This window comes from Lonchura striata, chromosome Z (genome assembly GCF_046129695.1).
Source record: "Lonchura striata isolate bLonStr1 chromosome Z, bLonStr1.mat, whole genome shotgun sequence".
NCBI lineage: Eukaryota > Metazoa > Chordata > Aves > Passeriformes > Estrildidae > Lonchura > Lonchura striata.
Window position 1 is genome coordinate 75,898,550 of NC_134642.1, and position 72,089 is coordinate 75,970,638.

The 72,089-nt window shown below is 43.6% G+C and overlaps 1 pseudogene; it reads right to left on the minus strand.

The window, feature by feature from the left end:
- Window positions 1-19,358: 19,358 nt before the first annotated feature.
- Window positions 19,359-43,479, minus strand: LOC144248355 (3'-5' RNA helicase YTHDC2-like; annotated as a pseudogene).
- Between the last annotated feature and the right edge of the window lie 28,610 nt (window positions 43,480-72,089).

Genomic DNA, 72,089 nt, shown 5'->3' on the forward strand with positions numbered 1-72,089 from the left:
GCTGCCCAGCCCAGGGGGACGGTCACTGCCCTGCTCCTGCTGCCCCACTGCTGCTGACACAGGCCACGATGCCCTCGGCCTTCTTGGCTACCTGGCCAGGCGCTGGCCCACCTTCAGCTGCTCTTGACTGGCACCCCTGGGTCCTTTTGGTCCACACAGCTGCCCAGCCAAAAAGTTGCCCGTTTGATTTCAAATACAGCATCTCCGGTTCAGAGACGTCCCGCCTCTTCTCAGCAACACAAGACAGCCGTCAAGGACTTGCAGCTTCATCCCCACCCTAGGCCCTAATGCCAGCTCCAAAGCTGCGGCTTCATTGCAAAAGGCATCCACAGGAAATTGCTGCTTCTGCTTTTTTGCCACACAAGAAGCCTTCCCAATGAGGCACTTGGTTTCTTTGGCCATACCCGACAAGAATGGCACCCCACAGGTTCCTGGACAACACAATCATCTCCTTGAAGTCTAGCAAAAGTCAAAAGAGACTGTACAAGTGAAGAACTATTCCAGAAAACTGAAGAACACTTCCACAAGCCAAACACACATTTCCACAAAGGGAAAACAAACAAATCAAACCCTGCCACTTGCAGCACTACGTCCTGTGAATTTGGCCACAGCAATGCAGAAACCCAGAGACAGAACTTCCCTGAGCTGAGCAGCCAGAAGCTCAGCCAGAACCCCCAGCTCTTTGGTGCCTAAGGGCGACAGATCAAAGGCCAATTTGTAGCTGGAGGTCACTGCCTGCAGGAAATCGCTGGCTCCTGGCAGGACTGCAGCACTCAGCATCCTCAGGCAGCAACAGCAAGAGCTGGCTGGTCAGAAACTTGCAGCTCTGCCTTGCACTAAAGACAGCACCACCCACAACTGGCACTTACTGGCTCGGAAGATTCAGGCTTTGATGTGACCTTTGATGGAGCCTCGTGGTCATACTGCACAATTTCGTCCTCTTTGGCTTCTTCTTCAGGAGGAGAGGGAGCCAGGGCTGACACTGCTGCTGTCTCTGTCATCTGTAGCAAGACAGAAGCATGAAGGACAGACCATTACCCCTCATTTATAACTTCGTTGCTCCTCACATATACCACCATTTCTCCCAAAGAAAACTGGGTAACTCTAATTGCAATGGGATTCTAACGCACTCTCATGGTATTTACATTGGCTAATAATTCAGTAATGCAAATTGCTCTGAAATAAATATTCCACCCTCCTTACTGTCATGTAGCAATGATCTCTTTGTAACTGATTTTTTAATTCTTGAAAGCTCTGAAATGCAAAAGGAAAACTTGCTGCTCTGCCTTGCACTAAAGACAGCACCACCCACAACTGGCACTTACTGGCTCAGAAGATTCAGGCTCTGCTCTGACCCCTGAGGAAGACTCATGGTCATACTGTTCAATTTGCCCCTCTTTATCTTCTCCAGGAGCAGAGGGAGCTGGGGCAGACACTGATGCTAGTTTTGTGGTCTGGGGCAAGAGAGAAGCATGTGGGACAAGCCATTACCTATCACGTATAACCTCCTTCCTTCTCACATCTACGACCATACCTTCCAAGGAGAAATCATAAAATTCCAGAGAAAAAGATTCTAAGCCACACAGATCAAATTAAAACAGGCCAATTCAACAGAACTCCATATGGATATGAAGCTGATACTCCTCCCTGGCTGCCATCAGCAAGCAGCATTGTCTCTGCAATGCAGAGCTTTTATCTTTTGAAAGGTCTGAAATGGAAAAGTAGGAAAAAGACAGCTACGCCTTTGCTATTGCTGCTGCAGACATGGAAAACTACAACTGGATCTGAATCTCATCCAGTGCTGGAAAAAGGAGGAAACATTGTGCAGAAGCATCTTTGCTTGTTGGAAAATGAGAAAATCAACAGGACGTTTCTTCTACTAAACCAGCAAAATAAAAACTCAACCAACAACCAGCAGGGAGTGTCACTGATGACACTGTCTAAAGCACTGGGATGCAGTGAGGGAATGTTTGGTAGGGGAAAAGCCCTTGTAGTGAGCTGAGGGCCAATTTCTAGCTGTCACTGCCTAAAGGAAATGGCTACGTCCTGCAGGACTGCAGCTCTCGGCATCCTCCGCTAGCAACAGCAAGAGCTGGCTGCTCAGAAAATTGCAGCTCTGCCTTGCACTAAAGACAGCACCACCCACAACTGGCACTTACTGGCTCAGAAATGTCAGGCTCCGATGTGACCCCTGATGGAGCCTCGTGGTCATTCTCTTCAATTTGCTGCTCTTTGGCTTCTTCTTCAGGAGGAGAGGGAGCCGAGGCAGAGACCACTGTTCCTTCGTCCATCTGTGGCAAGAGAGAAGCATGATGGACAGCCATTACCTATCATTTATAGCCTCCTTTCTCCTTGTATCCACAACTACCTCGTCGAAGGAGAAATTATCTACTTTGTTAGCATTGGGATTCTAAATCACTCCAACCAGATTAAAATAAGCTAACTCAACAGAACTCTATTTGATGTACTCTATGTATTTGATAGTCCTTTCTGGCTGCTATCAGCAAGCAACTGTGCCTCTGCACAAAGGAGCTTTTGGCTCTTTAAAGCCCTGAAATGGAGAAGTAGGAAATAGCCAGCAAGGCCTTTGCTATTGCTGCCGCAGACATGGAAAACTCAAACTGAATCAGAATGCCATCCTGTGCGTGAAAAGGGCAGGAAAGGTTGTGCAGAAGCATCCGTGCTTGTTGGAAAGAGAGACAATGGGACAGGGCTTCACCTCCTACCAAACCAACAAACCAACGGTAGAAAATGTCCCCTCCTCAGGTGGCTAAAACACTTGTAGGCAGTGAGGGAATGTTTGGCAGGGAAATAGCCCTGGTGGTGAGCACAGTCACGTATGGAACCATGGAAGTGTGCCTGAAGGTCCCTCAGGAGGCTCCCATTGTCCAGGCTGAAACTCCCTCAGCACCTCCTCCTTGGCCTTGTGCTCCACAGCCTTCCCCAGCTCCCGTGTCCTTCCCTGCACACGCTCCAGCCCCTCAAGGACTTTCTGCTTCACAGGGGCCCACAAGTGGACACAGCACTCCCAGCTCTGGCCGCAGCGCTGCCCAGCCCAGGGGGACGGTCACTGCCCTGCTCCTGCTGCCCCACTGCTGCTGACACAGGCCACGATGCCCTCGGCCTTCTTGGCTACCTGGCCACACCCTGGCTCTTGTTCCACTTCTCTTGACCAGCAACCCTGCATCCTTTGGGCCCATGCAGCTCCCCCACCACAGAGTTGCCTGTTTGACTTCAAATACAGCATCCCCATTTCAGAGACGTCTTGCTCTCTTCTCAGCAACACAAGACAGCAGTCAAGGACTTCCAGCTTCACCTCCACCTCCAGGCTCCAAAGCACTTTCCCAAGCTGCACACTACCTCTAAAAATGCAACCACAGAACCTTGCTCCTTGTGCTTTTTGCCTCACAACAGGGCTTCACAACTACACACTTTGTTTCTTTGGCCACAGGTCTTGTCCCCCACAGATTCATGGACAACACACTCGTCTCCTTCCATCTTATCAAAAGTCACAAGAAAGCTGGGCCACACACTTCGTAGAACTGAATAAATACTCAAGTAAGCTGAAGAGCAATTTCACCAGCCAAACACATGTTTCCACTACGAGAAAGCAAACAAAGCGAACAAACCAAGCTCCAGCACTGCCATGTGTGCCCTTGGCAACAGGACTTCAGAAACCAAGAGACAGAGCTTCACTGAGCCGAGCAGACAGATGCTCACCCTGAGGCAACAGGCTTTGGTGCCTCAACATGACAGCTCCAAGGCCAATTTCTGGCTGGTGGTCACTGCCTGCAGGAAATCGCTGGGTCCCGTCAGGACTCCAGCATTCAGCATCCTCAGGCAGCAACAGCAAAAGCTGACTGGTCAGAAACTTGCAGCTCTGCCTTGCACTAAAGACAGCACAGCACCACCCACAACTGGCACTTACTGGCTCAGAAGATTCAGTCTCTGCTGTGACCCCTGATGGAGCCTCGTGGTCAAACTCCTCCATTTCCTCCTCTTTGGCTTCTTCTACAGGAGCAGAGGGAGGCGGGGCAGACACTGCTGTTCCTTCGTCCATCTGTGGCAAGAGAGAAGCATGAGGGGCAGGCCATTACCTATCATTTATAACTTTGTTTCTCCTCACATCTACCACCATATCATCCACGGAAAATTGTGAAACTTTGATTACAATGGGATTCTAAGGCACTCTCATGGTATTGAAATTGTTTAATCCGACTGTAAATAAAATTACTTGGATTTAAATATTCTACCCTGCCTACTATCAGGTAGGAATGAATCTATTTGTATAACTGACTCTTTAAATCTTGAAACCTCTGAAATGCAAACGCGAAATTTGCATCTCTTCCTTGCACTAAAGCCAGCACCACTCACAACTGGCACTTACTGGCTCAGAAGATTCAGGCTCTGCTGTGATCACTGATGGAGCCTCACGCTCATACTCCTCAATTTGCTGCTCCTCTTTGTCTTCTTCACCAGGAGGAGAGGGAGCTGGGGCAGACACTGCTCTTCCCGCTGTCATCTGTGGCAAGAAGGAATTATTAGGGACAGGCCTTTACCTATCATTTATAACTGTCTATATTCTCACATCTACCACCATTTCTTCCAAGGAAAATTGGGAAACTTTAATTGCAATTGGATTCCAATGCACTCTCATGGTTTTAAGATTGGCTAATCCACCTGTAATGCAAATTGCTCTGAAATAAATATTCCACCCTCCCTACTATCAGGTAGCAATGATCTCTTTGTAACTGACTTTTTAATTCTTGAAAGCTCTGAAATGCAAAAGGAAAACTTGCTGCTCTGTGTTACACTATAGATAGCACCACCCAGAACTTACAGAAGTGTCTGGCTCTGCTGTGACCACTGCTGAAGCCTCGCGGTCATGCTGCTCAATTTGCTCCTCTTTGGCTTCTTCTCCAGGAGCAGAGGGAGATGGGGCAGACACTGCTGTTGCCTCTGTCAGCTGTAGCAAGAGAGAGCCATGAGGGATGAACCGTTACCTATCATTTATAAGAACCTTTCTTCTCACATATAACACTAAATCTTTCAAGGAATATTAAGAAATTTTGATTGCAATGGGATTCATGGTATTAAAATTGGCGGATCCATCTGTAATGCAAATTGCTCTGATTTAAATATTCCACACTGCCTACTATCAGGTAGCAATGATCTACTTGTGTAACTGATCTTTTAAATCTTGAAAGCTCTGAAATGCAAAAGCAAAACTTGCAGCTCTGCCTTGCACTAAAGACAGCACCACCCACAACTGGCACTTACTGGCTCAGAAGATTCAGGCTCTGGTGTGATCACTGATGGAGACTCACGGTCATACTGCTCAATTTGCTCCCCTTCATCTTCTCCAGGAGCAGAGGGAGCTGGGGCAGACACCGATGCTGGTTTTGTGCTCTGGGACAAGAGAGAAGCATGTGCGACAAGCTATTACCTATCTCGTATAACCTCCTTCCTTCTCACATCTACCTCCATATCGTCCAAGGAGAAATCATAAAATTCCAGAGTAAAAGGATAGTAAAAGGATTCTAAGCCACACAGATCAAATTAAACCAGGCCAATTCAACAGAACTGCATATGGATATGTAGCTGATATTCCTCCCTGGCTGCTATCAGCAAGCAACGTTGTCTCTGCAATGCAGAGTTTTAGCTTTTGAAAGCTCTGAAATGGAAAAGAAAGAAAGAGACAGCTACGCATTTGCTATTGCTGCTGCAGACATGAAAAACTACAACTGGATCTGAATCTCATCCAGTGCTGGAAAAGAGCAGGAAACATTGTGCAGAAGCATCTTTGCTTGTTGGAAAATGAGAAAATCAACAGGAATTTTCCTCTACTAAACCAGCAAAACAAAAATGCAACCAACAACAAGCAGGGAGTGTTACTGATACCAGCCTCTAAAGCACTGGGATGCAGTGAAAGCGTTTGGCAGGGGAACAGCCCTGGTGGTGAGCACGGTCAGGTATGGATCTATGGAAGTGTGCCTGAAGGTCCCTCATGAGCCTCCCATTGTCCAGGCTGAAACTCCCTCAGCACCTCCTCCTTGGCCTTGTGCTCCACACCCTTCCCCAGCTCCCGTGTCCTTCTCTGCACACGCTCCAGCCCCTCCTGGTATTTCTGCTTCAGATGGGCCCAAAAGTGTTTACGTATATAAAAGGGTAAAAATCTTTCTAAAGTGCAAGATGGCTTTAGAATGTACACATAATTTTGAGAAATGTTGGGAAATTTTAAAATAATAAGCAAAATCAGGATCACAAAACCAGGATCTAAATCATTAAGGAAAATTTAAACATTTAGAAAGCTGAGACTGTGAGTTGCTATAGTACCAAACTACTAATGAACCAAGCTGAGACTTCTTTCAGCAGAAAGATCAGAACTGTGTCTAGAAACCAAGACAGATTTCTCTCAGAGCTCAGTTGCTACAACAATAACCTGCCTAGTTCAGAATATGATGTCGCAACATCTGATTAGAAAAAAAATAGGGTTATATCTTTTGGAAAAAAAGAGATTTTAAGTGTTTAAATGAACAGATTTTCACCATGCCAGTCGCTTATGAGAGGGATAATAGTAGGCCAATGTATTAATCACTCTCGCTATATAACTGTTGTTGTTTGACATGGAAAAGGAATTTTCTCGGCAGGAAGAGGTCAATTTGGATATTGACCAATTGAAGGTGGACACGCCTCTGAGAACACAGAGGGGTTAAAAGCAGAATTCCCAGGAGAACTGGCTCTCTTTGGTTCCGGTCAGCGTGCAGTGCAGGACTCTGCCCTGCCCGGCCGTGGCTGGGTGGGGAGGGGAAGGCCCATGGCCTGGCTGAGGTGGGCCCAGGGGTGGAGGGACTGGAGCTGGGCTGGCCCCTGCAGATGGAAGGGTGGAGAAATCTGGGATGTCTCCATTCCCCCCAGTCTCTCTCTCAAGAGAGACAGAGAAAGAGACAGCGGTGGTTTTATCAGCATCAGCAGTACGCCGCAGGGAAGGAGAAGAGCGAGGGGGCCGCAAGGTGCCCAGCTGCCTGTGGGAGCCGGAGCCTGGGCATCGAGCCAGCCCTGGGAGTTGGGACTTTTAACCCTTCCTTGAGAAATGAAAGCTTGGTGAAATTTCACTCCTCCTCGGTTTGAAAGAGAGCAAGAGAGACAGCTTGGACCCTGGGATGTTAGAAGGAGAAATTCGAGGTGGGAGGAGATGAGGAGTGGTTTTTTTGGCTGGACTTTTCCTTGTTGGCCATAGACTGAACCGATATTTCTCTTCCAAGAGAGACTGTATTTTTGGAGGATGCCAGTGAGCCAAGGGACTGGCTTCAGCTGGGAAAAGACAGAAGTGGAGCGAACAGAGAAGAGTTAGGGGGTTTGTGGTGGTGTTCCCTGTCCTCAAAGAAGGAGAAGAAGATCTCTGTTCTTGGACCCTCGGCCCCAGGGGAAAATGGGGGGGGGACTGTGGTCCCAAAAAATGAAAAACGGAATTGTTGTTTTTCCCCCTCTTGGCAGGCATCCTTGAAAGGAAAAATCCTAAAAGCACTCTGTCCATCCATGCATTGGTGGTGAGAGCACAGTGCATGGAAAGGAGAAGGGTCACCATGGCAAACTTCTTCTCCGGGCGGTGCCATGTGTGACATGGAAACACAGGATGTGGCAGTGTGTTTATTTGGGGGTCTGTGGCACAGAGGAGACGCCTGTCCCCCTTGATGGACTGAGTATCGATTGCCTGCAGGGTGAAACCTGATTGGGTTTGATTTGTAAATGCAAATGATGATTGCAAAAAAATTATTTCTACAACCCAAACAGCCTCCAACTGTTACTCAAATGCTTTCAAGTTACAGTAAAATTAGCACTCCACAGTATCTTGCTACAGTACAAGCTAAAGCCTTTAGAGAACAAATTACTAAATCTCATGATTCACTAAAGAACAAAGTTTAAAAAGCAGTTGAAGAACAAATAAAACTTTTTTAAAAAAACTCTTGCTGCTGTTCAATGAAATTCTACTGAAAAGTCGTGCTTCAGATGTGAGAAGCCTAGTCATGTGATAAAGACTTACCCTGATCCAATAATAAAATCTGAAGAATACATTCTGCTAGTCCTCAATATCAAAAAGGGAAACATTATGCAAGAAATTGTCATTCTAAATTTGATATAGATAGTAATCGCCTACCATTAAACTCCAAGCAAAGCGCGACCCACCACGCGGTGAAACAAGCAATAGCAACCCAGAATCCAGGGAATTTTGCCCCCTTAGCCTTAACTAGGAGACCTCAAAGCCAAACACAAGATCTACCTTTACCACCAGTACCACAAGATGTTCCTTCTTATTACCTCCAAGGACAAAACTGGAGTTAGCAAACTCAAAATTAACATGGTTTTTAAAAAATTTCTGTTATGAATGTATACCTACAGGTCTGATTAAGAAATCACAACAAAGACAAGAATTTTTAATTATTATAGGTTAAGACAACAATACAAGTCTTGGACTGTTAATTTTTCCAGTTATCATTTCAGTAAACTACAATGAAGAGCTAATAGTTTTAGCTCTTCCCCTCAAAGCCCCAACAGTAATTCAACCTAAGACGCCTCTTGCTTTTACAATGGCTTTACCTATAGACATACTCATACAAAATGTATCTCAACAAAATGCTTTGTTAACCAATCAAACGGTGTACCAAGGTGTTCCAGATGTGATTTCTACTCCAATGCTAGATGTCTTCTAAGTAGAACATACTTAGAAGTATGTTTTAAACCAACAAGAACTGACTTGTGGCCTAACTCATTGTGGTAGAACAAGTTATGTTACAGGCATACCAGATACGGTGCAGATGTCTCTGTATTTCTCTCCTGTTTTAGCCCAGTAGCTAACACTTAGTATCACCTATGAGAACACTCACAAGGATCAGAGGAACTACTGTTTGTTTACAAAGTGAATCCATGATTACTATTACAAGTCCTGAAAGGAAGATAGCTGCTGTACGTGCCTTTCTATCAAGAATTCCTAGAAACTGGCCTCTCGTCATCATCGCTAGAAAAGACTGTTTCTTCAACATGCCTCTTCATCCTGAAGATGGCCCAAGATTTGCCTGCTCAGTTCCAGTCATCAATCAAAGAAAGCCAATGCAAAGATATCACTAGGAATCTTTACCAATGAAGGGATGAAGACTTCTCTAACAATTTAACAATATTTTGTCACACAAGTACTGTGCCCAACTTGACAGAAGCATCCACAATCCACGATTCTACACTACATAGATGATCTACTCCTTGCAGCACTGACACAGACAAAGATGAAACAAACTCGTGACAGTGCTGTCACCTACTCCTTGCAGCACTGACACAGACAAAGATGAAACAAACTCGTGACAGTGCTGTCACTGAAATCCAAAAGACTGAACTAGAATTTCTACATCTAAGATACAAGAAATCCCACTCTTAAAATATCTAAGATAAAAGATAACAAAACAATTTCACCACAAAAGATACAACTTCAAGTCAACATCAACACTTTGCAAGATTTACTTTGCAAGATTATGCTCCCAAGAAACCTTTCTTCCTGACTGCTTTGAGACAGAAGCTACAACTTTATAGCCTCATTTTTCAATGAGCTCCATCTGAGAAAGATCCATTACTAATAGTAGAATAAATTTTTCTTCCCTACAAGTCTCCAAAGACAATTTCTACAACCCTAGAGATAATAGCACAAATTGTAATTAAGGCCAAAGCAAGAATATTAACCTTAACAGGAAAAGATTTTACAGTTCTATATTTACCTTTAAATAAAGATTATTTCGATTAGGCATGACAAAATTCAGATGATTTACAAAATGCATTCTTAAATTTTTCAAGTGTTTGTGCTATTCATTATCCAAGTCACAAATTACTACAAACAAAATTGAGTTTCAAAAAAAAAAGCCCTTGCTAATGAAGGGCCTTTAAGTAAGACAACGCTCTTCGTCAAGAAAAACACATAAATCAGTAATTTAAATCAAACAACAAAAAATTAGAAATCAAATATTCAAGTAGTCAAAAGTTCTCCTCAAGTAGTTAAACTAGCTGCTGTTGTTAAAGCTTTTCAGCTATTTTCAAAGCCTTTCAATTTAATTACACATTCTACCTCTGTTACTAATGTAGGTAAAAATATAGTTTTAAAAGATACTAGTAATAATAATTTATATTGTTAGCTTTCATATCTTCATAAAAAATTACAACACAGAACTAACCTGTATTATATTTCTCATATTAAAACCCAGTCATCTTTACCAAGATGTTTAGCAAAAAGAAATACAAGAACAAAAAAACTGACCATAGTTATCTCAAACACATTAGCAAACATTTTTGAGCACGCAAAATTGAGTCATACCTTTTCCATCAATATACACAAGCACTTGTACAGACATTTCGTATCTCTAAATCCCAAGCTAAATCTGTCATTAACAGTTACCCTGATTGTCAGCTTGTGCAAACCCCTGTTTCTACAAGAACTGTTCGTTCACAAAGTTTATAAAGTCTACAATTATAACAAACATCACTAAATACCCTTCTTTGGAGAGATTTAAAAATATTCATGTTGCAGTAGATTCACTATCAAGTACAGTTTTTACCTCTATCCACACAAGAGAACAAGTAATCGTACCTATCAACATTTTTTACAAACATTTACTTCATTAAGTGTACCACAATAGACCCACATATCTATCTCAAAAAGTAACAGCATTCCTAATAAATTAAAATGTTCATCACTCCTTCAGAATTCCCCACTCCCCCACAAATCAAACAACTGTTAAAAAGACACATCACACATTAAAACACATTTAGATCAACAGAAGAGGGGAGCAGAAGTAATACCACAGATAAAATTGAGTAAAGCTTTATATGTTTCTAATTCTTTAAACAGTTCTTTTGCAGAACCAGATCCACCAATTCTTAAGCATTTTACAAATAACACACAAACAAAACTAAAAATAAAATCCTCCTGTTTTAATTAAGACCATAAACAAGACAACTTAAAAGTCCTTTCCAATTAATAACTTAAAGCAAAGAGTATACTTGTATTTCTACAAGCACTAGAAGAGCAAAGTGAATTCCAATAAAGAACGTCAAACCATACAACACACCAAAACACACTAACAAACCCAAATACAAAAGAAAAATGACAAATAATTCACAAAACCTCACCAAAAACAATTAAAGTCAGTCACAAATTTAACTTTTAAATTGAGACCTTAAAAAAGTCAAAATTTATTAGAACCTAATACAAGATACTAAACCTAACTTTACCCAACATTAAGAATGGTTTAACTTAGAATTATAGAGCTTAAAACAAACAAAAACAAAAGTACCTTCATATAAAAAGTTTGTAACTTTTTTCCTACATGAATAAATATATGCAGTAGTAAAGCTATGTAACACAAAATAATAAGTGACGAGTCAAAAGCAGTTTATTTAAAAAAAGAGAGGGGGAATTGTAGGAATATATAAAAGGTAAAAAACTTTAGAAAGCGCAAAAAGGCTCCAGAAAGTAGACATAAAGCTTAAAAAGGCTGGGAAATTTCAAAACCTTCTCATGGGAAGCTAGGAAAATATATTTATATTTATCATAAGGAGCAAGAAAGAACAAGAACTTAGTGATAGTTTGAGATGTCAAAAGTCCTAGATATATGCTTTGCAAAAATAGAAAAAGGTTCAATCTTACATAATGAATTACCCTATACTGTTTGAGGTTCATAGAAGTCCTTCTGTTAATGTTAAACCCACATGGGTCCTGTTCTTATTGAGTAGGGTATAATGACTCTGCACCTTTTCTTTTATGTTATTGGTTCAAAGCATAAGTAGAAAAAGGCTTTGCATAAACTGCCATCTTGCCTTTGATCTAGATTTGCATGGATGTTCGTTTCTCTGTGTCTCTGGCTATTTGCTTGTATGATACAGACATAATAAATGCCAAGTCTGCAACCAGTCCGGGTCCCATCCTGTTTTGTGAGACGCAGAGCGACCGGGCAGAAAGTGGACACAGCACTCCCAGCTCTGGCCGCAGCGCTGCCCAGCCCAGGGGGACGGTCACTGCCCTGCTCCTGCTGCCCCACTGCTGCTGACACAGGCCACGATGCCCTCGGCCTTCTTGGCTACCTGGCCAGGCGCTGGCCACCTTCAGCTGCTCTTGACCGGCACCCCGGGCTCCTTTAGCCCACGCAGCTGCCCAGCCACAAAATTTGACTGCAAATACCGCATTAAATTGTCCTTCTAATTCTACAACCACATCTTCTAAGGAAGTATCATGAAGTTTGATAGGGATAGGAATCTAAGTTGCTTTGACTTCATTAAAATGGGCTTATTCAACTCTGCAGGAAGTTGCTCTCTCTTAAGTATTCATCCCTGTCTGGTGTCATCAAGAAATGTTCTCTCTGCAAAACTGAGTTTGTAGGTCTTCAAGGCTCTGAGTTGGAAATTAGGAAAGATCCAGCTATGCCTTTTTATTTGTTGTGGAATGCCTGAAAATGGATTTTCTTTCAGCCTGCATGCCTGGCCCTCTACAGCCTACTGGTTCTGGCTAAGCACACAGCTTACTCTGCAATTGCTAAACAGCACAAACCTGAAATGTTCCTTTCTCACTCACCTTAGGACCAGCACCGCTGAATACATGCTTCAGGTGACCTGTAGTGGGCAAGGGAAAATGAACCAGACGTTGTGAGAAAATTGCCTGGGCTGGTGAAACCCACAGAACAAGCACCACAAACAGAGAGTTTTCCCTTTCACAACATCCCTCCAGCAGACACATTTCATTCACACAACCAGCAAGAGATCCAGATAATATTCTTGGGCATGCCTACCCTTTGGCCTGTTTAGCCATTAAATGAATACAAACATGATGAAGAAAATGCAAATTGTTCTCTAACACTCAATGCTCCTTTTCTACCAAACACATAACACCTCTTTTTAAAATCCTCTCCTTCCGGTACCTTCTTTTTTTTTAAATCAGATGCATGCACAACTTCCCATTAACTTGCTGGAAACAGTTGCCCAGAAAAGCTTCCCCAAAATTCCACTATGATGTGGCAGGCTCTATTGTGACACAACACAGCAGCAGCTCCAGGGTCCAGGAGCAGACACTCCCTGCTTTGGAGTTTGCTCTTCCTTGCAAAGAAAATCACTATTTAACACTCAGTCAAGGGTCAAGTTAGACAGTCAAATCCTTTCATGACAAAATGTAGAAAGACAGAAGAAGCTTTCCCTGAATTCTGGGAACAACTGCAAAGTTTTTAGAAGGCCTTCCAAGAAGGTCTCCAGTTTACATTTTCAAAGCTGTCTTGCTTGTCCCAGCAAACTGAGGAAATGACAGACTCCGCTGCCTCAGACTCTCCCATGGAGGAAACAGAACCCTGCAGGTTCCCTTGCAAATGCTGCCCCTGTGGCTGCAGAAATCCCCTTGTAGCTGAACTCCTTGACAGGAGCTTTACCAAACCAGTGGCACCCTGGTGCTCTTTCTGTTTCAGGCACTAAGAAAGGGCTGGAAGACATACAAAAGCCAGGTTCAGGTACACCCAAGGAAAACATCTACTTACGTGCCAGGTTAGTGAGGTAATAGCCAGAATAACAAACACCATAAACGGCAATAGCTGCAGCAGCAACTTTCTCAATCATTGTAAAATCAAGGCTCTTGCCAGTGGGCAGCTCCCACTGACAAAAGCCTCAAGCAGGAGGATGCTCCTGCCCTGAGCGAGCCCTAGGGCTGCTCTGACACTGAGGCCTTCCGTGCACCCAGACAACCTTCTGCTGTCACCATGACCACATGGCAACCATGCCCTGACATCACAATGCAAGCACTCTATATTGGTCTGTGAATTTAGGCAGAGCAATAACCAACCTTCTGTACAGCAAAAGCAAAATAGCCGGGGAAGGTCTCCTCTGTCACAAAGCAGCACAAATTCACTTTGTGGCCAAACCCTGTTGTTCAAGGGATCCAAGAGTAACTCCAAGAGTGCACCAAGCACCTACAGCCTGTGCCCCAACTGAGCACTCAGATGGTAACCTAGCAAAGGAAACCAGACCAAGAAAATGGCCCAAAGCATTGCACATCTGAGAAACAACCCTCACTTTTAAAAATTTAATGGTTTATTATATCTTAACAAAGGACTGAATAAGGAAAACTTGCAGCACTGGGAGTCTCTATGACCATTACATAGATCAGCTCAGCTATAAAATGGATGCTCTGCCTTTTATACCCTTGATCCCGCCAAAGTTTTGTCAAAGTTTTGCCATCCACTGCTGGAGATTCCTTTCTTACATCTTGACTGGAGGTCAGGTGTTGTTATGCCACACCTCCTGGTCACAAGCCGGCCCTCCCCAAAAGCCCTGACTACCAAGGCCATTGCAAGGGGGAGGGGAAATAGGACAATGGGAGGATATATTACAATAACATCACTATACATTTTTACATCCACATAGTATCTACCCCCTAATTGTGAGAGCCAACTGTTACATGACTCATCTATAACATACAGAGCCAGGAGAGAAGGCACTGTTGGCATAACAGCTGAAACAATTCCTAACAAATCTCCCACATATCTGCACATTTATTGGATATGCCCAAGGCTCCTGAGGATGTACATCTCTGATTTTATTGCCCTTTGGAAGCAGTCAAACTGGCAGTGTCTGCCCACCAACAGCAGCTGCTCTGAGCTGGGAACACGCCTGGTGGTGCTGATTTCCAGAGGCTTCTGTGTGCCAGGAGAAGATAAGGAAGGAGTGGATTGAAAGGTGCTGGCGCTGCTGCTGCTCTGTGCCAGACAGCCCTGGCTGAGCAGGGCACGGCGCTGCAGACTCTTGCTCCTGTCAGAGCTGGGCACACCTGGGAACAAGGCATGGCAACTTGTGGGGACACCAAGGGCTTTGTGGGGGCTGCATTGCTCGGCACACACCCAGGCCACCTGTGGCACAGAGTTCTGGTGCATAAAAAGATAAAGCAGAGGGAAATAGCTGGGAAAGGTTTCATTTTGACTTTTCTTACCTGCTCAACAGAAGTGGCCAAAATGAAAGTTACAGAGCAGGGCCTGATCCCTTCTCCTGCAGGAGGGGCCCTGTACTGGCTCCTGCCCAGGGCTGGTGCCCATGTGCTAACATTCAGCCGAGTGGGAGCAGAGCTCCTGGGGCTCTACAGGGATACACCAAGCCCAGCCCAGTTACCTGGTACACATGCAAAGCTTCAGAAAAAGATTAGAGTGGAAAAATGTAACTGTCATGATCACTGTATTTTACTATGTTTACATGCTGTATAGGACCGCAGTTTTATGTATTTGTGGTATTTTCACACATTTTAATCTCAGAAATACTGTCAGATACACTTTGATTCCTAATGGAAAGTCTTAAACTATTAATTTAGCTTATAAAATGAAGTTACTGACATTAAATTATACGTACTTTGTAGTGTAGAAGAACACAGTAATAGTGTGAGTAATTATGATTGCTTAAGCACAATTGGCTTGGGTCTGTACAGGAATGTGAAATTTTGCAAGAAGAGAATATTTTCACTAGGTTTTGTAAAATATTTGAGAAACACTTCTTGTTTGAAATAATATGTTTCTAACAACGTCTTACGTAGGAGTTTGAGGAAGGTTCTTACTTTTGAGAGCAGTACAATTTTACATTTTAAGAATAATGTAAGCAGCTGATGAACTTTAGAATTATTGCAGACCACATTTAGTCTTTCAGAAAGTATTAGTGATATATATCTGATTCAATGCATCTTTTAGCCAGGTTTTGTCGGTGTAGGAAAGCCTGGTTGTAAAGCTCCCATTGTTGCCATTACAGCATTTATGTGCTGTAAATCATGTAAAAGTCTCCATTTTCCTAATTTCTTTTTTATTACAAAAATAGGGGTATTCCAGGGGCTGAATGATTCTTCAGTATGACCCACTTGCAATTGTTCTGTGACTAATTCTTGCAGGGCAGTAAGCGTTTCAGTAGTAAGGGGCCACTGATCAACGCAGACAGGTTTATCTGTTAACCATGTCAAGGCTACAACTGGACATTCACCACCCTGCATCACAGTGGCTCCTATTAAAAATCCATAGCAATTCTGTAATAATAGTAATTAAAAATCACAGTAATTCTGAGGGTCTGATGTTAGCTTGTTGGCCATCAGGATGTTCCACATTAATTACAATGGCTGACAAGCCACCTGTTGTAGAACCACCCAACCCCATCAGTCCAAAACTTGCACGAGTGAGAGGCCACGATTGAGGCCAACACAGTCACGAGAGTATTGTAACATCTGCTCCAGTGTCAATCAAACCTGTTACCGATACGGTCCCTGGATGATATCCACTGGCTGTGAGGATGCATGTCTTTTCTGGATGGTTCTCCGTTACTTTCTCAGTCCGGAACACTTGAGGTACTTGCCGTATTGGGAACAAAGCTCACAAAGGCTACAAGCTGAGTGATGCAAGTTCCTTTCTGAATAGTAATAGGGCACTCATCAATTCATATCATAGCATGACTCTGTCCTAAAAAATCAACAAGTCCTAAGTGCACATGAATACATTTAAGTGTAGTACTTGATACCCCTGTCAGAAATGCACTCAATCCACATCCTATTGGGCCATAGGTGTCATGGGGCACTTTGCAGATTTGTCAAAATAGTTACTGTGTCAGTGGTGGGTACATCAATCCCTGTGGACCCACTTGTTGCTCCTGAATACTGTTTGCAAATGGGTAGCTTTGCAGTGCCGGGAAGGCCCATAATTGCTGTTAATGGTCGTCAGGTTATTTGTGTCCCCACACACCCCTTTGTGTTCTTCTTCCCATTTCCCTGCAACAGCTGACCATTTGCATGATACTTACTCTTACACAGTGCCCAAATTTAGCACAATGATTGCACATAACATTGCTGCTTGCATTTGACTTAGATGTTATTTTCTGGGTATTACACTGTGCCTTTACATGCCCTTGCTGTCCACAATTACAGCATTTCGGTGGTGGTCTTAGAACTGCAGCAAGAGCTGCCATTTTATGCTCTACTGAACCAACTTTTGAGCAAGCAGTAACCATTTCAGACAATGTGGGCTCCCCAGGTAAGGTGTCAATAATCGTTCTGCAGTCTGGGTTTGCACTTTCTTTCACCAATTGTATACACAATCTATGTCACAAAGGTTCATTATCTACCTGTTTTTCAATAGCTGCAGCAAGCTGTTCCACAAACTGCAAAAATGGTTCTCTCATCCCTTGTTGTATCGTAACATATCTCTGTTTTGGAGCTGCCATTTCCATTGTTTTAATTAAAGCACTCATGCCTATTTGCTGAGCTTGTGTCAAAATTGAAGGATCTCACCTTGCCTGTAAATCTGGGTTAGCAAAAGGCCCAGTGCCCAATAAGGCATCAACACCCACAGCATGACGAGTCGTGTTGAGGCAGCTGCATATTTGTTAAAGCTGTGTGCTCAGCCACTCACCTCCAAGTTTCTTGAAACACACCATACTGTACTGGTTGGAATAAAACTGTAGCAAGATGCATGATGTCATAAGGTACAAGCATACTGCATTAATTACATGTATTAATTGCATTACCTCTGAGGAATTAATACCAAACTGAGCCACTTTCAATTGGAGATCTTGCACAACCTTCCAGGCAAAGACATGATGACTGTCATCCTGCCCTGTTCCAGGAACTGCTTTAAAAACTGGAAAAGCCATAGGATTATCACAGGCAACACTTGCCTTAATTCTCTCCTCCTGAGCTACTTTTGGGGCACTAAATCTTTCTATTAGGTCCCAATTTTTTTATTCAGCTGCTTTCTTCCTAACAAATTCCCAAAACTTCTGAGACTGTCATGGAAGCACAGTTACTTGACACGGAGGCAAAGTCCATGGGGCAGTAGGGCTAGATTTATTAGAAGCTGAACTGCCAACAGTTCCCTGCCCCAACTCAGGCGTTACTGCGGGTGACTCTTCACTTGATTTGCTGTCACTGTCCGGCAGTGGAGGATACGACCTTGCAAACTGTTCATGCAGCTCAGAGGGGGGCAGGGGGCAAATGGCTGGGCTAGAGTGGAGGGGTGTAGGTCTTAGATTCAAAGAAAAACCATAAATTTCTAACCAGGTAGAAGCTTGAGAAAGTGTTGAGAAAGAATGTAAATAAGTTCTTTATCTCTCTTGTTGTTAACATTGTTTATAATTAGGTTTTACTACTGTATGTCATCCACTGCACAGCAATAGGGTGTGATGTTTTCACTTCAGAACCAATAGAGTTGGTCTGCACAAAGCTCTGTATAAAAGAGCGATGTATTTTGAAATAAATCAGTTATAGTCTCAGCCTTCTGAACAAAGTCTATTCATTCCCATGCTGCCTCAACAGTGTCAGAGGGGAGCAGGGGGCAGACAGCTGGGTTTGTCTCTCTGCCAAAGACATTTCAGCTAACTGGCGCAGTGGTGCAGTGTATAGAGGCAGCGCTGAAAGCTGCTGTGCAGGTGTGAGATAAAGAGGCTTAGGAGTCTGAGAAGGAGATACTTTGGCAGTCTGCCTGGAAGCCTTAGCAGTGTTCCCAAAAGTTTCAGCATTCAGCCCAGAAGCTCTGGCAACTTTCCTGGAAGCTTTGCTAGCCTGCCTGGTAACTTCCATGGGCACCTGCACTTTCTTCAAGGATGTATGCAACAAGTTCCCCATCAGAGGCCCCATCTGACTCATCCCTCCCATCAGAGTCCTTTATCAACCTCAAATCTTCATCCACGTTGTACTCTGCTTGTTCCCGCTGTTTTCCATTCCTTTAATGCCTCAAAAGGCGATCTCCAAGTATCAACTAGATTGACAATAGTTTTATTTCCTGCTCAGATGACTTTCCACAGCTTGTCCCTGACTTTCTTCCAACTTTTAACACTAAATGCTGTGTCAGGATCAGTGGCAAAATCCTATGATCTAGCCCACAGCAATATACTACAAAGGGCATAGTCTGAAGTAGTAATTCCCTTATTTCTTAACAAAGCTTTCTATGTAGCCAAAAGAGTCTCTTCCTCTTTAGATTTATTTCCCATTATTACTAGTTGGTGCCCCACCTGCTTCCAGGTGTCTTGATAGGAGAAAATCAGGTCTGGACTTGCCTGTGGCTTCCACCCGCCACTCTCAGCTGCACCAGCGCCGCCTCCCCCGCTACTCCCCAGCGGGTCAGGGCTGCCAGTCGCTGGGACCCCGCGTGGCTCCAGACCGACCACGCTGCTCAGGCTGCTGCTCCACGCGGTGGGCACCAGCTGTCACTGGTATATACACTGCATCGTGAGGCGGTCGCCACACAAAGCACAGACCACAGGCGGTCTCAGATGGCAACTCTTTATTACCGAACATGGCTGACCTTTTATAAACTTTCTAGTTGTTTATACTTCTTCTACCCCAACTATGGGCCACAAAAAATCAACATAACACCACTGGTGAACAGTAACATGACTTTAGTTAACTTTCCAAAAATGCTTTATCTGGCTGCAGTTCTCTCCTTATCTTTCTCCAGTTCTTCTCTTCTCTCAGCCTCCTTGGTAGCAGCCTTGGAGAGAGCTCTTGATCAGCTTCTTCTTGCCTCTCAGCTTCTTTTCGCTCCTTCAGCTAACAGGCCTGCTGTTAGCCCCTTCCACAGTAATTCATCCATGAGGGGCAGGAAACAAGTAGAGCAGAATAGGATTAAAAAGCCTAGTGATTAATTAGAATTGGTTAAAGTCTGACAGACCTTGAGATGACACCAAAATTAATCATCCTAGAGTGTAGCCTACAGCACACTACTCGCATTTCTATATTCAGGAAACATGTTTTCTTCCTTTTACGCTATCTTAATTTAAAAGCTGAAAGATTCAAGAGGAATTACTACATCCTCCAATGAGTCCATGAAGTTTCCTCTGAATGATCTCCTTATTATTACTGCAGTCTACTATTCAAGTATACAGGGACAACTGTCACAGTAATCTCATTAAAAATGTGTGCTTTGTTAAAATAACCATCACAAAAATCAGTCCTAGTAAGGCAGGTAAGACCGAATCAGTATTGATATTGAAAATCTATTATGGATGCAGAGAAAGGCAAAATCCAAAAACTTCAGAAGTGTACATATAATATACTCATTTAGTTGAAAAAAACTTATACATGTTTATTAGAACAAGTTTGGGGTTTTTTTTAAATCTCATTTTTTCTACTTTGGATAGCTTTACCTCAGCAGTCCACAAATTATTTTTGCTGTATTAAACTAGTGAAACAAGGATATTTAGTCTAGATTTTTAAATTCCAGAAGAAAGTATTATGCAGTGTTACAAATGAAAAGCTCCGTTAGGTTCCTAATTTATCAGTAAAATACCTAACTGCAGAATGGTATCAGCAAGAAATTCTATTACTTTGGAAGAGCAGGGTGGTATGTTAGAGAACTCTACCTTTCCAGACACTGGAGAAGAAGGAGTAGCACAGGGGCTGGAATAGCTACTGCTGTCTGCAGGCTTCACTGAGGACTGAGCTGATCTATCATCTGAGGATTGTCTGGAGAGCAAAATGTCTTTTTCTTTGTACTTCTTTGGCTGGTGGAGTGCAGGAGAAGTAGATTTCACTGAAGCCCTACAGAGGACATACCTTGAGTTTCACAAGCAGTCACTGAACAATTTACATCGACCTGTCAGCCTACTGCATGACCACATGTATTACAGCAACTACAAAATCTATTAAAGCCTAACTAAAAACTCATACTGACCCTTCATTGCTTTTTAATGCTACTGTTAAACTTCTTCTGCTACTTCTCAAACATCACAATTCATGGACAATATTCCTGACTGCTCTCTCAAACAGCAGCCCCAGGTATGAAATACTTCTCTTTGGGATTACAATGCAGCATACAACAGTAGAACACCTTCCCACTGTACTTCCGCTGTTTCCACCTCCTATTACTAGCAGAAACTTTAGTGATACTTGTATACATAAACTGCAACCTACAGTGAGGAGAAGACCTCAACATCTTACTTTTCAGCATGAGAGGAGTCAGACAATTCTGTTTCTGTTGAGCTTTTTCTGCTGCTGGTTGACTTCCATGTAGGTGCCAAAGGAAGTTCTTCACAAGTCAAAGGCCTTGGTCTCTGGCCAATTCCTGAAGGCTGCTGCAGACCTGCAGACTGTTCTTCAGCACTCAGAACAGCTGTAATTGCTCTTACAGTTGTTTCATCAACCTGAGACCGCAGCTTAGGAGCTCGCATACGACGCAGAAACAAGCTGTGCCACTTCTGCCTGAGTTGCAGCAGCATACCAGCAGCCTGTAATAAATTCCAATCCTGTTAAATACGGATGAAAATTAGATCACACAGGCAAGAGAACCCTGTCTTTTCCCTATCAGGCAGCACCTGGCATTCTAATATAAACAGGGCCCACAATTAAAGGCAAGACTAAGGTCTTGGGGAAGGGGAATAATCCATATTTAAACTAAGATGTTAATTTGCTTTCTTTTCCTTGGGTACAAGGTCATTTTGGAAACATTTCATTTAGCTCTGTACTAAACTTAGCTTTGTATTGTAATTCCACAGACTTTTTTTTTTTCCTTCTTTTCTTTCAAGAAAACCCAGTTTTTTCATGCTTTATGCCCTTCCTTGCAAGTCAGTCTCTACTCATGTACTCTTCAGTCACAGTTGATGGAAAAGAGTTCTAAGTGATATTTTTCTTACATAGACACCTGGTCAAATGTAATGACTAAATTCAGACGACTATTGTCTAATTCTGCTACCAAAAATGCTTCCATTACAATAAATTTTAAAAAAATCACTCTTCTGCACGTGACTAGGAGAGAGAGTATTATTATTAGAGTTGGTAAAGTTGTGTGTTTCATGACCCATAAACTGCCTCCTACCACAGCCACAGCTCCTCAATGACATAAAGACTTCTATTTCAAAGAGGATTTGAAATTTATCCTTCCAAAATCTGACAGCAACTTTCTCTCAGCAACTTCAGCTTCAAGTGCTCCTTTTTTGATCCGATTTTGGTTATCCTCTCAGAGAAAGAAGAACACAATATGCCAATGTGACTGTTCTGTCAGCTCTGGTTCAGATTTTGGCTTATCCCAGCTTGTGCTATGGCCTGATGGAGCACCATGCAGGCAGGACAGGAGGCCAGAAGGAGCAGAAGGGCCCTTATGCTGTCACTGTCACCTGCAGCTTGCTGTCCCTTGCACCCATCATTTTTTGTCTGCCAGTCTCTTCAGAATCTGCTGACTTGTGGAAAGGGACAAAACTGCCAAGCTCAGATATAAAACATCATATTGCCCAGAAAGTTTTTGAAACAGACCCAACAGCATCTGGATTGCTGAGGCTTTCCTGCTCCCTTTTGTGAGAGACAGGACACCCACACCAATATGGAGGAAGAGGGATGAGCACTCTCACTGTTGACTTAGGTGACTATTCTCTTTCTTTCTGCTGACAGGTAAAAGAAGAGAAAGGTATGGGTGACAGGTGATCAAACACTGCAACTTGGATTTTGAATACACAAATTCATGCAACAGACAACTCTGTGCCAAAGGGGATTGAAGCCGTTTAATTCTTAATGAGCTTGTGAAGTAAAGGTTAAATCACAGAGTACCTAGTTCGAGAGACCCAAATGGACCATGACATTCTTGGAGAAAATTCTTGGCTACTCAAATGTTACAAAAACCTTTTCACATCTTTTTACAATTCCTCTACATGAAGCAAACCCAGGAGTAATTTCTTACTTACTTCAGGGTCCAGTTTGAGATGGAGCCATTCATCCAGCTTCAGCAGTGCCAGATCAGCAGATGTCCTGTCCTCATTCTCACTGTCGCTGCTATCATTAGATACCCCTCCCCCTGAATTAAAGACAAAAGGTTCATTAGAATTTCCATTTTTTTCTACTATTATTTCTGTACAAAAACCCGCGTACTACTGTATTACCAGCAATATTTTTCCTTCTAAAATTGACTTTAAATGTAAACATTTGTAAAACTACCTCTTCTTTTCTGCAAATACACTGCAAAGTCTTTGCTCCAGATAGCAGCAATCAAGTAGCCAGACCTGCTGAAGGTCCTACACCTGCTGAAGGTCCTACTATGTAAAAACCTGGATTGATACGATGTGACCCAACTCATGTACCTTCACCAGTATTCACAGGCCACTATACAACTTTTGCCTAAAGCTGTTTGCAAAATCACACATGCCTCTATTTCCTAGTAAAACAGCAGAGTTAAAGACCTAGTAAGAAAAAAAATATATATATGGCTATTAATTAGGATTCTTTCTTTTTCTTAAGTGCAATTCAGTCAGCATGAGCACTACTCTAAGGTTCACAGTTTAAAAGCAAGACAGGAAAGCTTTAGAAATAAGTTGGACTTTTAGTTTGATTCAAACTATGACAACTAGAAGCAGTTATTTTTGCTTCCATTCAAATAGGACTTAATTTAAATGAGAAGAAGGAAATGTATATATATTCCCTATTACTTACAGTTAATAGTACAGTTAACTGAAATTAAAAATTATCAGTAGAACATATCTTGAAAATGTATGTGTTAGCCAGAAGCAACATGACTTGTTTGCCATACTGATTGTTTCTAAATTATTCTGTTTGAATCATCTGGTTCAATGTATCAAATTAAGTAGTCTGTAGAAAAAGAACATGCATACTACACTTCTCAGTACCAGTACTACAGTTCTCATTAGACATTGTGGCTGCATTCTTTCCTTACAAACTATACTGCAGTTTCTGAGACCCTACAACTGTGTAATTTATGGACTTGAATAGGTAAGGAATCCCAAAATGAAGAGATTTGTTACAGAACCAACAAACTCTTCCTGAATAGCTACAGGAATTATAACAGGCGCTGTTTCCAGAATCAGACAATACATGTATTACATATTACTGAAAAATAAGCTCTGCATGTCACACGCTGATGTATACCAACGGGAACATCCCAAATCCAGACTCCAGTGTACCTCGAAAGGATGAAGATGCCTGCAAGGCATTACTTGGCAGTCTGGCTGGTCCACAGAAGAGGGCCACGGTGACAGGTGTCACAACAGAGCAGCACCTGATGTTTGCTGTCTTGTGAGCTCTCGTCATTTCATCATATATAAGCCAGTCTGTGGGGAGGGCCTGGATGGCTGCAGCTTGTCCATTTGCTGGGGCAATCTGTGCAAGAGCAGGTAACTGTAATTAATGTAAATTTGAATGTATTTCTCATTTTATCCGGAGACACTGTGGATGCCTCAACCTGGAAGTGCCCAAGGCCAGGCTGGGTGGGGCTCTGAGCAACCTGGACTAGTGGAAGGCGTCCCTGCCCGTGGCCGGGGTTGGAATGAGATAAGCTTTAAGGTCCCTTCCAACCCAAACCATTCTCTGATTCTGTATTTTGAGAATTAAATACATCTACAATTATATACATATAAAAATATACATGCACATAAAAAAGTGTGAGAGAATTCAATCAGATTCATCAATTATCCTACCATGATAAAACAAAATATGCTGCTTTAAAAAGAAATGTTAAAAAAAAGTATCAGAGAAAAACTTGCTTTTAAGAATAGGGATCATTATATCTTTAAAACAATTTTATAGCAGGGCAGTTTTTTTTGCGTTTTTGCCTTGTTCCATCTAAAGAAAGGACTAATTGAAACGATGGAAAAATGAATCAACTCCAATTCTATCAGCTGGGTAGAACAGTATTTTCTAAAGCTGTAGTGTTAAATGCCTATACTGCTTTTGAAGTACTGACAAATAGGAAAAGACATTTCTAAAACACGTGACAGCTTTTAGTGCCCTTTTTTTTAACTATGAATTCAAAGTGTCTTTACCTTTTTATACTGAGACTGACCAAGAACAAAGGTAGGATGAAATCGCACTTTCTTCTCCTTTGGTTCCGTCAACACCAGGCTGTCTCTGTCTACATGCACAAGATTGGGATACATCCCAGCCACTAAGGCACCTTTAATTACAGCCCAGTTCTCAGAGTTAGTATTAACATCTCTAATATCAGCTCCTCCTCTGGCTCTCACAAAACCTGACAAATGAAAGAGACAAAACAGTGCCATGTTACCTTGTGTTTGCCTCTCAAAAGGAGTCAGAAACAAAAGGTGAAATAAATGACTTCTTTGTTGCATTTTTCACCACTGCCAACCTTAACAGCACCAAGAAGAAACCATTACACTGAAATCCTGCCTGATAAGGGGTTTCATACTGACACAGAATACCACTATTTTCTACAATATAAAGACATTTCCTATGGGAATAATTCATTAAAACATGAAATGCAGTGGCATGTGGAGATGAGGGTGCTTTCAGTTAGATCAGCCACAATTCCTCATCTGCACCATACCCTGCATGAATGTGTGCATGACGGTGTATTTCAAATTAAGGAAAATTACACCAGTGAACACGATTTTTGTTACAATTTCTATATGCTTGACTTTAAAACAATGTTAAAATGGTTTCCAACTTCTCTACCTGAGGCTCTAAGCTGGCCAAGCACCTGTGTTCTCATTCCTGCAATGATTTCCATTGTGGCTTGGGATAGGAAGTTCTTTTCACAGAAGGCTCTCTCCCATCCGTCACTGCGTGCCTTCTGCCATGCCTCAAAATGTTTTTACATTTGCCTATTAATTTGAAGGACTTAAACTAAAAACTTCACTTTCTTTAAAGATTACATTTATGTCAATAAAATGAATGCAAAACCCACTCTAAAAGTTAATGTATCAAACCAGATTATTTTTTCTGTTCATGAATTAGATTCTCTTTACGTGCTCACTCCAGTGATGATTATGTCAAGTTAAAACAATAAATAAAGATCATTACATTAAGATCATGATTCAAAGTTCAGTGTAGTAGGATGCAAAGAGGCACATTGTTGAAACATTCCAAATTTTCTAATTTTTGAAACAAAACATACTACAAAAAGGGTTCCCTCACAAATTTATGAGTCCAATACACAGGAAAGGCACTAGGCAAAAAGAAACAGTCTGCCACTCTACATCCAACTGGTACATCTGCATTTTGCTTGGGTGATGTGCTGTGATTAGTACTCTCTGAAATGAAAGACTACCTGGAAAGCCCTGAGCAGGGCCATGTGGTCACTGAACGTCCCGGCCGCAAAACGCTTCCTGCACAGCACGGCTGCACGCTTTTGGGAGGCCAGCGTGGGCAGCACAAAAGGGTCTTGGCAGGCAAGAGCACAGGCAATGGTCAGAACAGGATCCAGGCACTTCAGAACTACAGCATACAACACCATTTTACCGAGGTGTGGCTCTACAGGTAATTCAGTCAGCTGATAACCAAGCTCAGTGAGATCTTCCCAAGGGTCCATGGCATCTATGGTCTGTTCATAAACAAACAAACAAACAAACAAATAAAGGAGAGGGGGATGGGTACAGTGGACAAAATCAATTTACAGTGAAAGCAAAAAGGATGTGAATAATGGACATTAACTAGACTTGTTTCCAAACTCTAAAGAAGCAAGTCAAACTATTAACAGAGACAAGACTTTGAAGCACTCTCTTCCCTTGACATGGAAAAACACATCCCCACACACAAAATGAAAACAGACAATAAGCAAAACTTCAAAACATCCTTAAGTAATTAAAAACAGCTTCAGTACAAACTGAAGTCAGTAAACTGCTACACCACAAATTTGGGATCAAACACAATTACCATCTAAACCTATTCCTTTTCTGACCTTAAGCATATGCACAGCATTTCTCACAGTTACAGCAGGCGGAGGATCAGGAGCTTTCATAAGAAAGTCTACAACTGGACAATTAATTGGAGCCAGAATTTTTGTGAACAAACAGATCTCCTGCAAGGTAAAAGGTAGAACAAAAAAAGATTACCAAGATTTGGAATCAGCCGCCAAACACATGATTTGTTGCAATTAACGGTATGGTTTGAGGACATTGTATTTTTTAAAATTATATTTTCTAACTGAACATGCACCTGAAGTGGCAGTCTTAGAAGTTCTGGAGATTGAAATTCCAACATATTCTGAAATCGGAGCCTGCTGAAGAGACGAAAGCAGACCCCAGGCTGACAGCACCCAGCCCTTGAAAATAAAATATGGGAAGTTGTGAAAATGAGGATTTCTTTCTAAAAAAAAAACCAAAAGCCAACAAACAGACCGAAACTCGGAATGAAAAAGAAGAAACACTACCATGAAGAAAGTGTTGTTAAGTCACACGCAAAGTGAAAGTTTTCTAATCATGAATTATTTTTGAGAGTGTGGCAATTTTTTACTGTAATTTTAACCCAACACTGAGAAATCTGGAGAAAGAAAAACAAGGCTTTTCTAATGTAAAGTGCTGTGGGTTTTTTGCTAACCTAAGACCAGTCCAAATCTCAATCATCCTTGGTTGTAAGGAACCAGTTGCAAACTTTCTTGCTTCCCCTCACATCCCCTAAAAAGAAGTGATGCTTGGAGTAAAAGGTAGAATAAAGATGAAGTAACTTATGAGTGAATGAGGGACAGCAAATTCTCCCAGTCATATACATCTATGTGCATACGTGCAGCTTAATGCCAATATGATTGATTAAACAGGCATTTGTTGCTATATAAACTTCTGAGCCCTCACCCGCAGTGCTGGGAAGAATATAATCATGGCCTGTTAAGTCATGGATAGCTTGGAGAAAGTGAAATAGGCAGTCCTCTGCCCATAGACATGATGTGAAAACACCCCACTGGACATTGTGACTGTGGGTGCTACGTGGGAGAAAGAGGAAGGAGAACAAATTAATGGGGGGAAAACAACCCAGACCTTTGGGAAATGCCTGAGCATCACTTTTCTACAACTTGGGAGATTATTCCAAGGAAATACATGCTGACGCCTACTCGTCTGCAGAGAACCAGTGTTGGCCTCTATGCAACACAACACCGGAATAGGCCAGGAACAATTACTATGTTGTGTGGTTTATTCTAAACATAAAGGACTGTGCATATCTGCAAAATGGAAACTGCTATGAGGCATTTATTACCTGCCTTTTCTCTGGATAGCACTGGCTTTTGAAATCCACCCCATTTTTAGCACTGTAGCACAACTCACTGCATCAAAAGACTTCTAGAAAAACAAAGAAAGGAATACAAACTGAAAACTCAATAGGGTGCATGAAATAAAGGTTACTAGTTATTTAGATTACCAACAGAAGTTTTCTAAAAAGTATGAAAGAGTAAGATATACAGCAGCTTCTGACACAAAGGTACCTTCTCAATTTCAAGTGAATTAATGAGGGTATCTCCTTTCTAGTATCTTAATGCTCCACAATTTTTGAAATTCAAGATTTTCAAGGTTTTTTTAGATGGATAGCTTACAGTATTTGTCTTAAAACAAATGCATGTTGAAACTTTTCAGAAAGGACTGTTGCCTGACAGGCACTAGCTCTCAGCTAGTAAAAGTTTTTTTTCACTTTACTGTAAAGTAATTAAAAAAAAAAAAAAGTTCTCCAAAATTTATGCACTGTGTGTTTTGTGTGTTTTAGAATCACACTAGGAAAATTTAAGGCAGTCCTACCTCTTTCACCTTGCCTGAGTCAATGACAAACACCACATCATTGACTGTTATGCTGGTTTCTGCAATGTTAGTAGAAAGAATCTGCAAAGAAAAAAACCCAAAACCATCAAAACTATAATAACTGTAAAAGCAATGGCAAAATAGGTCATTGTGGCATTGGAAAAAGTCCTCTAATACTTGCAATTTTGCGGATGCCAAAAGGTGGACTTTCAAGCACTTTCTTCTGGTCCAAAGTCTGCATACTTGAATGAAGCATGAAAACTTGGTATCTAATGCAAGACAAAAGGGACATTTTAAGGATCCTTAAAAGAAGCAATGAAAAGCCACAGTAACTAAAGGTTTTACCTGTGAGCATTATCAGCAAATCTCTTGTCATCCAAAACAATGCGGTCCCTCAGGCTCACTACCTCATCATACCCAGGAAGAAATATTAAAATTGCTCCTAAAAAAGGAAGTGGGTTTGCAAAGTTAAACAGAAAATTCAAATACATGTCAAATAGCACTCAGAAGGTTTTAACGTTTGTGGATTGCTGAAAAAAGAGCATGATTATCAGAAGTCAAATCCACAACCACTGGTTAGGTATTTACCTACCTGCATCAGAACTATGACAGATGCTGTGCAGTAAGTGCATTATCAGATCCAGATCCACTTTTTCATCATCAAAACTGTGATGGTAAGCTGTCAGTAGCTCTCTGTCCTCTGCACTAAGGTCACTAGCATTCTTTTGGACCAGGGAATTTTCATCCATGTTTCCAAATCCGAATGAAGTGCTGTAACAGGAAAATACACCAGAATCAAGGCTGCCCCTTAGGGTTTGCATTGAGCCATCAATTCAAACTTAGATCGAGACCAACATGACTGTTGGTCTTGAATTCTGATGTTTAAGTGTAGCAGAAGGGAATCACCATACTATTACTGTTTACTAATTCCAATGTTAACCCAATGAAGGATGCCACTTTATTTATTAGTGTTAACTTTCGTTTTCTTCAACTTCATTGAAACACAACCATAAGCAAAGGAAACTATAAAGATACTTCTCGTTTATCTGTTCAAGTAAAAATATTTAAGAGATACGTCTTCTCCAAAAATTTCCCACTAGCAGAAACTACACTAAGAGAAATTATAGTAGAGATAATCTTTACAAAACACTACCTTCAAGTATGATAACTGTAAGTGAATCAGAAAATCATTCTTGAATGGCCTAGTGTACACATTACTTCTGTAAATTTTCTTTAATATGCCTATTGCATATAAAAGATATGGATAAAAACACATTACAGATTTGTTTCCAAAATAAGCATGTGAAAAGAAAATGGTACATAGTATAGAATTAGCAAGTTGTGTAAACATAAACATAATGCTATTGAGTACAAACTCTTTTGCTGTTTATTTTTTTAAATGTTCCTATTCTTAAAAAAAGGTATTGCTATTAAGTCCAGATTTTAGAGCATGAAGATCTAAAACCTGTTCTGATTAGAACACAAATCTCAAATTTCCCATCACAACTCTTTGTATATCATATACAACTCATTCTGCAAAACAGTTACAGCTTACCTGTAGGATTCCAACAGATGAACAACCTCTGTCTGTCCAAAGTGCCTAGCCCAGTCCACAGCCATCCTGAAATAGTTGCACAAGTATTTTTATTAGACTTTTCACTTCAAAAGATGCATATGAAGAGCACATCAAGAGAGGCAATTGACATCAGACTTTTGTACCCATTTCTGTATTGACATCGGTACTGTTATTGCTGGATCTGCAACTTCCCATTTGAAAGTGCTTGAATAGGTGCTAACAGCTGACTTTTAGGTGACTACAGTTCTTTACCACAACAGAATGTCAGTTTTACACAGGAGCAAACATGCAGGAGGAAGTGAGGAGGAAGAAGGTGCTATTCCTTTAAAAATGGTGCAGAGATCAGACCTGCCTGTTTGCAGTATCCTTGAAGTCATCTCAAAAAGTCACACCCCAGGCATAACATCTGGCTATTTCATGTCTTTCAGAAGCTGTCTCCTCACTATGCAGTTCACTGTTTTATCTTTAAACTGCATTTCTTCCCCAAGGTATTCAAATGTTAGTACCAAATATCAGACCCCTGGAATCCTAATTCTTATCATTCCATACTACAATTATTTACTGTACTTCCCTGTTTATATGAAGACATACTCCATGACCACAAAACCTGAGTTTCTACAGATTCACAAATATTTTTACATGATACGATATATTTAGAAACATAACAGAAAGATCTTCTGGTATGTGTAGCTCCATTAAACTAGAATTGCCAAATATTTTGGTCCAATTCAGTAGATTACAGTTGTTCTACTAACCAGTATCTTACATAAGATCTACTGAAACAAAGTTTATAGCTCATCATCAAGACCATGTAATTAAGAATTCAATTTAGAATTTACAGAAAACAATGTGATTATGAGGAGTTAGAAATTGTTGAGGCTGTCAAAATCTATAGTTCTTACAGCAGTGTGATAAGTTAGCAAATTAATTTAGATGTTAAAGAATTTTCTTTCTCTCTCCTATATTAACAAATAAATCTATCTTTTGGTTTCTCTGTTTTTACCAGCCATTAGATGATTTGCAGTGGATACTTGCTCCCATGCTGATCAACTGTTCTACTTGACTCAAAAAGCCTCTCCCTGAAGAAATCATCAGAGCAGTCGCACCAGTTTCACTGTGCCTATAATCAACTGAGAAGTAAAAAAAAAAAAAAAAAATCCAGCAAACCCAGTAGAAATGTTATTTTTTCATCTAAATACAGTACAAATACTGCTTTCAAATTCCAGCCCAAAGAAAATTTCTTTCCTCACTTTATCTCTGAAGTTAGTTCATATGAATTCTACACTGTTTTAGAAACACACTTCTGTCAATACTTCAAAACAACAACTAACTGAACAACTCATTATTTTTGCTAGCCCTATCATTTTTTTCAGTTGGCATCAGAATGAAAAGGTAACACCATTTGAAACTGGAGATAAAAGTAGCCATAAAAATCTAAGTACGTCTGAGGTTGCTTTTTTCTTATGTAATAACACATGAAACTTACCACTGACATTTTCAGTTAAAATAAGATTTAACAGCTGAGCAAACGAATCAGTATCTTCATGCAACCAGATGTCAGAAAGACAGGAATCCATTTCTTTTACTATCCACGGTTCAAGGCAATTCACATCTTTTTCAGTCTGAAGACAAAAAACAATATTGAAAGCTTAATCTTTTCCAAGAGTTGTCTTTATTCTCATACATTACCCACAAAGAATTGCAATGGTTATTTTTCCCAGCAGCAACAGAAACCCAGCACTCAGGTATCGGCTCATGCATTGATTTTGTCATACGCAAGTACGAACACAATGGCAGTCGAGCCATTTGATCTGAGGAAAAGCTGTGTGCAACCACCCGAACTGAAGAGCACACTTCAGCTAGAGCCGTTCATCCTCATCAAGTAATCTTTAAAATACGTTAATGTCCTGAAAGATTCGACAGAACTTTAGAAAACAGATTTTAAATGGCTAGTAATACAACACAAATATAAACACCTATAACATCTCTTCTGACAAAAGAAAAAACTTACCAGTTGATTAAATACTGTGTCACCACCATCATCCAACCGTTTGTATTCCTCATTTGTCCTTGGAACCGATTTTTGTCTCCGAGATGTCCCTTTGTTAGTGTTATCTTGAGCTGAACACCACTCATCAAGAGTGTTCTTCTGTTTCTCTTCTAGAATGCAAAGTATTCACCAAGAAAGTTTTAGAGTCATATTTATTATCCATTGTTTTCTACTAAAAAAGTTAGTTACAGCAGGTTTTACCAAGTTTTACCTATTCAACCTCTTTTATTTAGTCTAGAATGCTACTACCAGTCCAACATAAATGACATGTTTAAGGGTACCCAAAGAGCACCACTGCAAACAAGGGCTATAAAAACAAGGTAAAACCCGACACTTTGGTGTTTAATCCCCCAAACCTCCATTATTCCAAACTACTGCATTCAAAGTATCTCCCGTAAGTAATCACCTTCCACACAACCTCCGACCAGATCTTTTTCCACAAATGGAATTCTGAAGACAAGTGATACAGTCCCTGCATGTAACAACTTACTTTTCTACACTAGTGGAAGAAACATCAGAAAACACCAGTGTCCTAACTGAACTTTTCTGACCCCAGTGATCAGAGATGAGCACTGTGATCAATACCCAGTTAGGACTGGATATTGAATGTTATAGCTTTGGGGTTTGCATTTTTTACTTTTTCTTTAAATAATCACTGGGATCATTACTTTCAGTTGCCAGGAAAACTTCTGAAGCAGTATCTACTTAATCAACTTAAAACCAATGATGTTTAGCTCAAGAGTGTTAACACTTAAAAAAATACATCCATGCCTGAAGAAAGCAGTGAAAAATGTTACTGAAGGGAATACCTTGTCCATTTAGTGCAAGATGTACAAAATCATGCCTGCTTTAATAGCTGCACTTTAATTTGCACCCAAAGGTACAGAGCATCCTATGCTTCTTTAGCATTCATGTGGGCAGAGCCCCCAGTTATATATAACTCTACAGCATAATAATTAGAAAAAAGATGACATTTATCAACTGAGTGAAAACAGAATGCAACCACTGAATCAAAGTGATTTTTTTTCTTTAATTGCATAAACTATTTCCATAATGTAAATATTGAGAGCTTAAAGGTACTTGTTGTCATCTGATCACACTCATTTAATCTCCTGACTCTGGAATTTCAACAGAAAATAATCCTGTTAATTGTTTGTTCAATCAATGATTCTCATTGCCAACCCTTAGAATTAACAAGTCCACTGACCTTGCTGCTTCTTTTCGTTGTACTTCACCATCTCTTTGTTTGTATACCCAGTGCTTCGTAAAATGTCCTCCAGAAACATCTCTTTAACTTCAAAAGGTCTCCCTTGGACTAAAATAGAAAAAATCTGTAAAAGATCATCTATTCACCAGCTTCACTTACAGAATTAATTTTTTTAAAAAACTACCTTCACTGGAGTTTATTTTTCTCAAAACTGTACAAAATAAAACATTTCCAAAATCAAATGCCACCTTGTTTCGCCTCAACCTCTTCAATTTTATGAAGTGCTCCAGCAGGAGATGTTCATAAGATTGACAGTTATTAACTACAATTTTTTTTAAATGAGAAAAAGAAAACAGCTGTTTTTGTTTAGGCTTACAAACAAGAACTTGCCATGTAAGTCTGCCATCTGGATTAAAAATGTAATTCATTAATAAGCAATTAATACAGCTTTTTGCAAGGTTCCACACAGAGACAGTACATCTTTGTACTGAACTACTTTCTTTTCATGAGAATCATGTGAGAAGGCAGCCTTATCTCCATGTCCTCAACTAATTCAGCAAAGCTGAGCTTTCTTTACTGAATACTTCTGGACAGATGAGACATCCCAGCGGCCTTTACCTTCTGATAATTTATCCCGATTTCTTTTTCAACAGGACTGTTTTCTAGACCTTATCTGTCGACATTGCAGGATGCTTTTTGCATGGAGATTAAAATCTCTACATTTTGATTTCTTCTTCCTTAACCTGACTCAGGAACACTCAGGATTTTCCTTCAGAAAGAACAATCCACAATTCCCATACTTTTAGAAGCTGTCACAGAGGAAGCCTTCCAACACTGATCACAAACTCTGTGTACTACAGCGATCCACAGCTACCAAATGTGGTTTCTGTGGTCAGGATTTTGTATTGCTGAAGGAGACTCAAACCTTGTATATTACATTAACAGACAAAGCCACTTCTTTTAATTCTTAAATTAACCAAAAAAAAAAACCCAAAAAAACAAACGGGAAGAAAACATCTTTTGAATTGTTATTGGCCTGTTACATAACCAGCACAAACACTGTGGTAAACTGGAGAGATTGGGAGAGATTGCCAGCAGATTTTCCAACACAAATTGACCGATCTGAAAGAACAGGAAGCTGCAAAAAGACTAAACTGGAAAGTCATACAACAATCACAACTGAGGCACTCCCTTGTAAAAAAAATTCAGAGCACATGAAATCACGTGTAATTTCCAGATTCCTGTCTCCAACAAGCTGCAAACCTTATTCAACTGGGCGGAAATTCAAAACTGAGAACTAAACACTTCCATCTGCAAAAAAAGGAAGGAAGAAAAGGTTTCCTCCTCACAAACATTTGCTAAAATAAACCAGTAAGCAATCCCATTTCCTAAAACCGTTGAGATTTTTTTAAAAAAGGCTGACATGCAGAGAGTCTACCCGATTGTCAGATAAAGCATTTCTCTTAAAAGCTACTTTTCAAAACACATTAAAGTTGGACATTACTGTTGAAAAAGTAAGAGGATTGCAAGGTGCCAGAGGAGGTCACCCATGCAGAAAACCTGCAAACCAGGAGGGTGGGGCAAAAACCGCAAACCCACAAAAACCCCCCATCTCCCACGCATTTACATTTTGCTTTTACTAAAGATCAGTCAAATGAAATTAAACCAGCAAATAATGGTAACTTTTCTTTGCATTTGAATGTAGTCTAACTGCAGGTAACTGAGTCTGCAAACAAACTAAGCGAAACTGGATGTCTTTTCTGAATATTTACCCAGATGAACAACTACTAATTTTCCTTAAATCAGAGAGTCATGTGATTCTTTTTTCATGTGAAACCCAATCTGCCTAAGCCTGTATTTCTGAACCGAACTTGTACAGTTATCTGTGTTCTATCCAGTAACCAGTAACAACCTTCACAAAGCCTGAAGAGTAAGATCCTACTGGAATGCACTGATATATATCACACTCATGTAGCTCCTAAGTCCTGTATCAGCATGAAGACAGAATTTCAATAACCTCTTCCTACTTCTTCAATTAAGAGTGGAGGGGGGCAGGATGTACCTGCATTTACAGAACTCCCAGGGACTAGAACACTTCACTTTGAATGAGGTGCAAACAGTCAAGAAACAAGAAACCTGCAAACAGAAAGAACAAGGATTCCTGTAATTCTCAGTGTATTAATCATGTGCCTTTCCTCAGAATAATTTGCTACAGTTTAGTAAGATCTGTGAGTCTCAGGGCAGGTATACTCAGACTTAAGAGTTAAGATCAAGACTTACTATGTATTACTGGGCAGCTTCCAAAATACCTAATAAAGAGATTTGCGTCTAGAGCAGCACTAGAGAGAATTAGTTTTAAATTATTCTGGTTTTGCAGCACATCTCTCAGTTTTATTAGCAAGAAGTCGCTGAACCTATCCCTCTCATGTACTTCATCCTGTAACAAAAGGGGAAAAAAAAAAGAGATGAAAAACCATCACAGATTCAGGATCACAACTTCTGACAAAAACAAACTTCTCTAAAAAAAAATACATGTTTTGGTGGCACATTACAGAGGCCTTAAAATGTGTGAGTCTAGTTTAAGTAATAGGTTTTTTTAAAAAAAACTATCCATAAAGAAACAAAAACACCTCAAAAAGTTTTTATCCACACTGAGTGCCTTGCAACACTGAAGCTGTAAACACCTTAACTTTAGAGGCTGAAGTGAGTATCTGAAACCTCTCTGATTTTGTATTTGAAGCCAAATTTCAAGAAAACACCACAAACTACAAATCTTATTTTAATAAATTCTCACTTCACCACTGATAAGCATTTAAAGAAATGTATGACACCACAGAATCAGAAAAACAGACACATTGATTAGACAAGTCATACACAAAGCCTGTAGGTTAAGGCACATAACTGATTAATCATCTTTTTCATTCTTCTGTTTTGATTTATATTATGAATGAAGGAAACAAGGACTCAAAATACAAAGTTTGTAGGCTGACATCAAGAATGTATAGATCATTCTCCTGCTTTTTTAACTTTGATAAACAGGCAGGCACCTAAACTTACCTTTTCATCTTCAGTACTTAAATCTTGCCAAAAACATTCTAGTTCCCTTTACCTATTCAATTCCATCACAGGAATATTGACATAGTCACAAATGAACAATCTGAATAATTTGCTAGCAATTAGACTCCACATTACCTAGAAAACTCTGGGCAAACAAATGGACTGAAAACCTGTATTGCTAAAACAAATGGTAAGAGAAATTCTGACACAATCACATTGAGCCACATCAAGGTAAGCCTCCCTATGGATTTTCTGCTGACCACAGAAGTTCAGAAAAATTTACACTTCTGTCCTTCTCCACTCCTCCTGATTCCACACTTAATCATTGCCATGGAAATAAGATATTTTTACAGGAAAAATGCAAACACACAGAAAAACACCAAACTGCACAAAACATGCATTCTACTCTTTGAAGTCTTTAAAGTTGATTCAGATTCTACCAAACAAAAACACCTACAGTGCTCAGCTAATTTAAGTAAAACAAATGAGGACCTCATTTTCCAAAGCAATACATATTGCTCCACCCCACATGAAAGACCACAGGATGCTCACCACAATAACATGGGTCACGGTGGAGAGAGTGCTGTCTCCTGCCATCAGCGTGCCAAGGAGCATGTCATTAGTGCAGAATGTTACCAGCGTCTTTGGAGAAACCCTATGGATCACATCACAGAGACAACTCAGGGGTTTGCACCATTTAAAGCTTTCCATGGATCAAAAAATTAAAGCAGCTGCTGACCAGAAGAGATATTACGGTTCTCTCCTCAAAAGATTCATGCGCACCACTTGTTTTTAAACTGTGCCTTTTCCCAGACATTTCCTAACAATTTGTAGTGCTTGGCGCCCCAAAACTCTGGACAATGCACTAATTGGAAGAATAAGATTCAATTTTAATAAATAAGGAAGTAAAAGTAAACTGTGAAGAAAGCCTGCACGTCATTCATTTTACTAGAAAATTCCATGTGGAAAACCAGGTTCCAATTCCTCAGTCTGTGCTTGGATATAGCCTTTGTACTTGTCTACACGTGGTGGGATGAGCCTGTCTGGACGCCAGGTGCCTACCCAAGCCACTCTATCTGTCCTCTCCATGGGCAGGGGAGAGGAAACACAACAAAAAGACTCCCAGGCTCCAGAGAAAGACAAGGAGAACGTGGGTCTCTCCCACGGGAAAGTGGGCTCTCCACGAGCTTCTCCAATATGGGTCCTTCCCATGGGCTGCAGTTCTCCAGGAACTGCTGCAGCACAGGTCCTTTTCCACAGGGTGCAGTGCTTCAGGAACAGCTTGCTCCAGTGTGGGACCCCACAGGGTCACAATCCTGACAGCAAACCTGCTTCTGTGTGGCTCCCTCCCCGGGGCCACAGCTTCTGCCAGGAGCCTGTTTCAGCACAGACTTCCCAGAGGATCACAGTCTCCTTCAAGCATCTACCTGCTCCAACACAGAATCCTTCACAGGAGGACCCCTGCTGCACCGCGGACCTCCACGGCCTGCTGGGCCACAGCTGCCTCACCATGGGCTGCACCATGGGCTGCCCTGGCACCTGGAGGATCTCCTCCCCTCCTGCACTGACCTTCCTGTGTGCAGAGCTGCTTCTCTCACATGCTTTCACCACTCTTCATGAACTGCTGCCTCTGTTGTGCAGGTTTTCCTCCCCATTCCCCACTGTCCCAGAGGCACTGTCACCATCGCAGATAGGCTCAGCCTTGGCCAGAGGCAGGTCTGTCTTGGCTGGCACCGGCTCTGTCACACACGGGAGAGGCTTCTGGCACCTCCTCACAGAAGCCTCCCCACAGCTCCCAAAGCCTTGCCTTGAAGACACAACTCATTACAGCTGACTAAATCACAGGGTCATCTGCTTGATCCTCTGGTTTTTCAGGAGGTGAAAATACTGAAATGTTACAATTCTATACCTGGGACACAGTTAGCTGTCCCAATAAAAACAGCAATTCTCACTACTCCCTCTGCTACTGCCATCCTAAAAGAGCTGAAAAGTTCCTCTGTACTGTACTCTACCGCTTTTCTCTGGAAGACAGTTAAGCAAACCTCTCTAAACATCTCCACTCCAAATTTCTTTTGTCCACAGCTCAAAATATTGTTATCTCTCCCTTTCAGTGTTTCCCTGGAGTAATTGTATTGATTTTTCTCAAGCTGGATTTTCTGCACTGCTTCCAGTAATTCTACCATTTTCACCTGACTTTGCTCTTCTTCTGCCAGCATAGTACTTCCATTTATTAATCATCCAGCTTATTTGTGACATATTTTCACCAGCTCTTCTAATCTCTTAATATCCTTGTGAGCTTTCATACACATATTTGAATTCTTATTGTGGCTTCATTGTTCAAGTGCTTTCATTTTCACCAGCTATGTGTTATCTTTGTTCACTCAAGCAACACAACCTTTGGCCATCTTCTGGTCACTCATATCTCAACTGCTGGCCTTTCCCTGAAATGTCATTTTGCTACATGGTGCAAAGATGTAAAAACCCCAACCAATCCATTCATGCTCTGCTTTACAGACAAACTCATCAAGTGATACTGAAATCTCTTACTTTTACATCCCTTCATGTTTTAAACACAGAAGGTGAAGAAGAGTACATTTAATCCAGACTAGACTGATAAATAATGCTCAGCTTCATCAGTCACATTCCAATTGTTTTGTTTTCCCTTTTATGGCTCCTATCAACTCTCACTACATAACATTACTTACAGCATGCTGGTTTTCACACCTCCCTTCAAAGTTTGCAGACCTTTTGGATCCACACATGTTAAAAGCAGAGAGGGGGGAAAAAAAAAGAAGAAAGTGTAGACTTGATCTGAAAATCAGACAAGGATTTCCATGCCTACACTCCGCAGAAGAAATCAACAGAAAATACCTGAGATTCAGTTCTGTAAGACAACCTTCTACATGAAACTGCAAAACACAGTAAGAAAGCCATCCTTTTCACTCTTACGTATTCCTTACCTGCAGTAACGTATCCCACCTGTGAGGCTGCAGCACAAACATACTGCGGTTTCAATGTACACAAGATTCACAAGACCAACACAAGATCAACCGACACTTAGAAGTACCATTGGTACCTGCTCTCTAACCGGATCTGGTAACCAATTGTCTGGCCAATCTTCTCTCTTCTTTCTGCTGCCACTCTTTCAGCCACTGCAACAGCTGCTAAACGTCTTGGCTGAGTACAAAACACACGACAGGGAGTTCCATTCTTGTAGCAGTCATCAAGGATAAATTGAGGGATCTGTAAAGAAGTGGTTCAAATTTGCTCTTTGAGAAAGTCACAGCTTTGTTAGCACAGGGAAACCATTAACTGCACATCAATATTGCACACTGCAAAAGACTTTTCATTACAATTATCACAGCAAGCATATCTGAATCAGCAGAAAATAAATTCCTAAGTATAACCTATTTAGGTTTTTTTAAAAGAAAAACCTTACAGTGCCTCCCTCCTGCTTCAGAGAAATCTAAAAAAAACCAAAGCCCTGTAGATAATCTCACATTTTAACACAAAAAAATAGATTACTCTGGATACTAAGAACAGAACTAGCCTTAGAAGAAAAAGAGTTCTACAAACATCACAGCTACTTTCCCTTCAATATTTTGTATTATTTTAATGAAAAAATGGTATCTACCATAAAATTCTAAGGAATCATTTATGCTTCTAGTACCTATCTAGAGGCTTAGTGTTTCAAAAGCAAGAAAATAAACTGGAACAACATTTTCAATCACACAGGAAAAGGAAAGCCTTAAAATAGCATCAAAATACCCCATATCACAACTGTTACACAATTGGCATTAGTTTAGAATAAATACTGTTATAGTTTTTATTTCATTGAAGCAACATACCTGCGTCGTTTTTCCCCATCCAGTCTCTCCTATAATCAAAACAATTTTATTGTCCTTTATGGTTTGGACAATTTCTTTCTCTTTTTCAAGAACTGGTAGTGACTGCCTGAAGGAATCAAAATCTGATTCCCCTCTTTTCCCTGGGACCTGGGGGATACCATCATTAAGTCGACCACTTATTTTGTTTACTTCTTTCTTTTCTGTGAAGACAAGTTAAAAGTTTATTTATGCAGACACAGAGGAAGGTCACAAAAACACTGCTCAAAAATTGTACTTAAAAATTAACATTGCTGGCTTTTTATGCATCCCTGTGGGTAAAGTGACAAACCCATCACGCATTTAGATGTCATATTTATAGCATGTCCTGCAGTGCTTGGAATAGATATTTTGTCAAAACAGTTATTACTTTCATAGGTATTTTGAAGAAAACCAGACTCTTCCAGAGCATTGCTCCAAGTCAAAATAGCCTACAAAGAGCAAAAGGAGAAACAAACTAAACCAGACCAGCCTGGTGTATTTTGGTGGCCTTTGTATCTGTGCCCACATTTCACACCTGCAGTTCCCTCTAGAAATACACGCTGACAGAGTTAAACCTTTAAGCTATTCCACACGTTTGCCTGAAATCATACCAATGCAAGCATGCTGTATCAAGAGCCCTGGCCCCCACACAGCAGTGTGATGTGTTAGAAAGCAGTGCCTAAGTAGCCAAAAAACGGGCACATCTTCTGAGGGAGCTACTTCACATCCATCATTGCAAGTGCTACTCTATAATTCCTTGAGAATTATTCTCTGGCAGAACGAAAAGCTTGCTGTAAACTCAGTTATACATATGTATAATATGTATATTATGTAATGCCATTAACAGATTCATATACTAAATTTCAAGCTCTGTTGTACCAAGACAGACTAAGAAATCAGGAGAACTAAAAATACATTCTTGAGATGCAGAGAAAGGCAAATATTAGACTGTTCATTAACTTATCCCTTACACTCCTAAGACATTGCATTTCAGTACTTTTATTACAGCTTCCCTCTGTTCATATAACAATCCCATTAAACAACAAAAACAATTGGAATTAACAGCAAAGAAAGCACGTCAAGAAGAGACACCACGTATCAAAAACATGCAATTAAACAAGGCATATTGGTACAAATGTTTTCTGTTCACTACACCCATCTCTGCACACAGAAACACAGTGCAATTCTTCCACTTGTAGCTGCTAAAGCAATAATCTAGATGAAAACCTTGCTTTAAAAATAAAAAAACAAGATTTCAACAGAAGTTTGTCTCTCAGTGAACTCTTCCATATTCAAGAAATCAAGTCTGGACAGTAGTCTCTTAAGGACCAAATCTATTTTGTAGAGATGAAGAAATAAAAACTGAAATTCTTCATTTATCAAGGACACTAATTTCTATAAGCAGAACAGACAACCTCATTTTCTCATATAGGCGTTCTTATGGCATCACAGTAACACTGACTCTTCAACCCCACCTCACAGTTACTTCTGTGAAGCCACATTTCAAAATGTGCTTCCAAAAAGATTTGGCTGGAACTGGCTCAAAGATTCTAAATTAACACAACACAAGGTGGACATCTCAATGTGCATGATATGACTTCCCAAGTTCCTCACAGCACCAGTTATAAAAGACCTTAAAAGTAAGGAAAATTAATGCATTTGTTTGAAGGTGTCTGTTAGGACACCAGAGGGGACAGAGAGGTTTGTTTTGTCACTGGGTTGCAGGTGGTTTCGAGTGGTGTCGATGGACAAGTCCAAATCAGAACACATGCTGAACGTACCAGATTCAACAGCACAGGCACTTCCTCGCTCTGTCCTTGGCAGGAGCTCCGCGCGTTCCTTATTTGTGACGGGAAAGCGCTGAATTAGGCTCCGAACGGCGTGTTTCGTACAGAGAGCCAAGTCACAAGTCATGACTGCGTGTGCCTCTGACACATCCTTCTTCCTTACAGTCAGGTATCAATTGGCTCCTTTTCTGTCAGGGGGGAGGGAAAACTTATTTTAGGAAAAAGGAACCTACTCTAGCTTAACTTTTATCTGTCAGGGTATGAGATGCTAAGCAAAATCTTTAGAAAAAAAAACAGAAATCACAGTGAGAACCTTTTTTAATGGAGCCATTAAATCCACAAAGTATAAAATCAAGCTGTCCCAAAATGCATGTCACAAGCTTTTCCAAGCATGCATACAGCAATGAACAAAGATGCTCATTTCTGTAGCTACTTTTACACTTTTTTCTCTAATACTCTTCCTTGCAACACAGTTGGGTATGTTGAAAACATCAATCAGGTTATCATTAGTCTTGAAATTCTATCCGTCTGCACCAAAGAACTGAAAACTGTACCCCGACTCACCCCTTGCTTTTAGATACCAGTCCAAGAGACTGACAGAGCTGGTGAACAAATGTTCTTTCAGTACTAGTGAAACTAGAAGGAAATTCCATCTCTAGAATGATAAATAAGAATGAAAAGACAGTAACAATGCAACAGGCAGTAATCTTGACATCTCAACGTTACAGAACACAGAATTGTTAGGATTGGAAGGGAGACCACCCAGTGCAACCCCCCTGCAGGGTCACCTGGAGCAGGTGACACAGGAACACATCTAGGGTTTGGGATGTGTCCAGAGGGGGAAATTCAACGCTTTCCCTGGGCAGCAGTTTCAGTGCTTTGCCACTCTCAAAGGAAAGAAGTTCTCCCTCAAGTTCAGGTGGAACTTCTTCTCTTTTAATTTATGGCCATTGCTCCTTGTCCTGTCACCAAAAAGCCTGCACCGCCTTCCTGGGACTCATCTTGGAGATATTCATATGCATTAGTGAGATCCCCTCTCAGTCTCCTCTGGGCCAAACAGGACCAACTCCCACAGCTCTCCTGATGCGAGACCTCTCATCTCAGTGGTCTCTGCCGGACCCGCTCTATCAGCTCCCTGTCTCCGTGCTGGGGAGCCCAGAGATGGACACAGCACCCCAGCCGTGCCTCACCAGGGCCGGGCAGAGGGGCAGGATCCCCTCCCTGACCCGCTGCCAGCGCCCTCCCCACACCCGCAGCTGCCCCCGGGCCGGGCCGTGCCGCGCACCCGCCTCGTCCCCGCTCCGGAACCGCTCCAGGGCCAGCTGCGCCGCTATTGCCACCACCTCGTCCACGCCGGCGGCCCCGAGGGGCTCGGCCCGGGCGCGCACCGCGGCGGCGGCAGCCCCGTCCCCCGCAGCCCCGCCGGGCTGCCGCCGCGGGACCCGCCCGTGTCGCGACATGGCCCCGACACGGCCCCGCGCGGCCCCGCACGGCCCCGACACCGCCCGGACCCGGGGCCGCAGCCGCTCGGCCCGAGGGCGCCGCCGGGGCGGGGCGGGGCCGGCTGGAGCCGCCCGCAGCCGAGCCGGCCCCGGCGGGAGGAAATTGGCGCTTGTGCCGCCGCTCGGGGGGCACGGCTGCCCGAGGAGCGCGCTGCGCGTGTGGCTGCGGGCAGAACGCGGCCCTGCTCCCTGTCCCGTCATGAATTACCTGCTTTCATGGCATGGTGTGAAACGGAGCTGTGGCGAGGGTCATCTCGGGCCTCAGCCTCCTCACTCGGTAAAGTGTTGCTTGCCCTGCTTTTCCTGCTGTCCTTGGACTCCACGCTGAAGACACGAGCTAGAAACTTAACCAAGTCCACTTGGGCCTGACACAGGCCTCGGTACTGAAGGCTGCTGCTTCGGAAACATCATTAGGTCAGAAGGAGAGTACCTGGAAGAAGAACAAACTGCACAAAGCTCTGTATAAAAGAGCGATGTATTTTGAAATAAACCAGTTATAGTCTCAGCCTTCTGAACAAAGTCTATTCATTCCCATCCTGCCTCAACAGCGTCAGAGGGGAGCAGGGGGCAGACAGCTGGGTTTGTCTCTCTGCTAAAGACATTTCAGCTAACTGGCGCAGTGGTGCAGTGTATAGAGGCAGCGCTGAAAGCTGCTGTGCAGGTGTGAGATAAAGAGGCTTAGGAGTCTGAGAAGGAGATACTTTGGCAGCCTGCCTGGAAGCCTTAGCAGCTTTCCCAAAAGCTTCAGCATCCAGCGCAGAAACTCTGGCAACTTTCCTGGAAGCTTTGGTAGCCTGCCTGGTAACTTCCATGGGCACCTGCACCTTCTTCAAGGATGTATTCAACAAGTCCCCCATCAAAAGCCCCATCTGACTCATCCCTCCCATCAGAGTCCTTTATCAACCCCAAATCTTCATCCACGTTGTACTCTGCTTGTTCCCGCTGTTTTCCATTCCTTTAATGCCTCAAAAGGCGATCTCCAAGTAACAACTAGATTGACAATACTTTTACCTCCCGCTCAGATGACTTTCCACAGCTTGTCCCTGACTTTTTTCCAACTTTTAACACTAAATGCTGTGTCAGGATCAATGGCAAAATCTTATGATCTACCCACAGCAATATACTACAAAGTACAGGGCCCCTCCTGCAGGAGAAGGGATCAGGCCCTGCTCTGTAACTTTCATTTTGGCCACTTCTGTTGAGCAGGTAATAAAGGTCAAAATGAAACCTTTTCCAGCTACTTCCCTCTGCTTTATCTTTTTATGTGCCAGAACTCTGGCAGGAGAAAGAGCCTGCAGCGCCGTGCCCTGCTCAGCCGGGGCTCTCTGGCACAGAGCAGCAGCAGCGCCAGCACCTTTCAATCTGCTCCTTCCTTATTTCTCCTGGACACAGAAGCCTTTGGAAATCAGCAGCACCAGGTGTGTTCCCAGCTCAGAGCAGCTGGTGTTGGTGGGCAGACACTGCCAGTTTGACTGCTTCCAAAGGGCAATAAAATCAGAGATGTTCAAAGGTTTGTCCGGTGGGTGTCACAGAGCTTCCCAGATACTTCTGCAACCATATTATACCAAGTCCCCTTCTGGGATCAGGTTGGAAGGGAAATCCTCAATCAGAGGGATCCTTCCTTGTCCAAATTTAATTATTTGGCACTGCATATTAGGGATATTATTAAAAACAATTATGAAGCTCTGCCACAGCCATGGGCTGACAAACCAAACCCCAGTTCTAAAAATCCTACCCCTCTCTCCTCTCCCTCTTTCCAAAAACTGGGGATTCTTAGGCCTTCTGGCTATGTCCACAGGCAGACTCTGGCCCCTCTGAGAACCCTCAGGACCCTTACTAGGACAGTGCTGGCACTGCTCTGGACTCTCCCAGTTCCCCTGTTTCCCTGCAATGTACAGTCCCATCCCATAGACATTCTGTAAGCTTTAGTCTCCCTGATTCTGTTCCTAACCCCTTATCCCACAGTTCACAAAATGGTTTCCCCTCTTCTCAAAGGACACAAGATGGCAGGGACCGCATGGCTTTTCCCTCCACATGTGCTCCTTCTTTCCACAATCCCTTTCCAGCCTCTTCCCGAAACCCCTTCCACTCCCCAGATTGTCCCTCCCACTTCTCCACCCACCTCAGTCACCTCCCCTGTTGAATTATTTAACATCTCGTCCCCCAGCTCCGCCTCTGGGGGAGTTTTCCATCAGCCGCTCCCCCTGGCCCTGACTCTGCCTCCTCCTCCTCCCCCGGTTCCCACGCCTTGGGGTCACGTCAGGGCGGCGGGGGGGAGCGTGGGAACTCTGGCCTGCCCCATTCCCTGCCTGCCTTCTCTGCTGCCCCTGTCACCTTCACCCCACGGCAGGGGGGCAGGCCCCTCGCACAGTGCTCCCCCATTCCACAAAAAGCCATCAAAGACCTCTGCAAGGTGCAGAAAGAATTTGGCCGTGAAAGCGAGTTTTTTAGAGGGATGTTAAAGGCAACACTTGCCAGAACCAGTAGGCTGTAGAGGGCCAGGCACGCAGGCTGAAAGAAAATCCATTTTCAGGCATTCCACAACAAATACAAAGGCATAGCTGGATCTTTCCTAATTTCCAACTCAGAGCCTTGAAGACCTACAAACTCAGTTTTGCAGAGAGGACATTTCTTGATGACACCAGACAGGGATGAATACTTAGGAGAGAGCAACTTCCTGCAGAGCTGAATAAGCCCATTTTAATGAAGTGACAGCAACTTAGATTCCTATCCCTATCAAACTTCATGATACTTCCTTAGAAGATGTGGTTGTAGAAGTAGAAGGACAATTTAATGCGGTATTTGCAGTCAAATGGGCAATTTTGTGGCTGGGTACCTGTGTGGGCTAAAGGAGCCCGGGGTGCCGGTCAAGAGCAGCTGAAGGTGGCCAGCACCTGGCCAGGTAGCCAAGAAGGCCGAGGGCATCGTGGCCTGTGTCAGCAGCAGTGGGGCAGCAGGAGCAGGGCAGTGACCGTCCCCCTGGGCTGGGCAGCGCTGCGGCCAGAGCTGGGAGTGCTGTGTCCACTTTCTGCCCGGTCGCTCTGCGTCTCACAAAACAGGATGGGACCCGGACTGGTTGCAGACTTGGCATTTATTATGTCTGTATCATACAAGCAAATAGCCAGAGACACAGAGAAACGAACATCCATGCAAATCTAGATCAAAGGCAAGATGGCAGTTTGTGCAAAGCCTTTTTCTACATATTCTTTGAACCAATACCATAAAAGAAAAGGTGCAGAGTCATTATACCCTAACCAATAAGAAAAGGACCCATGTGGGTTTAACATTAACAGAAGGACTTCTATGAACCCTAAACGGTATAGGGTAATTCATTATGTAAGATTGAAACTTTTTCTATTTTTGCAAAGCATATATCTAGGACTTTTGACATCTCCAACTATAACTAAGTTCTTGTTCTTTCTTGCTCCTTATGATAAATATAAATATATTTTCCTAGCTTCCCATGAGAAGGTTTTGAAATTTCCCAGTCTTTTTCAGCTTTATGTCTACTTTCTGGGTCCTTTTTGCGCTTTCTAAAGTTTTTTACCTTTTATATATTCCTACAATTCCCCCTCTCTTTTTTAAATAAACTGCTTTTGACTTGTCACTTATTTATTACTTTGTGTTACATAGCTTTACTAGTGCATATATTTATTCATGTAGGAAAAAAGTTATAAACTTTTTATATGAAGGTACTTCTGTTTTTGTTTGTTTTAAGCTCTATAATTCTAAGTTAAGCCATTCTTAATGTTGGGTAAAGTTAGGTTTAGTATCTGTATTAGGTTCTGATAAATTTTGACTTTTTAAAGTCTCAATTTAAAGGTTAAATTTGTGACTGACTTTAATTGTTTTTGGTGAGGTTTTGTGAATTATTTGTAATTTTTCTTTTGTATTTGGGTTTGTTAGTGTGTTTTGCTGTGTTGTATGGTTTGACGTTCTTTATTGGAATTCACTTTGCTTTTCTAGTGCTTGTAGAAATACAAGTATACTCTTTGCTTTAAGTTATTAATTGGAAAGGACTTTTAAGTTGTCTTCTTTATGGTCTTAATTAAAACAGGAGGATTTTATTTTTAGTTTTGTTTGTGTGTTATTTGTAAAATGCTTAAGAATTGGTGGATCTGGTTCTGCAAAAGAACTGTTTAAAGAATTAGAAACATATAAAGCTTTACTCAATTTTATCTGTGGTATTACTTCTGCTCCCCTCTTCTGTTGATCTAAATGTGTTTTAATGTGTGATGTGTCTTTTTAACAGTTGTTGGATTTGTGGGGGAGTGGGGAATACGGAAGGAGTGATGAACATTTTAATTTATTAGGAATGTTGTTACTTTTTGAGATAGATATGTGGGTCTATTGTGGTACACTTAATGAAGTAAATGTTTGTAAAAAATGTTGATAGGTACGATTACTTGTTCTCTTGTGTGGATAGAGGTAAAAACTGTACTTGATAGTGAATCTACTGAAACATGAATATTTTTAAATCTCTCCAAAGAAGGGTATTTAGTGATGTTTGTTATAATTGTAGATTTTATAAACTTTGTGGATGAACAGTTCTTGTAGAAACAGGATTTGCACAAGCTGACAATCAGGGTAACTGTTAATGACAGCTTTAGCTTGGGATTTAGAGATACGAAACGTCTGTACAAGTGCTTGTGTATATTGATGCTCAAAAATGTTTACTAATGTGTTTGAGATAACTATGGTGAGTTTTTTTGTTCTTGTATTTCTTTTTGCTAAACATCTTGGTAAAGATAAATGGGTTTTAATATGAGAAATAAAATATAGGTTAGTTCTGTGTTGTAAATTTTTATGAAGATATGAAAGCTAGCAATATAAATTATTATTACTAGTATTTTTTAAAACTATATTTTTACCTGCATTAGTAACAGAGGTAGAATCTGTGATTAAATTGAAAGGCTTTGAAAATAGCTGAAAAGCTTTAACAACAGCAGCTAGTTTAACTACTTGAGGAGAACTTTTGACTACTTGAATATTTGATTTCTAATTTTTTGTTGTTTGATTGAAATTACTGATTTATGTGTTTTTCTTGACAAAGAGCGTTGTCTTACTTAAAGGCCCTTCACTTAGCAAGGGCTTTTTTTTGAAACTCAATTTTGTTTGTAATAATTTGTGACTTGGATAATGAATAGCACAAACACTTGAAAAATTTAAGAATGCATTTTGTAAATCATCTGAATTTTGTCATGCCTAATCGAAATAATCTTTATTTAAAGGTAAATATAGAACTGTAAAATCTTTGCCTGTTACGGTTAATATTCTTGCTTTGGCCTTAATTACAATTTGTGCTATTATCTCTAGGGTTGTGGAAATTGTCTTTGGAGACTTGTAGGGAAGAAAAACTTATTCTACTATTAGTAATGGATCTTTCTCAGATGGAGCTCATTGAAAAACGAGGCTATAAAGTTGTAGCTTCTGTCTCAAAGCAGTCAAGTAGAAAGGTTTCTTGGGAGCATAATGATGGGCTTGTCTTCTTTGGAAAGTTTTTGTGACTGTTTATGGTGAGTTGAGCTTCAGGTGTTAAAATCTTGGGAGATTTAATGTCACAGTTTTCTCTCAGTAGATCAAAAAGTGGAGCAAGTTTGTTGTTGGTAATTTTCAAAATTGGTTTCATCTAGTTAATTTCTCTTAAAAGTTGCTGTAAGTCTTGCAAAGTGTTGATGTTGACTTGAAGTTGTATCTTTGTGGTGAAATTGTTTTGTTATCTTTTATCTTAGATATTTTTAGAGTGGGATTTCTTATATCTTAGATGTAGAAATTCTAGTTCAGTCTTTTGGATTTCAGTGACAGCACTGTCACGAGTTTGTTTCATCTTTGTCTATGTTGGTGCTGCAAGGAGTAGATCATCTATGTAGTGTAGAATCGTGGATTGTGGATGCTTCTGTCAAGTTGGGCACAGTACTTGTGTGACAAAATATTGTTAAATTGTTAGAGAAGTCTTCATCCCTTCATTGGTAAAGATTCCTAGTGATATCTTTGAATTGGCTTTCTTTGATTGATGACTGGAACTGAGCAGGCAAATCTTGGGGCATCTTCAGGATGAAGTGGCATGTTGAAGAAACAGTCTTTTCTAGCGATGATGACGAGAGGCCAGTTTCTAGGAATTCTTGATAGAAAGGCACGTACAGCAGCTATCTTCCTTTCAGGACTTGTAATAGTAATCATGGATTCACTTTGTAAACAAACATTAGTTCTTCTGATCCTTGTGAGTGTTCTCATAGGTGATATTAAGTGTTAGCTACTGGGCTAAAACAGGAGAGAAATTACAGAGACATCTGCACCGTATCTGGTATGCCTGTAACATAACTTGTTCTACCACAATGAGTTAGGCCACAAGTCAGTTCTGGTTGGTTTAAAACATACTTCTAAGTATGTTATACTTAGAAGACATCTAGCATTGGAGTAGAAATCACATCTGGAACACCTTGGTACACCGTTTGATTGGTTAACAAAGCATTTTGTTGAGATACATTTTGTTTGAATATGTCTATAGGTAAAGCCATTGTAAAAGCAAGAGGCGTCTTAGGTTGAATTACTGTTGGGGCTTTGAGGGGAAGAGCTAAAACTATTAGCTCTTCATTGTAGTTTACTGAAATGATAACTGGAAAAATTAATAGCCTAAGTCTTGTATTGTTGTCTTAACCTATAATAATTAAAAATTCTTGTCTTTGTTGTGATTTCTTAATCAGACCTGTAGGTATACATTCATAACAGAAATTTTTTAAAAACCATGTTAATTTTGAGTTTGCTAACTCCAGTTTTGTCCTTGGAGGTAATAAGAAGGAGCATCTTGTGGTACTGGTGGTAAAGGTAGATCTTGTGTTTGCCTTTGAGATCTCCTAGTTAAGGCTAAGGGGGCAAAATTCCCTGGATTCTGAGTTGCTATTGCTTGTTTCACCGCGTGGTGGGTCGCGCTTTGCTTGGAGTTTAACGGCAGGCAATTACTATCTATATCAAATTTAGAATGACAATTTCTTGCATAATGTTTCCCTTTTTGATATTGAGGACTAGGAGAATGTATTCTTCAGATTTTATTATTGGATCAGGGTAAGTCTTTATCACATGACTAGGCTTCTCACATCTGAAGCACGACTTTTCAGTAGAATTACATTGAACAGCAGCAAGAGTTTTTTTAAAAAAGTTTTATTTGTTCTTCAACTGCTTTTTAAACTTTGTTCTTTAGTGAATCATGAGATTTAGTAATTTGTTCTCTAAAGGCATTAGCTTGTACTGTAGCAAGATACTGTGGAGTGCTCATTTTACTGTAAGTTGAAAGCATTTGAGTAACAGTTGGAGGCTGTTTGGGTAATGTAGAAATAATTTTTTTGCAATCATCATTTGCATTTACAAATGCTAGGTTTTGGAGACTATAAGAATATAAGAGCTGCTTTATCAGGGCGTTGTCTTTCAACAGCTTGTGTTAACTTCTCTAAAAATGTACCATATGATTCATTTGTTCTTTGTGTCATGGTCGAATATGCTTTAAGAGGAGTACCTGTTGATTTGACAGAAATGAAAGTTTTTCTTGCAGCTTGTTTAATATCTCTCAGCACTGACCTAGGAAAAAAGTTTCTGTTTCTGGTTTATCATATGGCAGTTTGCTAGACAACTTAGCTTCTGAAAATTTTTCATATGTACTACGAACATATTTTTTCCTTAAAACCTTAATAAGTATCTTCTGCTGGAGTTCTCATAACTTAAATTGTGAATTAGTTAAAATCAGTCTTGCCTCAATGCGACAATCAGCTGGCATGAGTTTGTAAGAGTAACAAAATACTTTTTAACACATAATTAAAAATAAAGGGAGTTAATTCTGCTTTCTTTCAAAGTTTGATTTCGCTCGTTAATGTTACTGTCATGGTTTCACACTGCCACAATGCCAGTGCCCCCATGAAAATTCAATCTCTCAATTGAATGCTGTAATGCAGCCGAGAACAGAGCAAAGCAGGCCAAAGTTTAATACCAAGAAAAAAACTTCATTAAGCTACTACTATAAAAAGGGAAAAAAAAGAGAAAAAAAAAACCACACAAAGATCAAAATGAAAACCTTGCAAAGTATTCTTTCTCCCACCACCCAACTCTAACAAACCACAGTGAGATACAATCTGGACCCCAATCAGGTTTCCACCCTGCAGACAATCGATACTCAGTCCATCAAGGGGGACAGGAGTCTCCTCTGTGCCACAGACCCCCCAAGAAACACACTGCCACATCCTGTGTTTCCATGTCACACATGGCACTGCCCGGAGAAGAAGTTTGCCACGGTGACCCTTCTCCTTTCCATGCACAGTGCTCTCACCACCAATGCATGGATGGACAGAGTGCTTTTAGGATTTTTCCTTTCAAGGATGCCTGCCAAGAGGGGGAAAAAAAATACAGTCTCTCTTGGAAGAGAAATATCGGTTCAGTCTATGGCCAACAAGGAAAAGTCCAGCCAGAAAAACCACTCCTCATCTCCTCCCACCTTGAATTTCTCCTTCTAACATCCCAGGGTCCAAGCTGTCTCTCTTGCTCTCTTTCAAACCGAGGAGGAGTGAAATTTCAGCAAGCTTTCATTTCTCAAGGAAGGGTTAAAAGTCCCGACTCCCAGGGCTGGCTCGATGCCCAGGCTCCGGCTCCCACAGGCAGCTGGGCACCTTGCGGCCCCCTCGCTCTTCTCCTTCCCTGCGGCGTACTGCTGATGCTGATAAAACCACCGCTGTCTCTTTCTCTGTCTCTCTTGAGAGAGAGACTGGGGGGAATGGAGACATCCCAGATTTCTCCACCCTTCCATCTGCAGGGGCCAGCCCAGTTCCTGTCCCTCCACCCCTGGGCCCACCTCAGCCAGGCCATGGACCTTCCCCTCCCCACCCAGCCACGGCCGGGCAGGGCAGAGTCCTGCACTGCACTCTGACCGGAACCAAAGAGAGCCAGTTCTCCTGGGAATTCTGCTTTTAACCCCTCTGTGTTCTCAGAGGCGTGTCCACCTTCAATTGGTCAATATCCAAATTGACCTCTTCCTGCCGGGAAAATTCTTTTTCCACGTCAAACAACAACAGTTATATAGGGAGAGTGATTAATACATTGGCCTACTATTAACCCTCTCATAAGGGACTGGCATGGCTAAAATCTGTTCATTTAAAAACTTAAAATCTCTTTTTTTCCAAAAGATATAACCCTATTTTTTTTCTAATCAGATGTTGCGACATCATTTTGTGAACTAGGCAGGTTATTGTTGTAGCAACTGAGCTCTGAGAGAAATCTGTCTTGGTTTCTAGACACAGTTCTGATCTTTCTGCTGAAAGAAGTCTCAGCTTGGTTCATTAGTAGTTTGGTACTATAGCAACTCACAGTCTCAGCTTTCTAAATGTTTAAATTTTCCTTAATATTCAGATCCTGATTTTGTGAGGCTCCATCAGTGATCACACCAGAGCCTGAATCTTCTGAGCCAGTAAGTGCCAGTTGTGGGTGGTGCTGTCTTTAGTGCAAGGCAGAGCTGCAAGTTTTGCTTTTGCATTTCAGAGCTTTCAAGATTTAAAAGATCAGTTACACAAGTAGATCATTGCTACCTGATAGTAGGCAGTGTGGAATATTTAAATCAGAGCAATTTGCATTACAGATGGATCCGCCAATTTTAATAGCATGAATCCCATTGCAATCAAAATTTCTTAATATTCCTTGAAAGTTTTAGTGTTATATGTGAGAAGAAAGGTTCTTATAAATGATAGGTAACGGTTCATCCCTCATGGCTCCCTCTTGCTACAGCTGACAGAGGCAACAGTAGTGTCTGCCCCATCTCCCTCTGCTCCTGGAGAAGAAGCCAAAGAGGAGCAAATTGAGCAGCATGACCGCGAGGCTTCAGCAGTGGTCACAGCAGAGCCAGACACTTCTGTAAGTTCTGGGTGGTGCCGTCTATAGTGCAACACAGAGCAGCAAGTTTTCCTTTTGTATTTCTGAGCTTTCAAGAATTAAAAAGTCAGTTACAAAGAGATCATTGCTACCTGATAGTAGGGGTGCTGGAATATTTATTTCAGAGCACTTTGCATTACAGGTGGATTAGCCAATCTTAAAACCGTAAGAGTGCATTTGAATCCAATTGCAATTAAAGTTCCCCAATTTTCCTTGGAAGAAATGGTGGTAGATGTGAGAATATAGAAAGTTATAAATGATAGGTAAAGGCCTGTCCCTAATGATTCTTTCTTGCCCACAGATGACAGCGGGAAGAGCAGTGTCTGCCCCAGCTCCCTCTCCTCATGGAGAAGAAGACAAAGAAGAGCAAATTGAGGAGTATGAGCGTGAGGCTCCATCAGTGATCACAGCAGAGCCTGAATCTTCAGAGCCAGTAAGTGCCAGTTGTGAGTGGTGCTGGCTTTAGTGCAAGGAAGAGATGCAAATTTCGCGTTTGCATTTCAGAGGTTTCAAGATTTAAAGAGTCAGTTACACAAATAGATGCATTCCTACCTGATAGTAGGCAGGGTAGAATATTTAAATCCAAGTAATTTGATTTACAGTCAGATTAAACAATTTCAATACCATGAGAGTGCCTTAGAATCTCATTGTAATCAAAGTTTCCCAATTTTCCTTGGATGATATGGTGGTAGATGTGAGGAGAAATGAAGTTATAAATGAGAGGTAATGGCCTGTCCCTCATGCTTCTCTCTTGCCACAGATGACCGAGACAGCAGCAGTGTCTGCCCTGGCTCCCTCTCCTCCTGAAGAAGAAGCCAAAGAGGAGGAAATGGAGGAGTTTGACCACGAGGCTCCATCAGTGGTCACAGCAGAGACTGAATCTTCTGAGCCAGTAAGTGCCAGTTGTGGGTGGTGCTGTGCTGTCTTTAGTGCAAGGCAGAGCTGCAAGTTTATTACCAGTCAGCTCTTGCTGCTGCTTGGCTGAGGATGCTGAGTGCTGGAGTCCTGCCAGGAACCAGCGATTTCCTGCAGGCACTGACCACTAGGCAGAAACTGGCCTTGGAGCTGTCATGTTGAGGCACCAAAGCCTGTTGCCTCAGGGTGAGCATCTGGCTGCTCGGCTCAGTGAAGCTCTGTCTCTTGGTTTCTGAAGTCCTGTTGCCAAGGGAACACATGGCAGTGCTGGAGCTTGGTTTGTTTGCTTTGTTTGCTTTCTCCTTGTGGAAACATGTGTTTGGCTGGTGAAATTGCTCTTCAGCTTTCTTGAGTATTTATTCAGTTCTAAGAAGTGTGTGGCCCAGCTGTCTTGTGACTTTTGATGAGATGGAAGGAGACGAGTGTGTTGTCCATGAATCTGTGGGGGACAAGACCTGTGGCCAAAGAAACAAAGTGTGTAGTTGTGAAGCCCTGTTGTGAGGCAAAAAGCACAAGGAGCAAGGTTCTGTGGTTGCATTTTTAGGGGTAGTGTGCAGCTTGGGAAAGTGCTTTGGAGCCCGGAGGTGGGGGTGAAGCTGGAAGTCCTTGACTGCTGTCTTGTCTTGCTGAGAAGAGGCAGGACGTCTCTGAAATGGGGATGCTGTATTTGAAGTCAAACAGGCAACTCTGTGGTGGGGGAGCTGCATGGGCCCAAAGGATGCAGGGTTGCTGGTCAAGAGAAGTGGAACAAGAGCCAGGGTGTGGCCAGGTAGCCAAGAAGGCCGAGGGCATCCTGGCCTGTGTCAGCAGCAGTGGGGCAGCAGGAGCAGGGCAGTGACCGTCCCCCTGGGCTGGGCAGCGCTGCGGCCAGAGCTGAGAGTGCTGTGTCCACTTGTGGGCCCCTGTGAAGCAGAAAGTCCTTGAGGGGCTGGAGGATGTGCAAAGAAGGACACGGGAGCTGGGGAAGGCTGTGGAGCACAAGGCCAAGGAGGAGGTGCTGAGGGAGTTTCAGCCTGGAGAGCGGGAACCTCTGAGGGACCTTCAGGCACACTTCCATGGATCCATACGTGACAGTGCTTACCACCAGGACTGTTTCCTTGCCAAACATGTCCTCACTGCCTTCCTGTTTTTTAGCCACCTGAGGAGGGGACACTTTTGATTTCTGGTTTGTTGCTTTGCTAGGAGGAGAAGCCCTGCCCATTTTCTCTCTTTCCAGCAAGTAAAGCTGCTTCTGCACAAACTTTCCCTGCCATTCCTCAGCTATGAGAGAAAACATGATTCTTAAAAACATGATCACTAGTGACAGACAAACAACTACAAATCAGGTGTTAGCTGTGTTAATACTCAGACACCATAATTATTACCACAATATTAGCATAACAGTCAAATAAATACGTTCTAGATATGCATTTTAATTCATTGACTAGTGTGAGCTATGCTGTGCTTTGATTTTATCAATAGATCCTGCTGCAGAAATGTTAAACTGTCTTTTCAACATCACGTAAAATCAGCTCTGTGACTCACAGCTCACCACAGACCTCTAAACAGGAGGCAAAGACCGACATCAGATTGCTTTCCAGAACTTTTCACACATCTGTTACCTTTCTGTGGGCAGCTTCAGAAGATGGGGAGAAAACCATTCCAAAGAACAGTACCAAGGAAATCACACAGAAACCACGGACTTTTTAACCATGGCGTGAAATTTTTAATGGATTTTGTGAAATTACACAGAAGCAACTCCTGCCCACAGAAAAGATTTTAAATCTTTTTTAAAAGGTTTTTGTTTCAAGGACAACCACTGGATGTTTAAAATCTCTGGTGCTGAAAGCTGCATTAGGTCCTCAACACTGAGTAACCAATATCCCCACAACTTAAAACTGTGTAATTACTATCTCCCCAAGGAAGAAATTTTCAGGATTCGCAACTCATCTCAAAGCCTCAGTAAAATGACACCAGCAGAACGTCCCTGAGATGGCATTGTGTTCTACTGAAGCGATACGTGGAATAAATAAATAGACTCCACAACTCGATGTAGTTATGAAGTGGGTATGTATGACAGCGCCCGGCACAAGTGAGATAGCTCTCCAAAATCTTGTGCCCCTAGCTGAAGTTTGTCTCACAATTTTATACACAAAGGTGTTCTATATGCAATATATTACACAACTTTCCTATGCATATTCAACCCCTGGCCCCGCCTGTCTTTGCCTCTCATGCTAAATAGGTCCACGCCCTTCTGGGCATGTGTGGTTTTCTGTGGTGGTCTTGCGGGGGTCTCTGGTGGTCTTCTGATGTTGAAACCATAGTCTTCCTCTGCATTAAACTTTTGAACTCTTCTCTGCGCATGCGCTTTTGGTCTTCTGCTATCTTATCTGGGTAAGTCCATCATCCTGGAGATGTTGGGAGACAGACGGGCCTCCTTATCTGAGTTCTTTGCATTCCTGGTCTTCTCTGGTATTTGTCTTTTTCCAAGAAGCTTTAAAGATTTAGTTTTCCCTATGCCTTTTGTGCCATGGCAGAGGGTTCTTAAAATTCAACACATGATTCTACAAACATGATACATTCATTTTTGATACATTCATTTTTGATACATTCATTTTTGATACATTCATTTTGTTAGCTCAAGTGATCCCTGGAAAATCTCTTATTTCACTACTACCCTTCAAATACGCATGAAAACAGACTTGTTTTCACTAGGACAGGTGTCCATGAAAATCTGGGGTAAAACCTCTAAGAAATGGCAACGTGCACAAGGGTTCCTTTCACAGCAGGCACAGCCCAGCACTCCTGTGAGTGGCTAAAAGCTGAGCAGCACTCGCTGGCACAGCCTCTTCTCCCACGCCCAGCAAGTACCCAGCGGGCAGCGCAGCCTCCTCAGAGATGGGCCTGACACGAGAGAGCAGATGCCAGCAAGGGTCTGAAGCTGTGCCGAAGGAGGTTGTTTACATTGGACATTAGGAAGAACTTTGGTCCAGAGAGGGGCAGAGACAAGGGAACGCTCTGCCCTGGGGGAGGCGTGCCGGGCCCCACTGCTGCCGGGGCCGCGGCTGCCCCAGGACGCTGATCCAGCTGCTGAGGCAGAACCGCGCCCTGCTGGAGCTGTGCCTGCAGCACCCTCCCCGCAGGGCCCCGGCCCGAGGGAGCAGCGCCGGGGCCGTCGGAAAGAGGAGGAGGCTCTGGCCTCGCTCAGCACCGAGCTCCGGCCCCGGCGTGGCACCGAGCCCCGGGGCACGTGTGACCGGCGCCATCCCCATCTCCGGAGCTGGAGGCGCCCCAGCCTCAGCCCAGCGTGCCCCAAAGCCTCGCCCTGAAGAAGCTGACCTTTCCCTCAGTGTTCCCTTTCTAGAAGTTCAAGTAGTTTATGAAATAAAAGGGCCAGGAGACCTGCTCCTTTTTAAGGCCTTTATTGAGTGACCAGCTCTGGGTTGGGGGCCCGAGGGGTCGCGCACACCGCCGCTGCTCCCACGTGGCGACGCTGAGGAGGAGGAGATCGGCTCCGCTAGGCAGCAGAACCGGGGCTTCCGTCCTCGCGGGCGTGCCCAGGAAGGTGATTTTCGGCTCGTTGTCTGGGGTCCTGATCATACAGATGTACTGTTTAAGTTATGGTGACACGTCGGCTGCTGTTCCGTGGGTCTGGTGATGTCCGGGGACCTCTTGCCAGCTGTCCAATCCGGTCTGTGGCCCTGAAGTTGGTGTGGCTCATTTTCCTTGGGGCTTTTTTTGAGATTTTGCGCACGGTTCTTGATTTGCATATCACCGGAGGTGGATCGGCCGCCATTTTGGGGAGCAGCGGAGGTGAAAACCCGACGGTCACAAAGTGAAGGGCAAATGGGGCAAGGGGGAAACATAACAAGGGTGCACATAAAGGGGATTTTAACGGGGTTTGAACAGTCAACAGCATTTTAATTAACATTTTCAATACAAAATTGAATTTATTCATAACAACTCCCCACTCTATTTGTTTGATTGGGCTTTTGCCCGCATCAATTAGCTGTTTTGGGCTCCTGGAAATAGACTTTCCTGAGCTTTTGGAATTTATTCTAGATCTCCCTGGCGTTCTCATGATTCTGCTAGTTATTTTTCATTAACATGATTTTTGTCGGATCTCGGTTAGATCCCTCAGACAACTGGATACTACCCCTGGCTGTGGAAGTTAGCGCCCGAACTAAACAAGGGAAGAGGCAAGGTAGAAACAATAACCCTGCTACGGAGCAAACGGTAATGAAGGCGGCCTTTTTCCACCATGTCCCTTTTAGGGACCAGAACTCGTCCCACCAGTCACTATTTATCAGAGGTGTCCAATTTTGATTTCCAACGTATGCCAATTTGTGAATTTCCTTGGTAATGTTTTTAATTACTGCACTTTTGTCGTCGATCTCCAAGCAGCAGTCTGAGGAGTTAAATTTTCCGCATATTTCTCCTTCATCTGCAAGTAAATAGTCCACTGCCAATCTGATTTGATAAATCACTGCTCTTGTTTGCGATAGTTGGTCACTTACATGGTCAAACGCCAATGCTGTCCGATTAGATACAGTCTCGAGTACTGCTTGGAGTCGAATTATCCTGTTTAACATATAAATTGGGGTGCGGTATCCCCAGGACCCATCTTGAGCCCATGTTGCTGGCCCATATGTTTGGATAATTTCTTCTGGGGTCCATACCTTGCTTTTCCACGTTTGTGTGCCTCCCATGTCAATTGTATCCCTTTTCTTTCGTTGGTCTTTTCTCAAATCATCATAGACTGGGACTCCTAGGTGTGCCCCTGATCTCTTGGGGAGAAGGAAAAAGGCCAGCTTGATTACCCCTACAGTGCAGCTCCCTGCCCAATCCCCCGGGAGCCTGGTATTGGCCGCATCCCCACAAATCCAAAATAAACATTCTGGGGCTTGCCAAAACCCATCTCTTGTCTCTGTTGGAACCTCCCAAAACCTGGACAGTTCTCTAATTCCCCAAAAGGGGTTGGCCCCTTTCTCAGTGCACTTATGAAGTTTATACCTTTCATGATAGATACATCCCTTTCCTGTTTTTCCCACCGCCCGATATGTAAGGGGTTCCTTTGGGACCCATCTTGTCTCTGAGTTCTTTACTATCAGATACCTTTTGCATGCCATCTTCGCCACTTGAGTCTTGTACCTTCTTCCCATTCTAAGTATGCACTCTTCCCCCAATACCATAGATTTCAGCTCCCATCTTTCTTTTCCCCTGGATGCTAGCATTTAATTTGGTGGTCTAATTTGTCTCCATTGTAGAACCTCCAATGGGCTCAAGCTACTCCCTTCCCATGGCCAGATTTCTGTCATCTGGGTACTCCCACAGACCCAACAATTGCTTAAATTCAATTCTCTACTTATCTTTTCAACCAGGTCTATGAATAAGTTCTTACCCACAAAGTTGTCAGAAATACTGTTCTCTTGCATTACTTGTTTCTCCTTTACCAGATCCTTTAACCCTGCATGTTCCAAACAGAACCATTCCTCTCCTACTGGGCACTCCCCAAGCAGATGCTGCCTATAAGAGGCAGTGTTCTTTGTGGTCCAATATGTTTTTCCGTTTTCCTGACAAGTGATCAATTGAGAGTGGTTAAAGCAGCCTGGATTTATATTGGTATGGACTCTGAATAGGGACCTCAAGTCATCCCCATCGTAAATGGGGTGATAACACTTCGTGCAAGGGTCTCTTTCTCTACTGAGAGAGCCCTCCAGTAGTAGCAGCAACATTAGCTTCCCCAAGAGTCCGGTAGGGGCCCTCTTCCCTTTGTTGACACCCCCTGGTCTTGCCTCTTGGGTCTGAGGTTTCCCAAAGAGCTCCATAGAGTCCTTCTCTATTGGCTACTTCACTCCTTATTAGTTAATTTTCTTACTACCTCTTTAGAAAGTGCTCAGTAGGAGAAATTATTCTCTATAGAGGGGGTTCAAACCTCTTAACACTCAACACATAAAACATTAAAACAACTCTGACTTGTAACAGTTCTTAGCAACAAGGCTAATAATATTTCATCTGGCACAGTCCTCGTTTCCTGTCTTCTTTTTTAGTGTGATATTCGGGTTTTCTGGGTCCCGGACTACCGTCCATTCTCCCGGATTAGTGAGAGACGTCTGTTGGTTTCTCAGAGGATGCAGAGGAGTCAGATGTCTGGCTTGGAGATGACACTGGCCCTTTGACTCTGGTGATATGGGTCCAACCCTTCTGAGTTCATACTGCAGTGTGGGTGGTCAGCAGTACCTGAAAGGGACCTTCAAATTTTGGAGTTAAGGGAGTGTTATTCCAAGACTTAATTAGTACCCAATCCCCGGGTTGAATACAGTGCACATTGGTGTCATGGGGGGAAGTTTGGGGAATATATCCCTTTTTCCTGAGATCCTCTAAAGTCCTCCCAATAGCCCTTAGATATTTTACGGGTAGCCTCTTCTCCATCATCATAGTTGCCAACACTGTGTGGGGACAGCAGAAAGGGGAGCCCAAACATCATTTCGTAAGGGGACACTCCTATGTCTGCTCTAGGCCTTGTTCGAATACGCAATAGAGCCAGGGGTAAACACTTGAGCCAATTCAGTTTGGTCTCTGCTATTAATTTGGTTAATACATTTTTCAAGGTCTTATTCATTCGCTCGATTCGGCCTGAACTCTGAGGGTGCCATGGAGTATGTAACCTCCATTTTATCCCCAATGCCTTGATTACCTGCTGTAATGCCTGAGCAGCAAAGTGAGGTTCCCTATTAGAATCAATAGTATTTACTAGACCGTATCTGGGAAGGATCTCCTCCAGGATCAGTTTTGCGACCACTTCTGCGGTTTCCTTCTTAGTGGGAAAAGCTTCCACCCAATGGGTGAGGTGATCTATCATTACTAATAGATGTTTGTATCCTTGTACTGGAGGCATTTCAGTGAAGTCTATTTGGATATTTTGGAATGGTCTGAGAGCCAATTCTCTTCCTTCAGGTTCTACTTTTCTCATTACTTTCTGATTTATCTTTTGGCAAATTATACATCCTTTAGTTATTGCTTTGGCCAAATCATATATTCCTATGCAGAGGTTTTCCCTGAGGAAATGGTCGCATAACCCCTGGGTTCCCCAGTGTGTCAGTTTGTGTATCTCAGTTAGTATCTTCCGGGCTAGTGCTTGGTTTATAAATTTCCTCCTTAGCCAATTCGCAGGTGGCTCATCCTTTTCCTGTGTCCCCTCAAAGGCCAGCTTAATATTGCTGCTTTGGGGAACAGATTCTTTTATTCCTCTAATTATCAGCGGCCTATAATCCTTCATATTCCTCCTACCCTCTTCGCGGTTGGGAGCCCACCCAGGGTCTACCAAGGGCATTTTCAGATCTCCAGGGAGACCCATCCTATTTTCCCGTTCCCAGATTCGTACCCCTGCTGCTCTTATCATCCTAACCTCCTCAGGACAGAATAGAATGTTTAAAATGGAATTCAACTCCCTCCAGGTGTAGATGTTAGGTCCTAAAAACTGGTCCACCTGGTTGGAAATCCCCACAGGATCTTCTACCAAATTCCCCAGCTCCTTTTTAAAACTCCATACCTCCGAGGCTGTGAGTGGCGCATTCACAAATCCCATTCCTCCCAGCGCTCCCCCCATAGGCACCTCCCTGAGAGGCATTGTCTTTTCGGGCTTCATTATTCTAGACCTCGTGTTACACCAAGGACCTTCACTATTCTGAACTGCTGAGTCAGGTGTGTTCGAGTCCCAATCCAGAGGCGGTAAGGGGATGGATGTTGGTGCCGGAGAGGAGGACCAGCTCGGTGGGTTAGAGTCTGAAGCTGGGTTCTGGTGTGGGGGCTCACTCGGGGAAATAGGGAGAGTTACTATAGGGACGGGGGAAGGTTCCAACCCAGGGTCAGGGACCTTAGGTGGAATCAAGGATGGTGTTGGAGGAGGAGGAGAATTTGGGGATGTTGCCGAAGGAATTGGCCCAGAAAGAGAAATTGGGGGTGCAGTTCAGGTAGGTGCTGGGAGGGTAGGTACAGGGTTTGGGTCTGGTAATACAGGGACATTAGATGGGGGTGGTAGTGGGATGACAGCTGGAGGGACTAATACGGGAGGTAAAGGGTTGAGGTTCAGGTTTGGGTAAAATGGGGGTGGAGGAGGCGGTAGATGGTCTAGGTGATCCCAGTCTTATGGGTGGTTTGTTCCCCTCCATTTTCCTCTTCATTCTCTCCCTTTTTCTTTAACTTATGGATTTTGGCACTCTCATGGCTGATATTTTTCAGCCAGCATGCGGCATTTTCCATCTGCTCCACATCTGGAGCCTCCTGTGTTTTCAGGTAGTTACTCAGGTGGGAGCACATCCACTGGTCATTCGTTCCACACCAAAGCCATTTCCCTGGCAATTTGTATGTGGACCAAACCTCAGTACAATAATAGATCATTTTTACTTGATCTAGTGTCTTGGTGGCCTCCCGTGACTCCCAGCGGTCTAACATCTGCCCTAATGGGCTCTCCAGGGGGATATTTTTCACCTCTTTGTCTTGGGGCATTCCTCTCTTACTCACACACTTTCCCATTTATAAACTTCTAACTTAAATCCCTTTAAGGTGCCCCTACCCGAACGGAAAATTACTGACGGGCAACACAGAATCCCTTTTTCTTTTCCCTCCTTCCTTTTCTGTGAGGCGGGCACCCCCACAAATTTGCCCGTTTGATTTACAAAACGAAGGAGGAAACCAACGACTAAACACACTCCTCAAACAAAACTGCTCAACTCCAACACAAACCTTTTCCCCCCAATCTAACTCAATCCCTCTCAAATACTCACACCTTCCTTACACTCCAGGGAACAAACAAATGAGGACACACTCACACTTGCTCACCCGGGTGATCACATTCACACCTCTTCCCTCCGTCCTCTTCTGTGAGGTGGGCGCCCCCACAGATTTGCCCGTTTGTTTTACAAGACGAGGGAGGGAACTTCGGCACCGACTCCCTAGGCCAACCCCCTAGGCCAGCCCGATGCCAGGGCCCACCCTAGTGGTATGACCCCCTAGGTACCCCCGTGCCTTGCCTACTCCTGGGCACTTGTTAGGCCGCACCAGCCAGGGTACCCCGTACCAGAAGCCCCCTGCGCCAGGACCTTCCTCGGCCTGACCTCCTGCCGGGTCGGACGGATCCTCCCCGGGTCAGACCGCCCTGTTCTGGTACAGCCCCTTCCTCGATTTGATCATGGAGGCAGGAAGGCCCAGGAGACTCCGGTCTGCTCCTCCTATCGCCATCCGCCCGAACGGGCTTGACCACCCCTCCCCAACAGAGTGATCTAGCCGATAGGGATGCGTGTGGGTGTGTGTGGTGCCTATCCTCGCCCTCCACCGGACTCCCCACCCCGGTGCCCTCGGGCGTGGGTTTACGGCCCCCCTCCCTGGGACCGCGGCAGCACGCCACCTACGGCACTTCTGGCTCGACCCCAGGAAGTCAGGGCCCTCGTGAGCACTCGACGCTGGCAGTGCCTGGGGGCACCCAGTGACTGCGTGGGACCCACACAATGCCTGGGTAGTCCCCACGCCTGGACCTACCCAAGCCGCTCCGGTTCCTTCGGGGGAACGTAACACCTCACGTGCCACTCACACTGGCTATCCCCTGCACGCTCGGGGGGGCCCCTTAATAACCCCAGGAGACGCCTCTCTCACTCCTCCTCCTTTTGCTTCCCCCCGTTCCTGGCTGGCCCCCTCGAGGGAGTCCGGAACCGTGGTACTAGGGGGTTTTCTCACACGCTTCGAGGGTCCGAGCTGCCAGCCCTCGTCTCACTCACACACCACTCGCTCGTCTCCCACGCACGCCACCGGGGTTCTCACCCTCCGGCGCTCCTCTGCGTCGTCGGTCCCAAGCTGGTCCCTCGCTGTCCGGATCTGGCCAGCAGTCCTGGAGGCCCAGGAAGGGCGGCCGTCCCGATCCTGACGTCCTCTTCAGGTGTGGCACAGATCCCGGACGAACCCCCAGCTGAAATAAAAGGGCCAGGAGACCTGCTCCTTTTTAAGGCCTTTATTGAGTGACCAGCTCTGGGTTGGGGGCCCGAGGGGTCGCGCACACCACCGCTGCTCCCACGTGGCGACGCTAAGGAGGAGGAGATCGGCTCCGCTAGGCAGCAGAACCGGGGCTTCCGTCCTCGCGGGCGTGCCCAGGAAGGCGATTTTCGGCTCGTTGTCTGGGGCCCTGATTCTGCAGTCGCACTGTTTATGTTAGGGCGGCATGTTGGCGGCTACTCCGCGGGTCTGGCGCTGTCTGGGGACCTTTTGCCGATTTTCCGATCCAGTCTGCGGCCCCGAATTTGGCGTGGCTCGTTTGTCCTTGGGGCTCTTTTCAGGATTTTGCATTCGGTTCGCGATTTGCATATTACCGGAGACAGCGCAGCCGCCATTTTGGGGAGCAGCGGCGGTAAAAACCCGGCGGTCACACAGTGAAGGGCAAGTGGGGCAAGGTGGAAACATAAAAAGGGTGCACATAAAGGGGATTTTAAACGGGGTTTCAACAATTAACAGCATTTTAATTAACATTTTCAATATAAAACTGAATTTATTCATAACAAGAGTAACTGTTCCTGCAGCTCTCGGTGACAGATGCTGCAGCCTTGTCCACAGGCCTCCCTCCTGAAGACTCAGGGGCAACATTGATTTTCCCTCTGAAAGAACAACAGAAAAAAAGGAAACTAATGATCATTCAGTATTTTTTTGGAATCGCATCAAGGATGCAGTTACTCTCCTCCATATAACAATGTTAGAAGCTCTCAGACGAGCCTCTTCCATTCCTCTCCAATGGGTTTACCTGGGCAGAGGGAGACCTTTCAGACAGGGACCTCCTGATCTCCTGAAACATTTGCTCTATGGCAAAGCCAAGATCCACTGGTGGCAGTTGCTCTTCCCGAGGTACATTCTGTGCTGAGCCATCGATGCTGCTCAACCTACACTGGCTGAAATGCCCGAGGCAGCTGCAAGAATCCAAACACAGTGGTCGCACTCCACAATGGTTCTGGTACACAGATCTTTGTTGCTTCCTTAGATCAAACAACACAGGAAATATGCAGGCAAATCAGGAAGAGAATCATTTGGCTTTCTAGGTGGCCCTTCTTAATAGGCTTGACAATTTTGGGCCAAGAATGACAGAGCCTTGAGGAAAAATTCTTCAGTCAGGATTTATGTCTGGAGTGAGAACTGATCTACCCCTCAGATAGGCCCTGATAAGCAGCCTTGATGGGGCCTCGAAGCCTTTGATGCAGTGAGAATTCAGTTGTGGCGCAGTTAGAAATTATGTTAGGGTAACTACAAAGTAATGAGCTATCTGAGCATGAATTAGAGGAGAGCGGCAGTGTGGAAAGCCTGACCGCCTTAAGGCAAAGGTAAACAATGTTAGCATGCCAATCAGAGTGCCTTTGTAAACTAAACTATATGGAAGTGTATATAAACTGCTATCTTACCACTAATAAAGGGGAGAACGTTGCATTAATCATATTGGTTGGATTTGCGTTCTGACCTGTCCAGTCTTCCCGATTTAATGAGGTCCCTGGCTTTTAGTAACTTTTCATGACCTTTCGGAAAAGCAAGGCTACAGCTCTTTTCCTACCTCGTGGGACGGAGGCTGGGGGCTGCTGCTCCCTGTGGAGAGCCTGGAAGCTGCAGGGCTGCATCCTGAGCAACTCCAGGTCGACTGGAAGCAGCTGCTCTCTGTAGAACTCCTGGAAGCGGCTGCAGGGCCCCGCTCGTCTGAGCAGTAGCAGTAGCTCCCCGTAGAAACCGAGCAAGTCGCAGGGCAGGATCTGAAGCACCTCCCACTTGGCGGGCAGCGGCTGCTCCCTGGGCAGCGGCTTGAAGTGACTGCCCCCATCCTGCCCGTCCGGCAGCAGCCGCGCCCCGGGGAGCTGCCGGGAGCCGCAGGGCGGGCGCCGGCGGCCCTCCCGCCCCACCGCCGGCCGCTGCCTGGTGGCCGCGCTCCGGCACCGGATGCGGAGCAGGAGGTCAGGGCGGTCGCGGCGGAAGCAGGGGTTGCTGTAGTGGAGCCGGGCCCTGGCATCGCCCGGCGCAGCTGAGCCAGCCCGGCCCGGCACGCTGCGGAAGCCGTAGCGGTGGAGCTGGCGCACGAAGCTGCGGAACCGCGTGGCTCTGAAGGTGCGCGGGGCCGGCCCCTGGGCGTCGCCCGGGCCGAGCAGCTCCCGCTCGAAGAGGGAGCGGTCGATGAGCAGCCCCTGGGCCCGGCTGTCCCCGCGCACGGAGCGGACGCGGGGGCTGTTCACCAGGCGCCACAGCTCGGCGGGGAAGGTGCTGGGCAGAGCTCGGCGGGCAGCGGCAGCTCCGCCATGACACCGATCGCCGAGTGCCGCCACAACGGCCGCGGCTGCGCCGGCGGCGCGCGGCCTGAGGGGGGCGCTGCGCTCGGGCCCCCGGCGCGGGCTGGGCTCGGCGGGGACGAGCGCGGCAGAGCCGGGGCCGCGGGCACAGCGTGGGCGGGGCGGCTCCGGGGCTGGCCGGGCTCGGCACGGCACGGCTGGGCAGGGCAGGGGAAGCCCCTGGCGAGGGCGCCGGGAGCGGCGGAGGGCTCTGTCCCCACGCTGCATCCTGCGCCTGCGTCACCATCAGCTACAGGGGGAAAGGACATTGCTCTGTCATGTCTAGGAGAATAATGAAAAGGGGGATTGGAAAACATTCCTTTGGCGTCCTTTTCAGCAGACTAGCTGGTTTTATCTCAACATCTCTGCCTGTCTTCGGCAGAGTTAGCACACTGCTCGTGATTTGGAGTCAGCAGCAGCAGCAGGAAGGGGCAGCAATTTTGTCAACATTGTCCTCAAAACCACACTACTGCCCCACGGATAGATATTGCTTATCCCAAGGGATTATAATGCCTGGGCAACATGATAATCATCAGCTGGGGGAAGCTGTCCCAGCCAAGCCCTGGAAAGCCACGGCTGGGAACTGGGAAATCCCACGGTGCCTCCACCGCTGCCAGCCACGAGGTTTCTGACTGTGCTGTGAGAGCAGCCCAGCTTTGGTAGTGCTGGATGAGCAATGTGACAGAGCTTCTGCTGTGGGTGCATCTGATTTCATTCTCCTCCTCGTTTTCTCCCCAAGCCTGCTCAGGGCTCAAGGAGAAACCAAGGCCAGATTGGCCTTGTCCAGTTTCCTAATGCCAGAACGTGAAAACATGTTTCACTAATGAATGGATGCATCAATCCTTTTGAGAGCAAAACTTGGTTAAGGAGCAGATACATAGAATATTTGGCTGTAAAGGTCATCTGGAGGTCAGCTTTGGCTCAGGTCCTGTGGAGGCTTCAGTCAGGGTCTGTTGTTCAGGCCTTAGTCTGTTGGGGTTTAAGTTCCCCCATGTTATGGTTGCTCCCTCTTCCCCTCTTTATGTTAAATTGTATGTCCCTCCTCCTCCCCCTCTGCCGGTCAGTCTTCCCTTTCCCCACCCATGTTATGTAACTTTGTGCTGAGTCAATCCCCTGACCCCACCCCGGGGCTTGTCTGTCACTCTGAGGCCTCTCCCTTCTTTCCAGAACCTTCCATAATACCTCGGGTGATAGGCTGATCCCTGGGGACCCCTCCCTCCTTCTCACCTCATTGGACACCTCTCCTGGTTGTCATTCCCTTCACCACTCCCGGGTGGTTCACTATTGTTCTCCCCCCGGGTTGCCACCCCCTGTTATATACCTGTGCAAGCTGTTCTCAGTTGCCTTTTGGGACATTCCTGATTCGAGTTGAGGTTGGTCTCGTGGACTACCAATAAACTTGGAGCTGCGATACTCCCAAAAGGACGACTCCCTCGTCTTTGTCAATGTCGCCTAAGGTCCTTTACTGGTCTGGTGCATCGGAACCTATCGGTCACATCCCTCTCCCGCAGTGGTCATAGGGAGTGGCTGTTGTTGTCAGCCGTGCTGAAAACCTGAGCTGGCTGCAGACCAGAGGAGGCACCGTGACATTAGTCCTTCAGTATTTTGTGGTGCAATCAATGCTGTGCAGAGCTGGACACAAACAAGTCTGTACTTAGCACATTTGAGACAGCAAAGAGGATTAGCCCTGCAAGGCCCGGCTAGAGCCAAGAGCAGAAGGCCAGCACCCTGCATTGCCCACAGGGAGCTGTCCAGAGCAAGAAGCCACTCCTGCCCAGGGCTGGGGTGCCCGAAGCTGCCTCCCCGCTGTGCAGCTCTGCAGAGCCCGCGGAGCGCAGGGCCCTGGGCAGCCAGGGCAGCCCGGCTGCCTTGGGGCACAAGGAGTGTCCCAGAGAGAAGCTGCTGCCCTTTGCTTTGGAGCTGCTGCTCAGAGTCTTGTCATTAATCCACAGCGTCAGACATGTTTTCCCTTTGTCTCACAAATTTAACACAGCTTCTTGAGAAAATTGACTGATGTGGCTTCTGCTAGTGGTGGTGCTTTTGTCTGCAGGTGATTTGAACCAAGGACAGAGTCCATTGTTAACACCCCAATTTTGCCAAGTCAAGGAAACCATTCACAATGGGGCTACTGGGGATGAGCATCTTTCCTAGTTTTTGGCAAGTTACAGCCTTGAAAACTCAGCAGATTTTTCTCCATGAGGATACCAGCAGTAGCATGATGCCAAATTTTTCCACATCTTTTTTGTCTCTTCAGTGCTTTTAGGAGCTCCTCAGTGCCTAGCAGGCATGATAATGGAAGCAATTATACATGTGATAATGGATTTGAGAGCTTTGTTTTGTGCCCTGCCACATGAGTGTTCATGACAAGCTGAACACCCAACTCGTGGGTCTGTCACGTTAAATTCATCCCAATTCTGTGCAAACAGCAGCCCTGACATGCTGAGGAGAGCAAGGACAGTGTGTGGGTGTGCACGCATACTCAAAAAATACATCAAAAAATAAAATTGTCCAGAAAGACATGTGCATTAAATTTCATGCGTATTATATATTATATATTTTGATTCCTACCATATCATATCTAAAAGATATAAGGAATATATGTGATCATTTTCGAGGCCACTGCTTGTGGGGCATATAGATCATGTCCTAGTGTTTGTACATTTTTCCTTTCTGCTACTTCTGATCCTAGCAGCTCCCCTGGCAGTTCTTCCAGGGAACTTCACCCAGAGGGCTTCCATCATGTTAGTGCTTGTGAGGACTTCTTGTTTCCCAGTTTTCCAGCCTCCTTCTGGATTTTAGGGCATCTCAGCACTTGTGTCCTTCATCCCCAGCCTGCAGCAGTCACAGTCACTGCTGCCTCCCCCTTGCTGCAGCTCATTTCCCAAAGTGCTGCCAAAGGCAGCGGAGTTGGCTCAGGATCCTTGTTGGCTTCTGGTCTCCGGGACGAGCTTCCGAGGGACACTTGGAGCGCTGCCTAGAGAGCTGCCCCTGGGATGGGGGTGGATTTGTCCTCCCAGGTGGCTCCTACTTGCAGTGGAGTCCCAGAGTTTCCTCAGCAGGCCTCTCCAGCAAGTTCTGAGCCAACGTGTGGCTCTGCTGCCATCCCAAATCTGTGCTTCCCTTGCCCAGCCTGAGTGCACGTTGGGCATGTGCTGGGCATGACTGGAGATTTTCAGGGCCAAAATCATCCAGCATTGTATCTGGTCATGGCTTTGGGTAGCAAAAATCTGTACTTCTTTCAGTCAAAACATTTACTTTTCTGCAGATTGTTACACTTGCACTGCTAATAAACAAATACACAATCATCAAATTAAGTTTAAAAATGAAATTTATTTTAAATTGCTACACTTGTGCTGCCAATATAGAAACATACAAATAGCAATTTAAGATTAAAATCTAATTTATTGTGACAAGAATGTTATGTAAATATATACAGGTATCAGATTCAGTTAAAGAAATTAATCTTCTACAACTCACAATACACAAATATGAATTTAAGTCTAACAATTACATTTTATTATGTATTACTACAACTGTACAGCCCATATACAAATACAGAAATATCAAAATCCCTCTCTAAAGAATGTCAATCCAGAACTAAATAAAAAGAATTTTAGAACTATAGTGTTGCAGCATTTTTGAGAGAAAAGAGGACATGAGTTATGAGATTTGAGCTACTCCAGTCTAGGCCTCAATTTGGGCCTTGTGAGGCCTTCAAGCCTCTGACGCAATTAGAAATTAAGAGTTTATGGCACATTTAGAAATAGTATTAATGTGTGATGGGGACCACTGGGCTGTCTGGGTGTGAATTAGTATAGGTTTATAGGATAAGGTTTAGGCCACTTTAAGGAAAAGGTAAACAATGTTAGCTTGCCAATCAGAGTGCCTTTGTAATCTGTAAACTTTGTAGAAGCTTATATAAACTACCATCTTATCTCAAATAAACGGAGAACGTTTGATTAACCACATTGGTTCAGATCTGTGTTTGTCCTGTCCAGCTTCCCATTTCCTGAGATTCCCTGGCTTTTCTATACAACTCCATATATATAAAAATAAGTAAATACATATATACTCATAATAATATACAGCTGTAAAAATGCATTACATATTTCATGACATATAACATGACACATATAATACACACATAAGAAATGTATCTATAAATATACAAATATCAATGTACCAATAAAACAATCCATACAACTCCAGCAATAGAACTACACAGCTACAGAACTGTGCAAGTATGTGAACATAACTAGAGATGTAAACAGATCAATATACATGCATCAATATAACAATATAAATACATGGGCACCCATACAAATATCAGTATATATATATAAATATCCCTATACTTGTAACTAATAGAATCTAACTCTACACATTCATAAACAGAACTAGATCAGGAGGGATTGCAGCTGCCAAAGCTCCCAGGCTCTCCCTCGGTCTCTCCCTCCCATGCAGAGCAGGTCTCCTGGACACGGACAGCAGATGGCACATGTGGCAAGCAAAGGGAACACTCACTCAGTATGGGGACATTTCCCTTGGCAGCAGCTGCACTTCCATCCGGGAAGAGAAGATCTCAGAGCCTCCCCAGGAGGGTGAGTAGGAAAAAGCAGCTAATCAGGCCAGGCCATGGTGAGCTGTTCACTTCTTTCAGGCATCCCAGTTGGTCTGAGGGTGTGGGAGGTGCCCCTGGGGAAAACAGTTTGCGGATGCCAAGGGAAATTGCATTTGTTTAAAAAAGAACACTTCCCCAGAGTTCCCTGGTTCCCCATGCAGATGAGCACATGTCGATTCATCAGTTCGTGCTTGTCATCTCCCCAGGTTCTAGAAAGTTCCCTGTTCTCGTTACTCCCATTGGTTCCCTCAGCAAACCACTCCTTCCCCATTATTGGTCCAGTTCATGTCACCCCATGCCTGCTCCTCCCCTGAACCTTTCCCTCAGTGGACTGTTTGTACCCTAGCCCTGCTATCCTGCCCCAGTTATATGCCCTGGGCCCTCCTTCCCTAGTCACTCTTTTATAGCCTGCTTCTCCTGCATGTGGTTGTCTCCCTGTGCCTGCTCCTGCCTCCCTTGTCCTTCAACCTGCCCTCAAATAATCCATGTGGATTTCAGCAGCCTGAGAGTCCTCCGGGCTTTTGGTGGAAGTACAATTACGCTATCCAGGCACCTGTTGACCAGCCAGCAGTGGCCTGCCCTGCAGGACAAGGCACAGGGCACCTGCAGGAGGGAACTCCATCCTGTCAAGTTATTGAACCACCTTTGCACTGTCAAGCTTGTGACTCCCAAATCAATCAGTATTTATGTCTCCAACTGTTTGCACCAATGTCCTCTAACAGTGATGGGGCACAAAGTTACCTTCCTCAGGTCATCTGACAGGGCCTTTTTCTTCCTGTGCTTCTTGACTTTCTCCTTATCTTCTATTTGGA